Source organism: Eptesicus fuscus, chromosome 10 (assembly GCF_027574615.1).
Source record: "Eptesicus fuscus isolate TK198812 chromosome 10, DD_ASM_mEF_20220401, whole genome shotgun sequence".
NCBI lineage: Eukaryota > Metazoa > Chordata > Mammalia > Chiroptera > Vespertilionidae > Eptesicus > Eptesicus fuscus.
Window position 1 is genome coordinate 66,212,251 of NC_072482.1, and position 60,948 is coordinate 66,273,198.

General features: G+C 40.9%; 1 protein-coding gene across 1 annotated transcript; it reads right to left on the minus strand.

The window, feature by feature from the left end:
* Window positions 1-18,577: 18,577 nt before the first annotated feature.
* On the minus strand, window positions 18,578-60,740 carry SAMD5 (sterile alpha motif domain containing 5). The gene is made up of 2 exons (XM_008160621.3): window positions 60,264-60,740; window positions 18,578-18,720 (listed from the first exon to the last, which is right to left on the minus strand). Exons 1-2 carry the CDS (start codon window positions 60,738-60,740, stop codon window positions 18,658-18,660), a joined length of 540 nt encoding a protein of 179 aa, XP_008158843.1. The 3' UTR covers window positions 18,578-18,657.
* Window positions 60,741-60,948: the final 208 nt, after the last annotated feature.

Consider the following 60,948-nt stretch of genomic DNA (forward strand, 5'->3'; position numbering starts at 1 on the left):
AATTATAAGGAAATCTTACCATTTGGGACAACATGGATGGACCTGGAGAGTATTATGCTAAGCGAAATAAGCCAGTCGGAGAAAAACAAGTGTTGCATGCTCTCACTTATATGTGGAATCTAATGAACAAAATAAACTGATGAACAAAATAGATCCAAAGACATAGAAGCATGGAACAGACTGGAATCTCAGAGGGAAGGCAGGGAAGGGAGGTGAGTGAGAAGTGATCAACCAAAGAACTTGTATGCATATATGCATAAACCATGACACAGACAACAGGGTAGTGAAGGCATGTGGCGAGGGACAGGGGCAGGCCAGAAGGGATCAATGGGAGAAAAAGGGGGACATAGGTAATACTTTCAACAATAAAGATTTTAAAAAAAGATAACACACAAGTTACATTTTGCTAGGCCCTAACATGGCTAATCTAATTAGTTATCTGAAACACCCCCCAAAAAAATATGTGTCCTCATTTACTTATTCCAAGAAGGTACATTGCACTAGCATATTATGTATATAATTATAATGCATGTAGTAATTCATCAGTGATAAGATTCTTATAGAATCAGGGGAACAAATACCAGACAAAGATGTTCTCACATTGCCTGGCACGTCCTCATTAGCCAGCAATAAGCCTCATTGCCCAGCAATAAGGAGAAGGAGTGTGGGCCAGCAACTGGCCAGGGCAGGGGCCTGAGAGGCTGGGCCAGGCCCCTGGAAAAGCAGGTGGAGGAGAAGGTGCTCAGGCAGCTTCTGTCTAGGTGACCACTGTCTAAGATTAGTGCATCTTCGGATAAGAAACATGAGCAGTGAAGAGTTAAAGAAGCAGTGGATCAAATTACATAGTTTAAAGAATTCATTTATCAATATAATATAACTTAAAGACAAAGAACAGTTCTTGGATAAACAAAAGGAAGTACTCAGTTACAAATGTCTGAATGGTGCCTATGAACCCTCCATAACAGTGTGCTGAAACACTTCAGGGGTTTGGGGTGGGTTGTGTCTTAGTAATCATGGAAGTAATACATGCTCAGTACTAATATTCATTAATAAAAGAAAAATAATAAAAATGCCTAGAATCACACCAAGAAGAATTTCCCTACATGTATACACTGTGTAAATGTTCACTAACATTATTTACTCCTTGAAGTATTTTAGAGTATTTAAAAAATTTTTTTTAACTTGGGAAAATAATTGAACATATAAGAAGCTTATCTTTCATTTGTCAAAAAATAAAAATCAACTAGTCTTTTTTCTAATAAATTTCTTTCTGGTAAATTGCCAATGTTCCATGGGTTTTTTAAAATTCCACTTTCTTACATAATTATCAGGTAGCTCATTCTAGAGCAATGGAATCCTTCCATAAATTTCTCCTGCTCTTCATTTTACCACTCTGCGGTGCAGAATGGCAATAGGTTATGAACTATTTTATGAGCAGGTTTTTATTTCAGTATAGAGCTGATGGTTCCTGCATAAAAATGACCTGTAACCTTCAGGGCCTATCTTCCAAGTCATTATGCATATGATTTAATGTGCTGGCCCAGGCATATTAGAGTCAGCTAAATACATGGACTGTGTGTGTCAGCTCTTTCTCATAAATACTAATGTTGGACTTCCTCTTTCAATGCAATTGGCCTACAATGACAACTGATTGTAGGAAAAACAAAGAGGGGTTCCTTGTGATGGATCCTTAATAGGTTTTAAATAATAAAAATCACAACGGGAGAAGCACAAAAGCATAGCAATTCCATTTCCCTTGTTTAGAATATAATCCAAATTCTCACATTAATTCCATGCTCTGTGTTTACATTTTAGTTCATTGAGCCTTACTGATTAGAGCAGAGACGCCTTGTAGTAATTCTTTCAATATCTAGCTAACTATGGCACTGGATGTAGAAACCATTCCTTTCAGAGCCCTGTGGAGGCATCTGGAGAAACAGCTGCTCGGCTTCACGTTGGAGAAATATTCATGTAATGAAATGTTTATGTTTAAAACTAGATATCAATTTTATACATCCTGTTTTTATTTAATGAATGGGTATGTTACTTTAAGAAATCATTAAGTATTTTAATGTTTACTCATATTTTCATTTTGCATAACAAGATTTTCTCAGAGGTGGGTACCACCCAGATCCCAGTGCACCCCGTACGCCTGCAGCAACTGGGTTTCCCAGCACCTGCCACAATAGCGGTGCAGCTGCACACACCAGCGCCTCAGGCAGCCGGGCACCAGGACCCGTTTCACACAGACAGCTGCTGCTGACACTGGGCCTCTGGACGCAGCGCTGATCCAATCCGAAGCCTCACTCCCAGCTTAGGGCTCTGCACCTTAGACATTCGAGGATGCACTTTCATAGAGTTTTAAAAATTAAAACCATACACTTGCAATACCAACTGCAGAGAGGAGAAGCCAGAATAATTGCTGCGCTCACTCCTGCTTTTAGTTTAGTCCAGGGGGGCCCCTAAGGATCCTCTTCTTTTTTATTTATTATTACTTTTTAATATATTTTTATTGATTTCAGAGATGAAGGGAGAGGAAAAGAGAGATAGAAACATTAGTGATGAGAGAGAATCATTGACCGGCTGTCTCCTACATGTGCACACTGGGGATCGAGCTTGCAATCCAGGCGTGTGCCCTGGCTGGGAATTGAACTGTGACCTCCTGGTTCGCAGGTCAATGCTCAATCACTGAGCCACACCAGCTGGGCTCCTCTTCTTTTTAGAGCATCGCAGCTGCTTGCTGCTGAGAAGTCCTGGGGAGGACAGAGGACCAGGCACTTTCCTAAAGCCCTATACCCGTGGTCGGCAAACTGCGGCTTGCGAGCCACATGCGGCTCTTTGGCCCCTTGAGTGTGGCTCTTCCACAAAATACCATGGCCTGGGCGAGTATATTTTGAAGAAGTGGCGTTAGAAGAAGTTTTAAAAATTTGGCTCTCAAAAGAAATTTCAATCGTTGTACTGTTGATATTTGGCTCTGTTGACTAATGAGTTTGCCGACCACTGCCCTATACCACCTTCAGAAGCACAGCTGATTGGGCTTGCGGCGATTTTTGTGAGCATGTTTCTATGCGCTCAGTGCATATATAAAGGTCACTTTAGAATCTTAGACATAGAACTAATTTTGGCCAACTCAGCACTCAGACAGGACCTCTCTCAACTGCCACCTACTGAGCCTACTCACTTAGCTGCGACCACACAGCTCCTTTCCTTAAACTAAAAGTCGTCTCTCTTTCTGCCTAAGGTTGATGTCTCTCCCTCCACCTGCTCTTGGGCCCCATCCATCCCCCTTTCTCAGGAGCCTCCTCTCTGGACGATCTATCTATCTGCTCATTCCCTCTCCCACATCGTATCTTCAACCATTCTCTATGACCCTTCTACTTGATCCAACTCTAACCTGCCTTCAAAAGAAAACAAGACCCACCCACCTCCAAAACTTCTCCACCCACCTCTCAGCCCCTCAAGTGCTAGCTAACCCAGTTCCCCCAGCCTCACAGCCAAACATCTTTTAAGAAGTTGACTACACTTGGCTGCCCTGGTTCCTCACTTCCCACTCCTCCTTCAAAGCCATGTCACCTGTTCTCACTGAAGTTTTCCTTTGGATATTAGCTCCAAATTGTCTGAAAGTATTTTAAACTACAGAGTGTGGGCCATAACCTATTAATACAGGGTAGGGCAAAGGTAGGTTTACAGTTTGGAGTATGTGAAACAGAGTTTATTCTTATATTATTATTTATTAATTATGGTGTTATTTTTCCATATGAACAACTGTAAATCTACTTTTGCCCAACCCTATATTTATCATTCTCCATGTCTACTATAACCAACTTTACCATCAAGCAGGAAATTAGGATTGACTTTTTTCTATAAATACATAATGTATTAGTATTACTTTTGAATCATACAAAGAATGAACTCATCCTTAAAAAGGACATACTTATTCTCATATAGTATCTTATAACTAATGTGATTTAAAAGCTCTCTCAGTGTCTCCAAGGTGAGCAGAGAGGAGCATTACCCAGAGCAGGTTAACCTCCTAACTTAAGGGCACTACTCTTTGAGGAGGTGGGAATGAAAAGAGCACCATACTTTAGTTGCTCCATATCATATACTGTTTACGAAGCCAAGTAAATTATATATAAACTAGAGGCCTGGTGCACGAAATTCGTGCACTGGGTGGGGGGGGTGTCCCTCAGCCCAGCCTGTACCCTCTCGCAGTCTGGGAGCCCTCGGGTGATGTCCAACTGCCGGCTTAGGAGCAGGCCTAAGCCGGCAGTTGGACATCCTTAGCACTGCCGTGGAGGCAGGAGAAGTTCCCACCACCATCGCTGTGCTCACCAGCCGTGAGCCTGGCTTCTGGCTGAGCAGCACTCCTCCTGTGGGAGCGCACTGACCACCAGGGGGCAGCTCCTGTGTTGAGCATATGCCCCCTGGTGGTCAGTGCACATCATAGCAACCGGTCGTTCCACCATTCAGTCTATTTGCATATTAGCCTTTTATTATATAGGACTAGAGGACTGGTAAATGAATTAGTGCAAGTGTGGGGTCCCTAGGCCTGGCTGGCAATCAGGGCCGATCAGGGCTGGGCTGACTGGGGCCTGCCGGCCAGGGGAAGGGTTAGGAGGAGGGGCTGTGGGCTTATCGGGGCCTGCCGGCTGGGGGGAAGGACAGAGTGTGGGAAGTTGGCTTCCGGCCCCCCTTGGAAAGGGGCCGTGTCTGCCGCCACCCACCTCTGGTTCCCCATCCCCGCCCAGAGCCCAAAGGCCCTGGCAGGGTCGGGAGAGGAGGCGGTGGTCGCCGGGCACGTAATAAACAGACTCTGGATGCCAACGCTGCTGGCTGGCTGTGGGAGATTGGCTGTGGGAGCACACTGACCACCAGGGGGCAGCTCCTGCATTGAGTGTCTGCCCCCTGGTGGTCAGTGCACGTCATAGTGACTGGTCGACCAGTCATTCCAGTCATTTAAGTCGTTCAGTCATAATGATCGCTTAGGCTTTTATATACAGGCAGTCCTCGGGTTACATCGGACTCGACTTACATCGTTTCATGGTTACATCGCCATCTCCCATTTACAGTATTTATAAAAAAAAAAAAGTTCCGTCATTTCAACATATGTACATATGTACTTTATGTTTTTTAGTATTTATTTACCACAAGTAAAGGTCAGGAATTGTTATCTTTCTTTTAAACTTTTTTTTACTGTTTCACTTCATTACTGCTGTGTATGTTCTCCATGTGAGTGATGTAGGTGCTTACGTAGGTGGGTTCTGACTTACAGCAAAAATCGCGTTATGTCGCGCCATAGGAATGGATCTCCGATGTAATCCGAGGACTGCCTGTATATAGATAGACCCACAACATCCTACTAATACCACATCTAAGCAGCAGAGTAACAAAACAAACCTTAAGTAATTATTATTAGAGTCAAAAAATTCAAAGGTAAGATTCAAAAAATTATAAAGCAGCCTGGCTGTGTGGCTCAGTGGTTGAACGTTGACCCAGGAACCAAGAGGTCACGGTTGGATTCCCAGTCAGGGCACATGCCAGGGTTGCGGGCACGATCCCAGTAGGGGGCATGCAGGAGGCAGCCGGTCAATGATTCTCATCATTGATGTTTCTATCTCTCTATCCCTCTCCCTTCCTCTCTCTCTAAAAATCAGTTTTAAAAAATATAAAGCAGAGGAGCAATGAACTTCTTCTGATGTGCAATGAACTAAGCGCACAGCACTTTCCTGACCTTCCTTATTCTCTCAGCTGTACATGACTCCATGAAACAGGCTTTGTCAATGTCTTCCAACTTCTCTCCATCGTATGACACAGTCGGAGGCTTTGCCTTACATTGATTTAACAGAGCTATTATTCTGCTAGATTGGACTTCTGTCATAGTGTATGTGATGCCAGAATAGAACCCTCATCTGTTTATTCTTTCCCTATTATTAGTTAAGATTACACTATGGTTTTTGCTATAAAAATATTAAGAACTAGGTACTAGATTTACATATATATTCAGTTACTACATGCTTTTTAAAAAAATAATTCATCAAGATCAAATACAACCTTCCTATTTTTCTTACTGAAAATGACTACTATGAGTCATATTAATGATGTCTCTGGGGATTTAAAATGTAAATATAGACTTAATTTTTCATTCAAAATCACTTTTTTGTCAACCCTTTCCTTACACCTCCAAAATCCAGGAAATGTGCCAAGATTTTCATAACACATATTTACTTATTCTTCAAATGTACTTGGAAGAAGATTAAAGCCTAGAAAAATAAAAGCAGATGAGTAGGACTTGTGGGCTAAAAGAGATATATATTCAATTCATTTTATTGTCAGTTCCAAGAAAGGGAGAGAGAAAAAGGAAGGAAGAAAGGGATGAAGGAGGGAGGGAAGAAGAGAGGAAGGGAAATATAGAAGATCAATAATTTGAGGTAATGATTTTAATGTTTCTCAAAACTATGCCATAATCAATTATATCTATCAGATTATTGAATGACCTTCTTTGTCTTAGCATGTATATAAATACTACCTTGTTTTGTATTTGGTAGGGACAATGAAATAATTTTCCACAGGAAATATTTCTAATAAAGACATTGGGTTTTTATTAAGATAAGAACTACTGAAAATTATAGTTTGTTATGTATCTGACTTCGGTTATTGATTCATTAAATGTATGCAATATATTAGATTATCTCACCCAAATGTACACTATAAAAGGTATTTGATCCCTGAATTCCTCAACTTAGGTGTCTTGGAGAATATTCATAGTCAGTAGGAAGCCCTGTAAGTTGATATGATGCTGCCTACTGGATTTTCTAATTTAAAAATTTTTAAGTTTATCAATTACTTATGACAAAAAGAATCAATTTATGCAATAGAAAATTATTTTAATTGGGTTCAAAAATCTCAAAATGTCAATTTTTCTCTCAGAATCTATAAGGTGATTTCAAATGATAATTTAATACTCTTTATAGAACAAAAGCAATTAAAATCAGTGTAATAAAATGTTTGCAGTAAAGCACCTAATATGTGCGGTGTGCTTAATATGTGGTACTGCTAAGACTCACAACAAATCAACATTTTATAAACCTAAGGACACCAGGATCACAGAGGTGAAGTGAATTTCCTAAGGTACTTAAATTCCCTGAGCCTTTGTTTCCTTGCCTATGAAATAGATCAGCAACAGCAATTACTTTATTGCGTTATGATAAGAATGAAATGGAATTTGCATATAATGTGCTTCCACCACTTGGTATTTTTTTACCAAGCCCATCTAGTAATGAGGACTTTGGGGGTCCCTTCTCCCTAACCCCAAGGTCACCCTCTTTCCGGTATACCACACATACTTGGATCACAAGAAATGGGAGCCTTAAAAGCCCCCAAAGACATTTAGAAACTTCAAATACTGTAACAGAGTTCTAATATTTAAAGGACAAATAGAAAATTTTGAGCTGATACTTGGAATTCTAATTACAATATGTAGTATTTCTTATGTCAGTGAGAACAAACACTTGCTTCCAAGACTAGGCAGATGTATTGGTATTTTTTAATTGGCAAAATTACTAAAAATTAAAATACCCAGCCCTGGCTGGTGTGGCTCAGTTGGTTGAGCATCGTCCAGTGGACCAAGAGGCTGCTAGCTCAATTCCAGGTCAGGGCCCATGCCTGGGTTTCGGGCTTGATCCCCAGTAGGTAGCTGATGTTTCTCTCTCCCTCTCCTTTCCTCTCTCTCTCTAAAATCAATAAAAACATATGTTTAAAAATTCAAATACCCAAATAAATTATTAATCATTCCACGAGAGAAAGTGTTAAGTAATATTTAAATCATTTCAATAGTATTTTATAGAACTAATTCAGTCTTCATGAGTCAGAAATCTCCATGAAACATAGAAAACAGTAAGCTAAACATAAGCAATTTGTATTATGTGTCTATGGGGAAAATTATGTCAGAGACCACTCTCCAGTGGAAAATAATGTTGTCACAGACTTAACTAGGAAGAGAATCAAAAGGAACTCTTACTCTGAGTCCAAGGCAGCTACAGGTAAAATTACTCATACATAATAATTGACAAAGTAGAGGACAGAAGGCAAAGTGAGATGGGATGTTGAAACTCCTTGTAATTCCATAGACAAGCATATTTCATGGAATCAAATGCATGCATTTTCATATTCAATCATGTGTGAAATCAGGGTGGAGGACAACAGATGGAGAACTATAGTCAATTCTGATTGGCAGCCAGTGGTGCCATTGCCACCATTTGCACATGAGCTAATATGGTGCCCATTCCTGGTGGCGCACTTGCAGAGTCTGAGCCCAGGACATTTCAGCTAGCAAACCACTTCAAAGACGCATTCAAAGAAAAAACGAGCCACCTTCTGCAGACAACCGCAAGTAAGATCAGAAAAATACCAGCATCTAAACGTGTAGCACAGTTTGGGTGAAACCCGGAGATGAGCAAGGTGCTCTCGGGTGTGCTACTTTTTAGCAGTGAGGGTGATGGGCACTGGAGGATCCGAGTTGAGAAGTAATTCAGAGAAGTCTGCCTAGACAACTGTGGTCGAGGGAAGGGGTCGTTGGGGGTGTTGGTGGAGGGGTTGAGCAAAAAAAGGGAAAACAAGAGAGACAACTCATGGACATGGACAACAGTGTGCTGATTGCTGGGGTTGGGGTTGGGGGTGGAGGTGGAAGAGGGCATAGAGGGAATGGTGACGGGAAAAGTAAAACAATAAAATAAAATAAAAATGTCCGCCTAAAAAAAGTTGAAGGGTTACTTCATGTTTACTTAGTTTTATTTTTATGTGTAAAAATAAATCGTGAATATCTATGTATAAAAAGTTTAAGATAGCTGTCAATAAGTTGAAAACAAACATCTTAGTTAAAAAGCAGTATTTTGCAATAGTCTCACTGGCCACATACTGGTGTCTTACCCTAGGGCTTCTTAGACTTGATGGAATGCCATATGCTTAATGCCTTTTTTACCTAGTCTCCTGACCTCTCAAGTATCCCCTCTTCTATTATAAACCCCACTCTCATAAATCTGCTTCTCTCATTTCTTAATTTATGCTCATTTTATTTGGTCCTGTGTTCAATTTGCCCCCATAAAATATAAAGGTTAGCAGGACTGTTAAAAGACATACCGCTGAGATTCAAATTCCAGCTTTTCTGGTTACTAGTTGTGTGGCTTGGGGTAAATTACCAAAAATCTGTCTTTACCTCAGTGTCCTTATCTGTGCAATGGGCACAAAGATCACACCTACCTCACAGGGTTGTTGTGAAGATTAAATATATGTAATGTGCTTTCAACAGTACTGGGCATGCATTGCTATACTTTTTAGTGTTGTTTTAGAATCAATTCAAGAATGTAAGCTTTTTTCTTAACATATCTTGAAAACAATTTTAGTTCATGAGTCACAAATCTCTCTTCACATCCCATCCCTACCTACCAATACTGCCTAACTGATGTGTAGTAAGAACTCTTGTTCCTCCAACACAAGACCCTCCTCTAGGGTTATCTTACATGTTATTTTGTTCAATTCCCACAAGACCTCTGGGAGGGGGTATTATTAACCTGAATTCTCAGGTGGCAAAACAAACAAAGAATTTTGTAACCAGCCTAGAGTCACTCAGCCAGGTGTGGGGAGCTGAGATTTGCATCCAGGTTTTTGTTACTCCTAAACTTAAATGTTCTTCCCTCCACATAATTCACACATATCAGGGGATGAAAATCATATAATCACTGTACAGTTGCAAGTTTCCTCTTAGGTCAAGCAACTATAATTCTCAGCAGCTCTGTGGGATTCAAACCTGGGTCTGAACAACCCTGGACTGAAATTTTTTATTTTTTAACTACTCTACTTTTTTTTTTTTTTTTTTTTTGCCTTTCTGTTGCTAGAAGGTAGAAATAAACTTCAGGGAAGAAGTAATTATTTCCAGGGACAAAATCATGGGTCACATATTTATTTTAATATATCTAAAAGGAAGTGTGTGTAAAATACAATCTAAGAGGGAAGTTAATGTTTGTGTAGAGCAGGTTATCAAAATATCTTTGAATTTCATCTAGCAGCACCCCATATGCTAGCATCTATGTGATAAATACATTAATCACAACTTGATTCGTTTTAATTGCAGAAATAGATTGATCTTTTCTTAACTTTATTACAGGAATGGATGATACGCCTCTTACAATTCAGATTAAGAAAATATGATCAAAACAAAATCGCAATTCAAATAGCGTGTCATTTGAGTATTTTCATGTGCCTTCACAAATTACAATGTTCAATATATTTATGCCAAAGAAAACCTAAAGGAATATGTAAATTTATTTTATAAATTATTTACATTTATGGTTTTATAAAAAAGAAAAGAGCAGAGAGGACCTAAATGACAAAGAAAACCACACCCCAAGGTTAACTGCTGATAAAGAAAAGCTTGGTTTCCCGGGTCTTGGGGTGAAAGGCCTGCCCTCTCCTTCAAAACACAAGGTCACAGCGGTCCTGCGAGTCCCCTGAAACCAGGAAATAACCTGGTAGAGCCCACTCTTCTGCCTTCAGCTTGTAGTTTCCTTCATGTGTGAGAACGTCTATCCAGTCCTTCATTCAAGCAACAATACAAGGTGAGGCAAAGGTAGGTTTACAGTTACTCCTGTGGAAAATATCACAATAAATAATAATATAAGAAAAAACTGTTTTGCATACTCACAACTGTAAATCTACTTTTGCCTCACCCTGTACTATTGAGCACCCACAAAGTGTCAGAAAATACACTAGGAACCATAGAAGACACAGTGGGGACCAATACCAGTGGGAAGGGGAGGCAAACCATGTGGATTCATAGTTTCCTGCAGGTCAGAGTAAAAAAACTAGACCATGTCACTGACTTTCTTCTAAACAACATGAGGTTCTCCAAATACTGCCTGTTTCCCAGGGTGTGTTCGGTCCTGCTGTGCTCTGGACACTTTTATAGAGGAGAGAGTAAAGGTGTAAAACAAAAGTGGCTTAGCTACTCACCAGGAAAACCAAGGCTGGATTCAGGGCTTCTGATTGAGAAGTCAGGATTTAGAAAAAGTCAAATGCATATTCTTCACTCAAAATGGTTATTTTTGCAAATGCTGTTATGTAGATTAATTTCTAAAATAAAGTTAAATTGCGCACAATGGATGTAAAAAAAAAAAAAAGCAGACTGAATATATACAATTCACAATCGGCACTCATTATTCAAACGAGAAACAGATGAGATTCCACAGACATCCTGTTAAAGATACATGGATATATTTTAAAGTAGAGGAGGTTGGCCAAAAAAGTGTCCATAATTACATGAATGCACTCTGTCCTCAGGGTAACTCTAGAAGAGGGAAGAGTAATTTTTTCATTTAAACTTGTTCAAGATTCCTCTTTTAAATTAAAAAAATCCTCAGTGGAGAAGCATATGGCCTGGAATGAGACTAAAAGGTATTCATTTGCCAGGTTCAGATGAAAGACTTTTCAAAAGCTGCCTTATGTGATTTTACTAATGATATTTTATCATCCTATTCTTTATCACACTAACACTCCTTAGCTGGAGTCTCTACTGTATCCATTGTATTTCACCATTTTAAAAAATACATTTTAGCCCTGGCCAGGTGGCTCAGCTAGTTGGAGCATCATCCCATATACCAAAAGGTTGTGTGTTCGATCCCCAGTAGAGGCACATATGGGAAGCAACAAATCTATGTTTCTCACATCAATGTCTCTCTCTCTCTCCCCCCCTTCCTCTCTCTAAAATCAATAAAAACATATCTTCCAGTGAGGATTAGAAAAAAAAAAAACATTTTAGTACTACCCACCAATCACTAACTTTTCTAAATATGCTTGACAGATCAAGGAAGACTTTAAAAAATTTTTTATTCAAGTATAGTTGGTATACAATATTATATTAGTTTCAGCTGTACAATATAACTATTTGACATTTATATACCATTCAATGTGATCATCACACTAAGTCTATTAATAATCTGTTACCATGCCAACTTGTAACAATGTTATTTCCTATATTCACCTTTAGCACCCATCCTCCAACCCCTTTCCTCTGGGAACCATGAGTTTAATCTCTGATATGAGTCTGTTTTGTTTTGTTTGTTCATTAGTTTCTTCTTTTAGATTCCACATATAATTTAAACCATATTGTATTTGTCTTCCTCTGTCTTATTTCATTTAGCATAATACCATCTAGATCCATCCATGTTGTTGCAAATAACAAGATTTCTTTTTTGTTGTTGTTGCTGAGTGATATTCTATTGTATACATGCACCACATCTTCTTCATCCATCTATTGATGGACACGGGTTGCTTCCATATCTTGGCTATTATAAATAATGGTGAAACGAATATAGGAACACATAGTCTTTTCAAATTAGTGTTTTTCATTCTCTTTGGATATATACCCAGGAGTGGAATTGCTGGGTGGTATGGTAGTTCTATTTTTAGTTCTTTTGGTAATCTCCATACTGTTTCCCATAATAGCAGTTCCACCAGCAGTGCATAAGGGTTCCCTTTTCTCCACATCCTGATCAACACTTAGTTCTTGTCTTTTTTATAACAGCCATTCTGACTGGTGTGAGGTGGTATCTCATTGTAGTTCTGATTTGCATTTCTCTGATGATTAGTGATGGGGAACATCTTTTCATTTGTCTATTGACCATCTGTATGACTTCTTTGGAGAAGTGTCTCTTCATGTCCTCAGCCCATTTTTTGCAGATCAAGGAAGACTTGAAGCCTATGATTTTAGAGCTGAAAGATTGGGTTTTCAGCTCCCGCAGAGCCCTGTGGTTGCTGGGGCTGTCGTTGATGAGCAAAAGTGTTCTAATACTACATCTAGGAAAATCATGGATCTAAGGTGAAATTAAGGCCAGTCTAGAAGATAGGTGTTTTTTGAAGATGCCACAGATACCTTTAGGTATACTTTCTAGGATCTGATATCAGACAAAAAGATTAGAGGATCTGGGAAAATCTCCATTTCTACCACCAAACCCAGGTTATCATGAGCATGTCACAAACTCTTGGCTCCTTGGTGCCTTACCTACATACTTTCTGAGTTAGATGTGCTTATTCTAAGGTCCCTTTTCATTTCTAAAATTCAAATTTTACATATTTCTTTCTCTACATCTCCTTGCTTTAAATTTACTTTCCTCTCATTTCAGTGGGAATAAAATCAGCCATTCATAATCACTGAAACATATCACAATGCCATTTTTACATCACCCAAAACACTACTATAAAACTTCTTTAAAGTCATGTTTTTGGGCTGCTTATCATGTGCTAATTATTTTGCTAAGCATTTACAATAATTATTCCATTTTCTGAAGGTCCTGAAGCCAGAAAGTGGTAAGGCTGGGACTGACTCTAGTAGACCCTGGATCTAATGACTCCTGAGATGGAGAATCAGGGGCTGGGGAACCACAGCTGGACTGCATGTGGAGAAACTCCACCTATGACCCTGCCTACCACCTAATAATAGCACTAGTATATCCCACCGCTCTGCCCCACTGTGGTGGCCAGGATTACTGGTACAGAATCTCATACTGTCACCCTCAGGTACTGTTTTAGTCGGAAGTGGGGTGGAGGAAATAGGGAGAAAGCCACAACATATACATATGTAACAATCACATAAAAGCATCTAAGTACACGTCATAATGATTTATTTGGATTGTGCAAGCAGTGTGGGAAGCCTTGTTTTTTTCCTTTCTTTTGAGTTAGAACCCTAATTTCCCAGGCTAACCATAATGCTACAGTGCTGTAAACATTTATATATCATCCATTTAAACAACGCACAGGCTGTACTCCATTCATCCAACGTAAACGACGACAAAAGAGGCCAAGGCGGAACCGCTGTGAACGCCGTAACATTTATTGAAGAACGAACATATGTTTGCAAGTCATAGGGCTGCACGGGCATACATTGCATGGTTCATAATGCTGTTCCAATTAGGCTTTCCATAGTGCCTTCTCATACAATCCCTTTTCAAAACAATAACCGAAGGGGGGGAAGTGTCCATTGTAATTGCATTTACAAAACCAAACCTGCAGTTTTCACTAGGAATGACTCTGTGCTGGGCTACTTGGATGTTCACGTGTTGGTTATACAGGGCCATGCACACATTTCTGTATATGTTCAATAAATAATGGCTTTACAAACCCAAAAAGGATATTAAATACTGTCAAGCTTGGGGAACAGGGTGACAACTGCAATGAACAGTAGAATTTCTAACATTTTCCCCAATCGAATACTGCCTTGCCCATAACACATGCAACACAGCATTTCATTTTTGGAATAATAAGGGAAAATTTGTCTGACAAAGGGCATGTTACAGAATACATCTAGAAAAGACATTTGTCATCTTAAGTGATACTTAAAAAAGTGACTTATTTTTGTTCCAATGAAAGAAATGTTGGTCAAAGTTGTCAAAAAAATACCACCCAGCTCATACATGTGAAATTAAACCCCCCATTTTCCTCTAAAAGTTATCGTTTAACAACAACAAATAAAACTTTATTTTCAGGAATTTAAAACATTTAAAAGAAACATCTATTTTGATAAGTGAAAATGTTATGTTGTTCATGTTTCTAAACTACTTTTTTTTGTCTTTTAAGGAAATATCTACTATAGTGATCATGGAGTAGAAAGTTATTTGATTATTTTTTCTCCTTAGAAGTTAATATAAAGCTGAAGGGGATTTTATAATCAAAGAATCTGAACAGTGTAAAATATCTATGTAGGAGTGTCTAATTGATGATCATTGAGGCTGCATAGAGTAAAATTAGAAATTCTAAAAGAGAAAGAAAGCCTAGTTGATTTGCTCTGCTCTGCATAATCTATTTTGTATATTTTAATGCAGCAACTACATGGCTCTATTCTAAGCACAAGGTGTCAGCTAATCTCTCCTAAGGATTCCCTGTTACTTGGCCCTTGGTCTGAATGGAGAACTGGTGATGTAAGGTCAGGCTCTAGTTCATTTCTTGTGTATATCTCTGGATATTATATTCTACCCTTTATTCCTTATTTCCTTCGAAATTCAGAACTCTTCCACCGACATGGTGTTGTGACACCTAATTAAGTATTACTTGTACAAAGTTACATAAACCAAATATTCTGTCCAAAATGTAATGTTCTTGAATCTCTCTTTTTGTTCTTCCTCAGCACCCAGGCAAGGGACCTGTTTCCAGCAGTGAGACTCTCACGAGAGAACAATCTCGGTTTCTGGCAGGTGCTTCCCAGGCCCTGGCACATCTGGTTTCTCTTCACATAGAAGAGTTTGCTGTTTACCGTCATCTGCTTCATATCTTGACTGACTAAGCCCAGAAGTAGCGATTGGGGACTGCCCCTTTAAACCCATAATTTGTAAATCAAGTCACAAAATCACAGGAAAATGCACATATACTACTCACTAATTTGCACACCAAACTTATAAGTCTAAATCTGTTTTAAAAAGAGGAAAATTAGCAAAATACTTTCGTATGTGTCTATGTGACTATCTCCCAGACTTGACAAGTGCTGGCCTCATGAATTCTTTCATGCAATCAGTAAACATTTACACAACTCCTACTGCGAGGGGCCACTGTAACTTTTTCTTTTATCCTTCCTAAAAAAAAAAGCAAAGGGGCCTTAGTCAGTGGGCTCAAGGCAGCAATAATTACAGGTCAATTTATGTTTGAGTTTTCTGGTCAGTTTTAAGGTAACTGGTAGCAAAGAAGGAAAGAGAGAGGGGCACTCAGCACCTACCATGTGCCACAAACTGAGCCAAGGACTGTGTGAGTGGAGGCTGCAGAACTTTAAGCCTCTTAAGCACTACAGGAGGTATTTATTTTTCCCATTTTATGGACAAGCATAAAAGGCTGTGATGAATTTAATAATTGTTCAAGATCATTCCTCATGCTATCTAAGTTTATATTCTTAGATCCACCACAGACAAAACAGCTATGAATGTGATCTTGATTTTGAACTAAGACCTGAGGAATTCCAAAGTAAAAACCCAATTCTTATTGTTCTTGTTGCTTTCAAAACACCAAGGTGCTATGCATTTCTCTGGACTGAGAAACTGCTTGAGTGCATCTATTCTACATTGCTGAAAAGTCCTTTGGTAATTATGTATTCCCTAGGCCAAGAAAAAAATTTTTTTGAATAAAATCTTTCTTCCCTCCCCCCCAAACTTTGTTCTAAAATGAACTTGAAGTAAACTTTGCCATACTCCTCCAAATTCCTCAATATTATGAAGTCAGTAATTAATCTCTCTTGATGTTCTAGGAAAAACAAATTAAGATAATCCTCTAGTTTTGATAACACTTGTCCCTCAGCTACTTTTTTGCATAAAAAAAAATTTAAGGGCATCACAAATGTTAGATTTAAAAGAAAAACACTGGGGAAAAGATACTCCTCATAAGAGCAATTATCGCCAGATACAATTCATGGCAAGTTGACTAACTTTCTCTGACATTCTAACTCTTACCTCATCTTGATTTAATGCAAAGGAATTAATGAAATACTGCTCTGCTTAAAGCCTTCTTCCTCTAGTTTTAGGTAAAAAATCTTTAAAATCCATCAGCTATTTCACGTTCTAGGTTGTGACTCTTAAATTAGGTAGAGGATTGTTATTTTCAAACTCTAATAGCAAACACACAGAGAAGACTTAAATTTGGCAAGATAACTGATGTTGGACATCACACAAATAGGAAAAAAAACAAACTTGAAATGACCAGAAAAGTCCTGTTTCTGGTTGCATTACATTGTACCATAATGCCCACAGTGAAAATAATAGATTTTTCAGAAATTAGGTCCCTTTCTAGCAGCAGTTCAGCAAATGCATGTAAATGTATGTCTGTGAAATAAATCCGCCACAGGTGCTGCACCTGGAAATGAGGTCTGCAACAGGAAGCCATTTATTATCATAATAAATTATATCTGTGACCTACAGAGATCCCCTGACACACTCCTTTAAAAAGTATAGCTTGTTGCCCTGGCCAGTTCGGGTAGTCCCAAGCACCAAAAGGTCACCAGTTCAATTCCTGGTCAGGGCACACACCCAGGTTACAGGTTTGATCCCAGGTCAGGGTGTGTGTGGGAAGCAAATGATTGATGTTCCTCTCTCATATTGATATTTCTCTTTCTCTCTCTCTCCCCCTCTCCTTTCTTCTCTCTCTAAAATCATTTTTTTTAAATAGCTTGTTAATTTTAAAGACTCTAGTTCACTTGAAGAACAATGATAGAAGTTTGGAGTATAATTCTTATAAAACTGCAAGCTATGTATGTTTAAAAGAAAACTTGTACATACATTTAGAGCTTAATTTCCTGGAATTTATAGTGAGGAATGAGACTGAATTTATCTAGTATCTAAATTAATCTCTAGAAGTAGCTAAACCATGTAAACCCTCGATTTTTTAAAGCAGTACTGTGATAAAATCACCCTGCCCTGCCCACCCATTCCTAGGGCCCAGGTGCATACCAGGAAGAAATGAATGTAGGCTTCTTTCCCTTTAAGTGTTTCCAGCTCTGGAGCATCACCATGCTGCTGTAAACCTGCATCTCTTACTTCTCAGTAGCACCGGGAAGGTTCTGCTCAGCTCCTCTCTGGAGCTGCCTGACTCGAGAGCTTATTGCAAGTCTATATCTTTTTTGACTAAATTTTTGGTCCCTACCAACATGGAAAATAAAACTGCCAATACCCAAAGGCAAGAACAACAGGAATCAGAAAAACCCCAGAGCCATCTTAATTTCCTCCTCCCACCTCATTCTGCTCTCCATCTTGGCTGCGGTTAGACAGGGTTCTTAACTCCCACCTCCCTGCCCCCACAGACCTGAGGTCAGACCCCTGGGGCGCAGGGGGAGGTGAGACAAGGCACAGGTCGTGGCAGTGTCCACCGAATGAAGAAAACCAGTCCCCAAGGCCAGAGCTGGCCCTTGCTCAGTGAGTGTCAGAGCAGGACAGTCTACTGGCCCTAAATCTAAACTACAGCCAGATTAAATTTTTTTTTAAAGTTATAAAAAATCGGCTTCCTTTGGTGATGTGCCTTAATTAGTCAGCTTTATAAATGTACCTATATATATATGAAATAACCATAGAAAGCACCTTAAAATAAGATTTCCCTCACCAAACTATCCTATATAGAATTATATAAACATCCCAACCTATGAAAACATGGTCCTATATAAAGTGGGGGGAAAAAAAAGAGTATGTTAAAATACAAAATTAAAGCTACTATTCTCAAGTTACAGGTTAATTTCAAAATGATGTAATTACTAGCGAATGCCAGAAACCTGCTTCTTGTCTAGTGTTACACTTAAAATTAATTCCCAAAAACCTTAGCCAAACTAATTTATTTTCATCAAGAGCTCATAGAATAGAGGGAAGAATCCCAAAATATGCATAAGACTGTATCTCACAATGATGTGTCCTTTACAAATGAACTCGGCACTTCTTAATGTGTGATCTTTCACTGCCTCATTTCTAGCTATTTGTAGGTTAGTTACCCAGTGTACTGATTATTCCAGAATTTTTCCAAGCAAAATTTAAGCTGATGAGTATTTCCAGGGTCACCATCCATTTCCCTTTTTGAAAGAAGGTCCTAAATATGCCCTTTTCCAGTCTTCAGGCACCTCATCAGTCCTCCACGAGTTCTCAAAAATGATATCTAGCGGTTCTGTGATGACTTCGGCCAATTCATTAAGTACTCTAGGATGCCAGCCAATGGGACCTGTGGATTTGAACATAGGGGGGTTATTGAAGTTCTCCTTTACCCATTCTTCCCCTAGTTCAGCATGGATTCCTGCTCCTATTTTTAAGTCATACTTATCCCTTTCTGGTTACCACCTGGAATTTTTTGAAAAACAGCTTTAAGGTCTGCTTTTTATCTATGCATTTTCTCTTTTGAAGCTAATCAACAAAAATATATTTTATTCTTCTCAAGCCCACTTTTCTCGAGTTTCGTTTTCAAGAGGTCTGTTTCTTTTTCCTTTTATGTTGCTTGTCAGACAAGATAGTAACACAAAATTACATAAACTTGTATCTTGCCTTCCTAAAACACCACTCAATAATGTACCTCAGCATCCTTTACTAATCGAGTAACAGTCAACACACTGTGAAACCTTCTAAAGGCTACATGCCTGAGGCTGAGAGGGTGCATATCAATTAACCTGTATCTGCAAGTGCTAATTCAAAATGCACCTTCCAAAATGAAACCGATTCACAATCATCTTTTATCATAATCACATGTTCTATGCAGAAACAGTAACTTTTTCACATATGCATTTAAAAAGCATGGTTGCACACGTGCTGGGAAGAGATTAATAGGGATTTCTTCCAAAGCAGAACCTAGTAGAATCCACCGTTGTGTGGTCATCTGTGCCAGTGTTCTGGGATTGAGGTTACACTAATTGTCGGCAAACTCTGATAGGTGTTGACCATTTTAACCCCTTCACTGTCACAATGATTCCTCTGAAATCAAAGGACAGCAACAGATTACAGCTTCCTGCCCATCTGTCACAGCCATGCCCCGTGCCAAGACTCCCCTGACAGCTCTGAAATGGACAAAGGAGAGGAAGAAAGGAGAGTGCGAAGGAAGAGAGGACACCTGAGTCTTTCCCAGGACTCTGACAGGACATGCAAATTGTGCTGGTAGATTCAACTGTTCTCTCGCTGGGTTTTTGTTTTCGTTTTTAATTGGAAAAGCTTTTGAAAAAGGTGGAACCAATTTTGCTTTCTTTTGTTTTGTTTTTTCTAGTCTGCATCTCTCCTACCTGCCCCCAGTTTTGTGCTTTACAAAAATAACTCATATTCCAGGCATCAGTACAAAGATTCTTTTGAAAAACAATTGTATACATTTCTCGAGGGTACAACCATTTGTTTGAGCACATGTCATTTTCGCCTCTGCTCAGATAGCCACCTGCTGATGGCAATATGTTAACTAATATGTCATCATTAATTAGTTTGGGTAACATTATCCAGCAGTTGCATCTATATGGAAAGTATTACTAACCATGCACAGAAAGTTTCTTTCTCCAGAGAACCAAGCTATTTTCAGGTGTTTTTTTCCTGTAATACTAAGTAATAATAATTTATTATGAACTAATATATTCAAGTAGTCACTCAAAGAAACCACAGCCAAGCCAAAACATCTATTCAAATTACCTCCTGTTACACACTTTGAAAAAGTGATGTTCAATATTTCTTGACAAAACTAAGGTTTTTTTGGTGGGGAGTGAGGGCAAGTTCAGCTTACTATAAAGAAGGCAAAACTGTTTGGTTTTGAACGCTCTAATAACGAATAAATTAAAAGGTATCACCAAACTCTATAGTTACTCTAGAGTGCAAGATAACTCGCTATTTCTATCAGAAAAACAAAACAAATAAACAGAAAGAGCCACACTTTCCAACATCAGCAGTTACTAAGGGAAAGAACAGGATCACCAAGGGAGGAGGCCACATCTTGAGGACATTCTTATTAACACAAAAGATGCTCAGATGTCACCATGCTAGATATAGCTCTGCCTGAAGCCAGGAAGAGGGCCTCGCCTACCATTAACGGTCACTTTATTCTAGGAGCCTATAAAAATAAAGAAAAATGCCTTTGGACCGGTTATCATCCAGCAAGTGCAGACACACCCTTTGAACTTATCTAAAGATGAGGACATGGAGTCATTCACAAATCTAGCATCAAGTTTACAGCCTCAGAAACCTCGCGTCCTTGGCTCAACAAAAACAAATCGCATTCATTAAACAAGCCCAGCCTTGCAAGTTACTGTTTTTCATTCTTTGGGCCAGAGGGTGGGAGGCAGACAAACAGGATTTCCGTGGTTGGGCCATGGAGAGTTTCAAGAGGTGAGAGCAGTCGCAGAGAACAGTAATTAGCCGGGCACATGTTGCTTCATGACCATAGAAACGCTGGTAATTTCCCGGTTACACACGGTCGCCCTTGCTCTGGCGGCTCACACGCACTGGGACAGCCCTGCTCCTACTAGGTCCCATTCCTGTTCAAGTGGGATAGGAATGAGCAGAAGCTTAAAATTCTGACCACCTTGAAGGAGCTAACTGATGAAAATAAGTCTTCTGGGCACACAGGCACGGCCAGTCCAGCCTCGTTTCACACAGCCGCTCCCCCCAGCACACATTATTCATAGTTCAATCCCCCCTAAATTATCTGGCATACTCCCACAAAGAAAAAAGTTCTTTCTGCATGCCACCAAAGCAATAATAATAATCTATGTATATGTGTGTCTAGTCTTCTCTGGATGTAGCAGGAGGTTGACTTAAAAATCATTAAGCAATGGCCTCAAATCTGGACCTTTCTCAAACTTCATGAAAGCCAACCTCTGGGACAATAAACAGCAAGTTCTACTTTTGGCTCTGTTAATGCTCCTGAAGTTTTGCTATTTTTATAGCCAGTTTGTAAATGAATGCCAGCAGTTTGTAATGTTATCTCTCTATTTCTAGGAAACATTACTGAAAGGTCTATACTCTAGCTGATCTAATTCTCCCCTTACCTGCCTTGGAAACCTCTCTCAATCACAGAGTTCTTGTTAGGGCCGCACAAACCTAATTCTTGGGCTGAACTGTGTGACTTTCTCAGTCTAATTTGTTTTGGGCTATTATGGGGGATGGGAAGGGTGGGAGGAAAGGCTCTCATTTCATAGATATTTGGCAATTCTCCTAATCCATGTTAGAGTTCCAAACAGAGAAATAGGAGGGGCAGAAAACGTTATTTAATGAATAAAGAAACTATAATTCTATAGCTAAAAATTGAGATTTAGGTTACATTTTTTTCTCCTTTTATTATTTTGATTTTTAACTTGTTTCAAATCTGTAACTCTTTTTAGCTTGTGATTTGCCCCTAATTAAAGGCAATCAAAATTTTATGTGGGCTAACCCATTTCAAAGTTATTTCTCTATTGTGATATTATTCTAAGGATGTAGCTCCATTGCAGATACAGAACCAACAAACATAAATTCTCCACATTTGGTTGCTGGGATAAAAAATAAAACTGGTGCTTGGCAGGTCTGGCTCAGTGGTTGAGCATCCACCTCTGAACCAGGAGGTCACAGTTCGAATCCCGGTCAGGGCACATGCCTGGGTTTAGAGCTCCATCCCCAGTGTGGGGCATGCCGGAGGCAGTCGATCTATGATTCTCTCTCCTCATTGATGTTTCTATCTCTCTCCCTCTCCCTTCCTCTCTGAAATCAATAAAAATGTATTTTTTAAAAAGTAAAAAATAAATAAAACTGGGTAACTATACATTGACAGTCCATGCAATTTCTTTACAATTGGGGGCAAATGTCTTGTAGGAAAAAAGTTAATTAGGAATGACAGTACAAATGTTGCCTCCTCTCCTCCTAGATGGCAAAAAAGGGGCACTAAGCTGAGCCTCTGGGTGCGTGGTGACAGGACACATTCCCTCCCATGACTTTCTCAAGGTGAGTTGACCAACATTCAGCCATGGCACATGGCCTATCGTCATGGGACCAAGGAAGGTTGGGAATCTGCTTGGAGAGAGGGAGCTTCAATACAGCCTCCTATTCATTGTAAACTCCTCCAAGGGCAGAAACCATATTTTATACTTCTTTATGTCTCCTGCGGGGACATTATCTATAACGTCACACACTACTATTGCTGGTTGATTAATTTGTCCGCACTATAATTTTTACATAGAATTTCTCAGTAATCTAATATCCTATGGGGACATTTTAGACAAGCAAGTCAGAAAGGCGTATAAATTCCTTTGCCTATACGACGGAGAGAAAGTTATCAATATACCAGTATGTTCACTAAGCCCATGTGTATCTTAATGGCCATCTTGCAATTCCATAAAGGCCTCAGAGGGTTTTTTTCAAAGCTGCTGGACTGGGGAGGCCCTGGCTGCCTCCCAGACCCCAACAGGCTGGAGGATGCCTTATGTTAGACAGCTAGCTGGATGCAGGTCCTTTTTTCTGCTAGAGGAGTCTTAAGGATAGATTTCTTAGGGACTCTACAGACTAGAAAATTGTTTGATTTCCTCCAGAATAATCTACATATATACTTTTTTAAAATCCTCACCCAAGGATATTTTTTTTTCCATTGATTTTTTGAGAGAGTGGAAGAGAGGAAGGAAGAAGAGAGAAAAAGGAGACAGAGAAACATCTATGTGAGAGAGAACCATCCATCGATTGATTGCCTCTTGCATGAAGTGACCGGGGACAGGGAATGAACCCAAAACCCAGGTACCTGCCCTGACCAGGAATCAAATCCAAGACCCTTCAGTGCTTGGGCTGATGTTCTAACCAGTTAGCAACCCAGGCCAGGGCTACATATATACTTTTTTTTTTTTACTTTACACACAAATATCCAAATGCTATGCACATTTTATGGACTAACATCCTGTCTTCATCTATGGTGTGTCCTTGGCAAATAATGACTTATTGCCTACTTCCTGGAACAAAGTAAGTGGGTTTTAATAAAGGCACTGCTTCTCACTACCTCCTCACAACCCACATGGTTCTAATCTTCACTTGGGACTTATCCACAGTTTTTCAGCAAATGCAAAGTATACTGGAGAAGCTGGAAATTTTCCTACCTGCTTATCATTCAGAAAACTCTCAGGAACAAATTCAGGGTTTCAAAGATAAAAGCACCTTTGCTTATGCTATCCTCAGGGCATTAACTGATTTTATAATTCTTCCCAACTAAACAGCTATGTAAATCCGATTTCTTAAAAGCATTTTATTATAATCATCATGAGGACTCCACGAAGGGGTTGTGGCCTGCACGTGGTGGCAAGCTCTGGGAGACCAAGCTCTCAGAGGCCAGGACCTCCTCACTGCCATGCAGTGACAGCCGTGTCTTATCTCTACCAAGAAGAAGATTAACTGTTGGGATTTCTAGACTGTGCTTTCAATAATTTTGTAATAATTAACAGCTTGTCATAACAAGAAGCTGGGGCTAGGTCACTACTCTTTCCAGAAGTTTAAAGTACAATTAAGGAGACAAAATGGTAGCTGGTGGGGCCAGTGCCTTCGGGAGCAAAAAGGGAATGTATAGAGGGAGTGGAAGGACTCTATGGAGAGACACTAAGTGCAAAACAATAAAGGGATAATTATGGACCATAATTATTACTTGGGCCAAGAGTAAATATCACGGGAGGGATTAGTAATTCCTCATCCGAAATAGAGGTAAAGAAGAGCAGATGGGCAAAGATGCCAACACATTTTGAGATGGAGAGAGGGAGGGAGGCAGGGAGGGAGCTCATTACAGGGACTTCCGGTTCTCAGTAATGAGGGAGCCAGGGCTATTTGAAGAAGAGTTGTTGAGAGGCTCAGGTTGGGAGTGGTGGTCTGAAATAGCCACTAAGGGAAGTTGCACAGAGTCACTTTGACAGCTGCAAGAGGGCAGATTCAGCTGGATTGGACTGCATGGAATTACAGTAATATGGCTTTTAGAGTTCCCTTGTATTATGCTTCAGTGTCTCTAAATACCTCTCCAAATAGTGATCAAGACAGACATAGGCCTATAAATGTGTAACACAAATCCAGAACCAAGATAATGATAAATGCTAGAGCATTCTGAACACCAGGGTTCTGTCCTCCACTGCAACTCTTCAATAAAATATATTTGGTAAGTCTTTTGATGAAAAAGTCCTATTGATGACTGCTTGGGCTGCTATAACAGAATACCACGGACTGGATGAATTGTAAACAACAGAAACTCATTTCTCATATTTCTGGATACTGGAGAGTCCAAGATCAAAGTGTCCACAGATTCAGTGTCTGGGGAGGGCCTCTTCCTAGTTCATGGATACCATCTTCTCGAGGTGTCTTCACATGGCAGAAGGAAGCTCTCTGGGGCCTCTTTTCTAAGGGCACTAATCCCATTCATGAGGACTCCACCCTCATGACCTAATCAACTCCGAAAGGCCCCACCTCCAAATACCAACACATTAAGGATTAGGTTTCACCCTAGGAGTCTGGGGAGGACACAAACATTTAGCCTATAGCAATGTCTGTCTCTAAACATGGCTCATTGGCTACTCACTTAAAGTTCTCATCTCTCTGTCCTTCCCTGTATCCCTCTGTTTCTCTCTCTCAACTACCTACTCACAGTAAAACCATCCATTATTAGGTACTAGGTGCACTTTGAAATCATCATTAACACTAACTTTTATTACTATTATCATCAATAAACTTGCCTTTAACTGTGTATTTATAGTGCGTATTGTGATTGTCATTACCTGCCTAACCTGGCAAGAGTAAAAACTACTAATATTTATTGAGTGACCATCCTCTGCATCAAGCACTGTGCTGAAAACATTGTATATTTTTATACATAATCCCCTTACTTCTCACAAGCCAATGTAATGGATATCATAAAACCCAGTTTTATAGATGAGAAATCTGAGACTTTCAAGTGCATATTACCTGACAGAGTGCTTGTGTCCAACAGTAAAGTCCAACCTTGTAAAAGTATGTCTGCACTCCCAATCATTTTTGACTGGGAACATGCTAGTAGTACTTTTGTTACAGCAGCCCTCCGAAACTGATACAGATCCCTTTCATATAAATACATCATTTCTCAAATGCTCTTAGAAATATTTTTAATCACCTCATTTTGTTTTTATTCAGAATATTAAATGTGCAAAATGATTACTTAGATATACTATGATATTTAATGCAATTCATAATGTATAAGAATAATTTTGACTATTACTTATTAAATTAATGGTGTAAACTGTTTAAATTAATTATGTAAGAAAAATAGGACTTAAAAATACATTAAAAACTATTCACTGTGTTTATACATGGACTCCATGTATATTAAAATGCAGAATGATATTTAACTATGTACTACAACATCAAAAATAGAAAATCAGTATGTGAAAGGATTGTTTTTCTTTTGCTTATGATCCATTGGTTTATTATTAACTTAAATATTTATGATTTGTTTTAAATTGTAAGACAAGAGATGTTTCAGTGACTATTTACAAGCATTTTTCTACAAATAACACACTAGACATGTGGATATTTTTATTTCCAATAAATTAGGGCTGAATATAATTGCCAGTATTTTCCTGTTTTGATATCAGTTACTGAAGAATGAGGAAGAGTTTACTATGCAGCGTAGTTATATTTGAGCTCTGTGAGTGTTTCATTTTAAAGATGAAAACATTTAAATAATTTTTATTGAGTTATTTAAAGATATATAATTAAATAGTCACTATTCCCAACCTGGACAACTTTTTTAACTCCTCTGATAGCTCAGAAACCTCCAGCTGGCAAACACTTCACTATTCTATTTTAGTGTTCTCAAACTTTCAGTTCCAGGAGCCATTAGCATTTTCTAAAAGCATTGAGGATTCCAAAGAGCTTCTGTTTATGTGGGTTATAACTATTGATATTTACAATATTTGAAATTACAACTAAGAAAGATTTAAAATATTAAATTCATTTAAAATATAAAATACTAAATGCCTTATATGTTAGCATATATAACATAAATTTATGTAAAACAAATATATTCCCTCCTAAAGAATTAATAAGAAGGATGGCATTGTTTTTGCATTTTTGCATATCTCTTTACTTGATAGACAACTGGATTTTCACATCTTTCACATTTGTTCTATGGCAATATGTTTTTTTAGATGAAATATATGAAGGAAATCTGGCCTCCACAGATGTATCATTTGAAAAAATATATTTTAATAGCTTTTTTAAAGAGGTAATTATAGATATGCTTTGTGATACCATGACAAAACTTGACAATAGATAGTGTCTTAAAAGTCAGTTGCAATGTGAGATCTGAAACCATACCAATGAGCTTTTTATTCTCTGTCTACTACATAAAAACCATTGGTCCATCTTCCATTCTTAATGGATCTCTTCCCATCGTGATTTGGTAACATCATGCATTGGTCATTTAAAAAATATGGGTTCTTGAGTTATGCAGATCTTCCAAATGTTAACCCATATCATTATTCAATGTAAAAAAAAGAACGTTTATTAATATCACCACCCCTCTCATCAAAGAAAGCCTTCAAGTCTATTATTGAGTAACTGTCAAGCTCATTGTGGCAGATACAAATTTTCCAAAAATATAATTTTTACTTGAATATTTAAATTTTATCTTAACAAATACTGTCAATTGTTTTTCTTGAAATATTAGGTCCACTTTATTCATCTTTGAGGAAATTATCTGCCAAATGCCCAAGTCTAACTATGGCTGGTCCTTCAGTTGTTCTTTCAAGTGCAAATGATGTTCCATGAATAAAGCTGCTAATTCAGCTAGCAACTCAAACAACAGCAGAAGTGGTTTGCAAGGAGACAAGGGACACACACACACTTCCATTCGCAACAGCAGTCTTTATGAGTAGTTCCATTTTATGGCACAGAATATTTTTTTAAAAAACCTACGCAAAGGTTGAACTTTAATAAACCTACAAATTTCCACTATTTCGTCAAGGATATTTTTAGGCAAGTGGCTCTTTTTGGCATGTGTACAGATGAAAATACAATAGGTGCTGATATGGTTTGGTGCCACTGCCTTGATTGGCACTAATGTGCCAGCACTTTCAACCACTGTTGTTGCTTTTGTGCTCCCAGTGCAAGTGTCCACAAGGTGAAAAGGGCCAATAATGTCATAGCGTTGCTATGAACCAATTATGACCACGCAGACCCCCTAAAAGGATCTCTGAGACCCTCAATGATGTGAGGACCACACTTTGAGAACCCTTGCCCTACACCACTTCTAGATGGAGAGTCAAGGCTAAGGTCACAAAATCAGCACCAGCAAGCCTCAGATCAACTCATTAGTCTGCAATGTAAGTATATGCTTTGAAATGAGAGCTCTTCCTAACAATTGCTCTGTATTCACCCTCCTGGCCCCCCATCTGGCTCTGCCCCATGCAAAGTCTGCAGGCTTCCCGCCATGAAGGTGAGTTGATTTTCTTCACCTGTCTGGTGAGAGGGGTTGCAAAGACAGCTGAGCTGGCCAGGAAAAAATACTTCTCTAAGGGATTCTACTTGCCAACCTTGACAATAACAACAGCTTTTGAAATGACTTGGGCAATTCTGAGAACAGCTAGCCTGCAGCATCAATATAATCCTTGGTCTAGTCCCAGCTTCTCAATCACTGGAGCAGGGCCTCCACTGGGCCTTGACTTCACCTGCCAAATTAGAATGGGCAGAGAAGCAAGACTATGACCATATCCTCTTCAGCAATTCATTGGAAAGCACATTTGCATGTTTATTGGCAGCCAGTGAAGGACTATCTAGAGTGTCTATGTTGTTTTCTTTTTTTTTTTTTTAATATATTTTATTGATTTTTTACAGAGAGGAAAGGAGAGGGACAGAGAGCTAGAAACATTGATGAGAGAGAAACATCGACCAGCTGCCTCTTGCATACCCCCTACCGGGGATGTGCCCGCAACCAATGTACATGCCCTTGACCGGAATCGAACCTGGGACCTTTCAGTCCGCAGACCGACGCTCTATCCACTGAGCCAAACCGGTTTCTTGTCTATGTTGTTTTCTATCATTCCACCTCTTCTTTGGTTTTGGCAGGGGAAGGAGGGGCACTTCCAAATGTCTCAGGAAAGTAACATGCTCTGACACCATCATTCTGGGATTCAAGGACCCACAGCTAATTCCTTTAAAGGCATAGTACTATAAAGTCATCTGAATAATCCTCAAGATGCTGGCCTTGTCCAAATGAACTCTGAGGACATGTAAATGGGTTACCTGAAGCAGCAAAATAGGCAAATAGGACTGAGTCCCATTATACACCGGGGGTCTTTACCACACATACTTGCTGTTATGAAGTGACAGTTCTGCAAGGTTTGGGAGCAAAGCCCAGATCAAAGGGCACTGCAGTTACACCAGGGTAGCCTAATGTCACAGTGTCCAGAGTAAGCTCAGGGTAGTGTGTGTGGGGGGGGGGGGGAGGGGGGGCAGTGTACACGCACAATATGTTAGGGCTGGGTGGGGAGTGGAGGACACGTGGGGTATATACTATCTCAATCCAAACCAGTCTATCCTCCAGGTATTCCTCAGCAGTCACTGAATCCCTTCCTGCCAGGAGAGAAACAAAGTCCCCTGCGCAAACAGTACAGAGATCCCTGCTCAGACTGGGATGAACCCAGTTTCCTTCTTCTTGGATGGGTAGCCTTGAGCATATTACTTAACCTAATGGCTCTATATTTCAGTTTCCCATCTAAAAAATGGAACCAACAATTATACCTACATCTCTCACAGGGTTGTTTTGAGGCATAAAACTGTTTAGGACAGTATCTGACACAGTATATATATACTGTATATATATATATACATACATACACATATACACACACACACACTAGAGGCCCGGTGCACAAAATTTGTGCATGGGGGGGGGGGCGGTGTCCCCTCAGCCCTGCCTGGACCCTCTCCAATCTGGGAACCCTGGGGGAATGTCCGACTGCCGGTTTCGGCTGATCCCAGGGATCGGGCCGAAACCGGCAGTTGGACATCCCTCTCACAATCCAGGATTGCTAGCTCCTAACTGCTCACCTGCCTGCCTGATCACCCCTAACTGCCTCTGCCTGCCAGCCTGATTGCCCCTAACTGCCCACCCTGCTGGCCTGGTCGTTTCTAACTGCCGCCCACCGGCCTGGTCGTCGTCCCTTAGCACCCCATCCCGCCGGCCTGATCACCTCCAACTGCCCCTCCCCGCCAGCCTGGTTGCTGCCCCCAACTGCCCCCCCCACCCCCGCTGGCTTGGTCACCCCCAATTGTCCTCCCCGCCAACCTGGTTGACCCTCACTGCCCTGCCCGCCGGCCTGGTCACCCATCACTGCCCCCCTCTGCTGGCCTGGTCGCCCCTCACTGCCCCCCCTGACAGCCTGGTCACCCCACACAGCCTGCTGGTCAGTCGTCTGGTCATGCCTTGCTAACCCCCCTGCCAGCCATGTCGCCCCATGCAGCCTGCTGTTCGATTGTTACTGTGAGGGCGTTGTGACCAATTTGCATATTACCCTTTTATTGGTATAGATAAATATCCAGATGTTTGTTCTAAGCTCTTCCCCATAAAAGGTATGGAATTCTATTACCTGGTTAAATCACTGAGTGACATAAACCCACCCTGTAAGAGGCATGGATATGTAGTCGCATCTCCAGGATAAAACATAACAAATGTGTGGCAGCATTAAGTTAGTCATCCACAAATGTTATTAGAATAAATCATGAATGTGTATGCTTTAAGCACTGTCTAGCCATTAACTTTTAAGAACTTCACTTAGCTTTGTGAAGCATATCCTATAGAACATAACCACCATAGTAGCAGTTCTCAGTTTGTGCAAGCATGAAGACCTCTTTAATTCTTTAAAAACATAGACCCTCCCCACATGTGCATGTGTGTGTATGCACACACGTTAAAGAAAAAGTAAATTTATTATTCTATTTTTCTTACTTTCCTGTTACCCTTTGATCGAGAAAAAGTATCACTTTAAAAGTGACCAAGAACTTAAGAACACCTTCAAGTAAATGTATACAAAACATTATCGATTAGATATCCACTCACAATGGTTGGTACCAAATAGTTTCTAGGACCCTTCTATTAATTCCTTAAGGGTCCATGCTTCTTGAATTAGGAGCCACTTTCACATTCTTTAAAAAACTCAAATACATTCAAATAAAAACTGGTTCACCAAGTGAAAATCAGACCCCAGCATCCCGGCTTCGGGATACTGAGTGGTCATAGCTACAAGCTTGCACTGGTTAGTGTATGCCAACCAAGAAGACTTCAGAGCAGTATTTCAAGAAACTAAAGGCCAACATTTTTTCTGTCTTAAGTCAGAATAGCCGTCTTTCCTCTCCACACAATCTTCCAGTTGGGCCTTACAATTTGTCATTGTTTTCTCCTTCAGGAACCCGACCCACTACAGCAACGACGTCAAACAGGGAAACTGATAATCCCATGCAGTTTCTGCAGGAACCACGCCTGGTTCCAGAGATAATATGAAGGACCCCAATTTCCTGGAACTAACACAGATTCATGGAAACATCCACAAGCAAAAACACAGAAGCTCAATGGATTGGATCTTTTTCAGAAATTCAAAACCAGCATCACAAGGGATTTTAACGCCCCTTCCGTTGACAGGAGCATCTCCTGTATGGCATAGAATGCAATCCCAATAGCTGACTTTTGTCTCTCAGATAAAACAGAATTTAAAATGGTACATACATCTGCTGAAATCACATTTAGAAACAAGTTCTTCAATTCTTTCCTTCTGTTTTTCTCATTCCCTTTGAGAGCAAATGTAAAATAACCTTTCACATTATTGCACTTTACTATCACTTTCAAGGAGAAGTTGTTTTTATTTCAGGACATAATGTGCAAAGTCATGCTATTTAACACTACATTATATTCACAGATTATGCAAGTTAAATAAAGACACCTTGCTGATTTCTTAATATAGATTCAGCTAAGATTAGTTATGCATCTGCCACCTTAACATTCAGATTGGGGGTGGGGTGAGGGAAGAAGCCTTAGTTAAAAATTACACTTGCATTGTGAGTGCTTAGAATTTTGTGGCTCATTTAAGAGCATCACAATCAAGAATGTAATTATGTAAAAAAAAAAAAAAAAAAAAAAACCTGATATCTTCTTATAGATTACATCCCCTTCAATTTCTTTCCCTGCTCCCCCCGCCCCCAAGTAGTTCATTTTCCTTAACATCTGTGGACTTGTTTTCTGACCTATGAAGCAGGAGTTTGGTTAGATGATCTTAAGACACCCTCCAGTTCTATCATGCTGTGATTTTAAGATTTCTAGGGAATAGACTGACAAGGGGGCAGAGAAGAAACAGAGCCAAGATGCTATGGGAACTGAACCAATTCAGTTCCTAAACAAGGCATCTCCCATGATGCCTCCTGACAAACGTCCCACATGGCACTGTCAGTGGACTGGCAGCTCAGAGCTAAAGGGCAACAAGGTACCATGGAACTACAGGTCTACCACAACCTCAGTTGTGCTGTCACAAGGAAACATTTGCTTAACAACATGCTATCCAACAAATCACTAAATCTTGAAAACATGAGTTCCTCCCAACCAACAACTGTGGACCAAAACTAATGACAGATTAGTCTGTGTGTGTGGGAGGAGGGAGGTCTTATTTTTGGATCAGCAAATCTAACAATAACTTCCAGGCTGAGTGGCAAAGTGTTTATGCTTGCAAGTTTCTATAAATGCACAGTATAATTCTTTCCACTGCCAAATTATGTAAGTAATTCATTCTGGTGGTGGGTAATGCTCTGATTGGATCATTAAAATGAGGTTCTAACTGGTGACAGTCATGTTCCCCCACCAAGCAGAGCCTGAGACAAGGATTTATGTGCAGGCAGTTTATTTAGGGGCTGGGGAGAGTAAAATAAACCAGGGAAAGCCAACACGCGGATGTTTATGAAGTTTGCCACTTGGTGATATGCTGTTCAATTTTGCAAGACTTTCAGAGGAGCCTTAAGAAATTCATCTCAGAACTGTGCATGTAAGAGAAGAAAGAGGGAAACATTTATACCTCAGCATCTATTACCCATTTGTCAAGATTTGCCTCCTGGGCGTCAATCTCCCTGCACTTCCTATTTACACAGGTTTGAGTGCCTAGTCAGCTCCCATAGGAGTGCATGACAAAATCAGAGGTGTATTTGGACATAAAGCAAAAGGCAGGGGCTTCCGCCAATGAGCTGTCAGACTGTGAGTTGAAGCCTGTGCAGAATTGCTTGCTTATCAGTGGCTGGAATAGTTTAAGGCCAAGATGATTTAAACTGGTGCACCAAGTATCAGGCATGTGTATCAGTCAGGATGGGCCAGTTACACTGCAGTAACAAATGACCCCACTATTTCAATGCCTTACAACAACAAAGGTTTATTTTTCTCTCGTGCTATAAATCCAACGTGGGTCTACTATAGTTCTGTGCCATTTCATTCACTCCAGGACCAAAGGTGACAAAATAGTCTCAGTCAAGAACATTGCCAGTCATTGTGACTTCAGGAAAAAGATTAAATTTGTGAACCAATCACAATTTTGTAAAGCTTCTGCTTGAAAGAGATCCACATCACTGTTCTCACCTTTCATTGACCAAAGCATGCCATGTGTCTATTTTAGTTCAAAGGGAAGGGACATAGAACCCTACAGGGAGGCGCAATGAGAAAGAGTGATTTAGAGCCCATTAATCCAATCTATCATACCATGCCTTCATTTTCATGGGAGGAAAACCAAAGATTACTGTATATTACAAAGCCTTTAAAAGAAAATCCATCCTCTCTCCTCACCAACCCCAATCACCCTCTCTTCCCCTACCCACATCTAATTGTTGTACAAAGAAATCTTTCCTTTCAAATATGTATTTGGGCAAAAATACAGGTTCCACTAAACAAAAACTTCCTTTCTAACCTATCCTGGGCAGAAAAACATACAGGAGGCAGAATTCTAAGAATGAGCCCAACCCCTTCTCTTTTGAGCATAGATGGAACCTGTTAATAATATATGATGAGATGTCATTCTTGTGACTAGGTTAAATTATATGACAGACAGACAAACAAACAAACAAACACCAAAACAGATTCTTTGGGTTGGCCTAATCTAATTCTAATCCTTTAAAAGCATAGCGTTTCTTGGGCTAGAAGACAGAAGGTCAGTGATATTGGGAGCATGAGAAGAACTTGACCCACGTTCCTGGTTAGGAGATGGAGGTGCTACATGAGAAGGAATTCAGTCAGCTTCGAGATGCAGGCAGTGGCCCATGGCTAACAGCCAACTAAGAAATGGGGGCCTCAGACCCACAGCTCTCAGGAACTGGATTCTCCCAAAGCCTAAATGAGCTTTGAAGCAGATTCTACCCCAAATCCTCCAGATCTGAAATCAGGCTGACTTTGGCCTGATAACACCTTGAACAGAAAACCCAGTCCAGCTTGCCTAGACCAGTGGTCGGCAAACTCATTAGTCAACAGAGCCAAATATCAACAGTACAACGATTGAAATTTCTTTTGAGAGCCAAATTTTTTAAACTTAAACTTCTTCTAACGCCACTTCAAAATAGACTCGCCCAGGCCGTGCTATTTTGTGGAAGAGTCACATTCTAGGGGCCAAAGAGCAGCATGTGGCTTGCGAGCCGCAGTTTGCCGACCACGGGCCTAGACTATTGACCTCCTGAACTATGAGATAATAAATGGGTGTTATTTTTTGCCATTACGTTCACAGTAATTTGTCATGCAGCAACAGAAAACTAATCCAACACGTAACCAGACTTATCGGCTGAAGTGTTCTGTTAAACAGCTAAATAATGACTCTTTCCAACCTTCAGAATGTGTGACATTAATTCTAATGAAAGGGAAGGACTTCCCAGGAGGAATAGGGGAGGAGGGTCAGTGATGGAAAAGCAGGACCCAAGGTGGGACAGACTGACAGGAAACACTGTGGCATTTACCTGCCCGGTGGCTGTGTGATGCCTGCGTGTGGCCACCAACCTCACTAAAGGAAAGAGGCAAAGTGACTAGGGTAAACTAACAGATGCCAAGTCACAAGTGAGAGGAATTTGGGCACAACCAACTGATTTTCTTTCCAATTCTTGGTATGTAGGTTGGAACAGAGAGGGGAGATTATAAAATTGTTTAAAAGATGTCATGCCTCTTTGGCATTTTCCCAATTATAAATTCACATGATTACATGCAGAGAGTTCAGAAGCATTTATGTACTGCAGTAGAGGAAACACTGGGTGTTCACCTAATTCCCTTTTATTTCCTTTTCCTTGGCACCAAGGAAGACGATAGTTCTCAAGCTCCCCTAAAATTGGTTGGGGAGATTTGATGAGGTTCTGGCCAATGGAATGTAAGTAGAAATAATAGAAGTCATTTGCAGGCCACACTCTTAAAAAATATCTTGCCGAGACCGGTTTGGCTCAGTGGATAGAGCGTCGGCCTTCGGACTCAGGGGTCCTGGGTTCGATTCTGGTCAAGGGCATGTACCTTAGTTGCGGGCACATCCCCAATAGGGGGTGTGCAAGAGGCAGCTGATCGATGTTTCTCTCTCATCGATGTTTCTAACTCTCTATCCCTCTCTCTTCCTCTCTGTAAAAAATCAATAAAGTATATTTAAAAAATATATATATCGTGAGCCGATCTGCGGTTCTCTTGTCCGGAAGAGGCCATGTGTTCAGGTGACAGGACCCTAGAAGGAGGGAGCCTCGATCTCTGAGTTACTGGATGGAAGAAAGCCTCTACCAACATACACTGGACTTTGCAGGAGCCAGAAATAAGTATTTGTTTATTGAGGTTGTGAGATCAGGATGGGGGGAGGTAGGTGGGGGTGGTATATTCTTATTACAGCATAGCTTAATAATACTCTATTATCCAGAATAATGTACATATATTTTCTTACTTGATTTGATTTGATAGGTTTAGGCAGAATTTCTTTATCTGTGACTTTTTTGAATTTAGTATAACATTCAAGCATCACATAAGAACATTAACACAGTAATTAAATTTGAATATCAAATTTAATTACTGTTACAGGAATTCACATTCTTACACATCTGATATTTACACTGGATTTCTGTCTTACATAAAACAACGAGGAGCATATAAATCTTAAAATACACACATACACACGTATATCTATGTAAATTTACACATACATACATATTAATAATAGGAATAATGACAAACTAAAGTTACTGCAATGCCAATTTAAAGTGTACTAACCATTAACTCCATCCCCGTCCCCCATTACCCTGACTTTCAAATCACAAAAAAGTGTCTAACTCCCTGATGTTTTGAGCTTAATTTAAGCAATGCCAACCTGGAACAAGGACAAATTTAAAATGAAAACTAGCATTTGTTTAACACAGAGAAGGACTCACAATGAGAAGTGAAATTATTTTCCTGAATATTCAGAAAAGATGTTAACTATTTATAAACCAGACTGTCTAACCCAGTCACCCATTTTTCCATTTATCTGAAATGAATTTCCAAAGCCCTAAGAAGAGACAAAGGCTAATATGTATCCTTTAATGTACAAGATTATAATTAACCTAATGTCTGTTTCAAATTTACTATTATCTATTAAAGAATAAATTATTTTACAGCCTTCTAATGTAGCTCTTAAGCTTTAAATCACTGGCCATAACTAATAAGCAGCTTAATAGCAAGAATACCCTAAATAGAGCCACAGATTGCAATTTCCACTAAGCGTGAATCATCATCATTTTTAACGCAAAAGCAATAGTGAATCTCTGTAATTACTGGGTGCGTTTGGAATCACTTTTATTATTACTGCACTGGCCCCGTTTTAAAAAATCCAAAACAATGAACTGCATATAAAACTGGGCTTAGGATACCCTACAAAGTCTAATTGAAATCCATAAATTTTCTACTAGTATTCAGAATTATCTTGTTGCCAAAGAATTTCAGCTATTCAAAATTACCTTTGAAAGCACTTGCTTTGTCGAGAGCAATAAAGAGCATTTTACACTGCCAACTTTGGGGAGCGAATTCTGGAGCAAAATTATGTGGCTGGTTTCCTATTCATTCAGGATGTGACATCTCTATAGTAAACTGTTAATATGAAAAAAATAAATACAATGGAAAAGTCAAATTGAATATACCACCCACGAAGGCTATTAAAATAGTGCATATCTTTCCAAATCTCTGCCACACCCACCTTCACCCAGAGGATGTAATTCGGACCACAGTAGATCCTCCAACATCATTATTAAATCTCCTTACTAAAAATGACAACGATATGTCACCAAATTACAAAAGGGGAACCATGAAAACTTTCTTACTTGTGTCTATGAGAACTGAATACAGGATGAGCCCTCCAAGCTATTCTAAGGAATGGCAGTACTATGAACATAACTTTCTGTGTACATTTAATAGTGAATGATTTAATAACTGCCTCTTAAAAATATTCTGTAATCACTGGAATTCACATGAGCATATGTATGTCCATAAAGTATGTATTACATCACATGGCTGAGCATGCAGTGTAATTATCCTATTAAAATCAAAGTTTCTATATACTTACTATGACTAATTTGCCTGATGTCCACAACAGAGGCTACAACACTGTGAAACCAACAATCTATAATAATAAAAGGGTAATATGCTAATTAGACCGGATGTCCTTCCGGGCATCATTCCGGACGAAGCCGGGGCTGGAGGGAAGCCAGCCAGGGTCCTGGGTGCTGGAGGGAAGCTGGTACTGGCAGCCAGGGGAAGGAAGGCCTACTCTTGCACAAATTTTCGTGCATCGGGCCTCTAGTTTTCTTACAATAAGACTGTGACACTATAAGAAGTCTTTTTATAAGTCATATGCATTATAAATTTCTATGCACTGTAAAATGGCACCTTAAGGGCATTAGTGTCCTGTGAGTATCTTTATAATTTTAAATATATCTTTTCTACTATCTTTAAAAAGAGAGTGTCCTTCTCTCCTTGGAACATTCTTTCCTACTCTACACGTCTGCTTGTGTTTTACATTCTCCTGGAATGCCTCCACTCCTCCTCCTCCCAACCCAGATCCAAACCGGACTCAAATGCCATTCTTTAGGCTATAAATTCCCAGATCACCCCATCCTGAAGAATTTATTCTCCTTATTTTAAACTCTTGGTTCATTTAAAAACTATCACAATTTTCCATTTTTGCTGCCTTAAGTTATCACTTACCTTATGCATTTAATATTTCATAAATTTCTGTCCTTTCTTATCAACCACTAGAAGTTCATCAAGAAAGACCATAGATATGTATTGGAAGTATTAAAAAAAATTGACCATAATTCTAAATACTTAACATTTGCATAATTTTAGAACTAGGTGTCCTTTCTCAAGTTATTTAGACCTAAATATTGTATATTTTGATCATTATATCCAATGTGGCTCCAGGCAATTCAAGTACACAAACACCAACAAAAAGACTCCATACATTTTTTAAAAATTAAACTTTTGTACTCCTGTAGAAGTTCAGTTAAATTATAGAATTCTTACTTTGTTCCCGTTAGAATTTTCTCCAGCAGTGGAGTCATATCTGCCATGGTGCTCTCATGTGGAATTGTCAAAACATACATGCATTTAAGCAAATCAATACCAGCAAAGGCCAAGTGACACATCTTTCCACAGAGAAAAAGAATTTTGCAGCTAGAAGGATTGTGACTTCAAATCTTGCTTTTGTCATTCTACAATCTCAGGACATTGGTTTAGTGGTTTAAAAAACCAGGATGAGGAAGTAGGTTAGACTGACACGGGATCAGTGATTCTCAATCCATGATCCTCAGAGTTACCCAGCTTCCGAGGGTGGGGGCGTGGAGGGAGGGTTCCTGTTCCTTGCCCCAAGAACTCATACACACAAGCTACTTTTCACGCTCTTTTTGGCTTTGGGATTTCTTATGAGATTTTGCCTCAAAAAGGGTTCTATAAGGAAAAAACAAACCATTGCAAATCCTAGTCCTTTTACCTCTGATATAGCACATATCTACAAATGCTCTCATTTCATATAGCAGAAAACTCAGGCTGGAAAGGTGAAGGGCTTGCCTCCCTCAGAGCCCAAATCTAAAGTAGCCAATGGCAAAACAGGGATCTGATCACCATATTCTCTTACAACCATGCTCCCCAATTCTAGGTGCCGCCGGCCATCTCCACACTGTGGCCGGTGGAGATCTGCCCTCCTAGCCCGTGTGCTGGTGCAGGCCAAGAACTTGCCCTGGGGATTGTGATGGTTCATTTCATGTGTCTACTTGGCTTGGCTATGGTGCCTGGTCTAGATGTTGCTGCCAGGTACCTTTTAGATGTGATTAACATTTACATCAGTAGACTTTGAATAAAGTAGATTACCTTGCATAAGTATATGGGTGGGCCTCTTCCAACCTGCCAAAGACCAGAAGAGAAAAGACTAAAGCCCTCGCCACCCCCGCCCCCAAGAAGGAATTCTGCCTCCAGATTACTTTTGGATACAGACTGCAACATAAACTCTTCTCTGGGTCTCCAGCCTGCACTGCAGATTTCAGACTCACCAGCCCCTATAATTGTGCAAGTCAATTCTTAAAATCTCCTCTCTCTCTCTCTCTCTCTCACACACACACACATACACACATACACACACAACACACACACACACACACACACACACACACACACCTTTTGTTCTCTTTCTCTCAGATAGGGCTCTTCCTGGTAGACCTGGAGTGACTCTGTCTTCTGCCACCCCTTCTGTTCTTGGCAATCCTGTAGTCTCCCTTCCCAATCTCAGCCTGAGAGCCTGCTTGATCTCTTAAATGTTCCCTTTGCTTGATCAAAGGCAGGTCTACCATGAAGTTGAAGCCTCAGGGCTACTTACCTGAGTTTTTTTCAGGCCTTTTACCTAATTGTATATTCTGTTCCTTAAAAAAAGGCCCTCTTCAATTTTAAAAGCTTCATGCCTCATAAAACCTGGCTCCACTCATGGGCTCAGTGGATTCGTCTGGGCCCTGCATTGGAGTATGAACTCTAAATGTGCTGACCTTGCCAATGTCAGCGCTGCCAGACTCCTTCCCTACCCAATGCCTGACCATCCTTGGGCCATGATACACCACATGGCTGTATACCATGGGACGCCAAATGTAACTGTTCTTCCAATCTCGGCCCAGAAGAACTTCAGTTAACCTTTACTACCCAAAATCATAGAAGTTATCATAATAGGAAGGCCTCAGTGTGATGCTGCTAAACATTTAATAGCTGGCTCTCCAGGGGGTCATGGGGTGGAAATATATGTAGACATACACATTCATAAATTTATTATAAATTTTACTGCCATGAAGACTATGTAGCATACCATTTACAAAAGGATAATAAACTCTATAATATGCCTTATTGTAAGTTCCACTTTCCAATTGCCTCCCACAGAATTCTGCTGACATGGACTAAATTCTCCTATTGGAAACCACACTATACAACCTATCTATGTATATAAAAAGCCTAAGTGACCGACCGACCAAACAACCGGTCGCTATGATGCACACTGATCACCAGGGGGCAGACACTCAACACAGGAGCTGCCCTCTGGTGGTCAGTGTACTCCCACAGTAGGAGCACTGCTCAGCTGACCTATGGGCACCAGTCGCCGGGCTCACGGCTGGCGAGCGCAGCTGCAGCAGCGCAAGCCTCTCAGCAGCACTACCAAGTGGCGGCAGCAGCGGGAGCAGTGGGGCTGGGATGAGCGGGAGGGCTCAGGCTCCTCCCTGGCAGCCTGCTGCTTCGTGCACTATTACATCCCTTGGGGGATGTCAGACTGCCAGTTTGACCTGCGGGGATCAGGCCGAAACTGGCAGGCCGATATCCCCCGAGGGGTCCCAAATTATGAGAGGGCGCAGGCCAACCTGAGGGACCCCACTGGTGCACGAATCTGTGCACCGAGCCTCTAGTATTATAATAATGAGTACAGTTCTGACATGAATGGTGGTTGACAGGTTTGTATACATTAGTGGATAAGACACAAATGGAGGCAAGTGTCCTTTTAGTGAGCATTCCGTTCAGGACAACATTGGCTGGGTGCGGGGCCTTGGGGCTAAAGAGCCGAGTATCACATGGGCCGGCCTTCACATCTCATGGAACTAAGCAGATAAAACAGCAATTATCGTGCTAATAACATGAAATTATAATTAAATACTGCAATTTCCGGCAGAATATTTTAAATGCTTTGCCAAATTCACTCCTACAAGGTACATAATCATAACTGACTATTATGACTTTAATGTAGATTTCCCATGTGGACTGGACTTTACTCACATAAACAAAATTAAAGTGTTTTTCAGAAATATTAGGACAAAAATTAATTGAGCATTTAGAGCCCAAAGAACCTCTTTAATCCCTAAATTTTTTAACACAGAAAAAAAAAAACACCTATTCTTTTTAAATCTTTGAAAGTTTAAATTTCCTGGGATAATTGAAATATATATTCTGGTTTTGTTATATAGACTTCTCAAGCAAGGAAGGATCCACAGTAGGAAATAAATAAATAAAAGGCAGAGGTTTTATAAACAGAACAGCCTTTAACAGGGCTGTAGTCAAAGACGGTAGTTTACAATTTTAAATAAGGCTAATTGTAAAGGAAAGTAGGTCAAGTTCAGACAGGGGTTAACATGGAGATGTGTACCATGATTTTGTAGTTCTCAGAATAACACATCAAGACATTAAACAGCAGAAATTGCAAAGAAGGCTGATTATGCGAAACGCCCAGAGCTCAGAACCCAGAGCATGACTCTCCTTCCAGTATTTGGGAAGCACTGGCCGGGCCCACATCTCACTAACTCTTCAACTCCAGCCCAAGCCACTTTCCACGCCCACTCTCTTCCTTTCAGTTGGTGATGCTTAGCATTTACAACAAACCCTTTGTCTGCAAGGTCTGCATCTCACAGGTTGCTCTGCTTATTAAATCAGTTGCACAATCCTCAACACTAACCACAAAGATTAAAAAAAACAAACGAAACAAAAACAAAACCACAAGCCAGTTGTGGCTGAGGAGGCAGGGGCTGAGGCTGCATGGCATGTCTCCAAGATGCCAACCAAAGGAAGGAGTTGGATGGCTCCAGAGGGCACTGCGGGCTGCTTCACTTCGTACTTCTCCACCGAGAGGAAATGAGAACTGACATGTCTATCACTTAGGAAAGCTGTCTGCACCTGCCTCCTGCACACTGCACACAGCCCTGTTCCAAGGTAAATGCCAACAAGTACAATGTACGTGTGTGCGCTCATATTAATGCGACTCCTGCCCATGTCACCTCTCTGTGTAGTTAAAAATATGAAATCAATTATTACTAAAGTGAAATCTCAAACACAGACAACAATTTCCCTTCCTGTGGCAAAGACCCTTAATATGTTTGTTGGATGGTTCTGTTTGTCATTTTTTTTAAAGCAGAACCTAAATGTCAGAAAAATATCTTTCTGTATATGGTAAAGACTAACCCACTTTAAAGAAAAGACTGCCGTAAGAAAAAATTCTGAAAAATCCCAACTGTATATAGAATTTTTACTTTTATTGATTTTTTAGAGAGAGGAAGGGGGAGAAAGAGAGAGAAACATCGATCTGTTGCCTCCTGCATGCACCTGACTGGGAATCAAACCTGCAACCCAGGTATGTACCCTGACTAGGAATTGAACCAGCCATCTCTTGGTGTATAGACCAACAAACTGAGCCACCCGGCCAGGGCTGGTATTTTTATTTATTTATATATTTTTTAAATATATTTTATTGATTTTTTTACAGAGAGGAAGGGAGAGGAATTGAGAGTTAGAAACATCGATGAGAGAGAAACATCGATCAGCTGCCTCTTGCACACCCCCTACTGGGGATGTGCCTGCAACCATGGTACATGCCCTTGACTGGAATCGAACCTGGGACCCTTCAGTCCCCAGGCCGACATTCTATCCACTGAGCCAAACGGGTTAGGGCCAGGGCTGGTATTTTTAAATGTCCTCTCAACCCATCTCTAAAACTAATAAACCTTTTTTACTAATGTTATTCTTTTAAACATGCAATATAAATCATAAGTATCTCTGTCACCATTTTCATTGTATAAACTGGGAAAACCCTGAAAGAATTACTTTATGATAATATTCAAAACAGCTTTACATTACCAAGTATTTGTAAGTTCCCAACTTATTTTTGTTGGATATTTTTAAATATTCTAAGATGAGCATAGTACTAGCAAAATAAGTGAAATGAAAAGTATTACTATACACTTTTACTCTGAGGTGGAGACAAAGTAGGCAGGAAGGTCAAAAGGTCCAATAAAGTCATGACTAATGAGTGTATCCAGCATTTTCTGAGTACTACCTTTGCTTTATGCAAAACTCCTGGAACCTTCCCACGATGTTATCTACAATGAAGCAATAATGACATCCAATGTTTCTGTGTATCTTACCATCACAAAGAAATAACTTGTTGTGTGTATACCTCATAACTAAGACACTTCGAGTTTATACTACTAGCAGAATCAAATGTTCAATTCCAGAAGCTAAATCTACCTAAGTTAGATGTAAATTGGTATTTGTCAAATTATTGGAATAAAGTTAAGACAAGTTAGTCTTCAGTAATAGTATAATACAAGAATAAGTAGTCTTATTTGGTAAGGTTACAAAAATAATACTCATGATATTTTTAAAACATATGATTGCCAACTTAAAAGCTGATTTGTTCAATTTGCATAAATATGGCTGCAAAAAACTAATATTTTGCTAACAATTCTATTGCTAACATGCCTGTGAATAGATCTATCATTTTCATCTTTAATAACAGCTAACATGGAATACATATTTGATTAACTTATTGAGTGCTTACTACATACATATCAAGGACTATGCTAAGTGCTTGACATAAATTTTTCTCATTTAATCCTCAGAACAATCTTATGAGGTAGGAAACATTATCTTCCCTTTAGAGATAAGGAAAGAGTGGCTGACAAAGGTTAAGCCATCTGCCTGAGATCATACAGATCAAAAGGGAGGGAGCCTCATGCATCTGACTTGAGAGCCTGGGATCCCATTAACTGAACGGTTTAGCACTTGTTTCGTTTGTTATTCTCTAGTAAATGTCATACAATGATGCTAGGGATTTATGGTCACGGTTTCCAAATTTTCTTAAAATGACTAATAAGGACTGCTCCTAGACTTGCTAGAGACTGAGCTCTTCACTAGGGATCACTGTCACTGGGCAACAATCTAGTTCCATCAGCTTCTGAGCAATTAGCCACCTCAAGTCTTAGATCCAAGCTCAGTTTCCAACCACGTGATCCGGATTGACTTAAGCCCCAACAACATGACTTTTTGTCAGGTGGTATAGCATGGATAAAGCTCCTTAGGTCAGTGTTATGGGCTGAATTGTGTCCCCTCCAAAATTACTATGTTGAAATCCTACCCTCCAATGCCTTGGAAGGTGACTGCCCAGGCAGTGTGGCTCAGTGGTTGAGCATTGACCCATGAATCAGGAGGTCAGGGTTGGATTCCAGATCAGGCACATGCGGGGATGCAGGCTCGATCCCCAGTTGGGAGGCATGCAGGAGGCAGCCGATCAATGATTCTCTCTCATCGTTGATGTTTCTATCCCTCTTTCCATACTGTTTTTCACAGTGGCTGCACCAGTCTGCATTCCCACCAACAGTACACTAGGGTTCCCTTTCCTCCACATCCTCGCCAGCACTTGTTGTTTGTTGACTTATTGATAGTGGCCTTTCTGACAGGTGTGAGGTGATATCTCATGTAGTTTTTATTTGAATCTCTCTGATGATTAGTGACATTGAACATTTCTCATATGTGTATTGGCCATCTGTATGTCCTCTTTGAAGAAGTGCGTATCTAGGTCCTCTGCCCATTTTTTAATTGGATTGTGTGTCTTCCTGGTGTTGAGTTGTATAACTTCTTTATATTTTTTGGAAATTAACCCCTTATTGTATGTATCACTGGCAAATATGCTCTCCCATTCAGTGCATTCTTTTTCCAATTCTGGGAATATATCCTAAGAATCCCTAAACACCAGTTAGAAAGAATATCTGCATTCCTATGCTTATAGCAGCACTAGAAGCCCAGTGCACAAAAGTCATGCACGGGTGCGGTCCCTAGGCCTGGCCGACAATCAAAGCGTGAGCATCTGGCATAGAAGGGCAGGTCCCAGCTGACCTCTGGGCCCTGGGCAGCACCTGGGCCCCCAGGACCCCAATGCACCCCCCTCCGCCTGAGTCATGGTGCCCGAGTCCCCACGCGGAGATGCGGTGAGCACGGCCAGACACCGTGGGCCAGGACGCAGCATGCGCCTCTGGGCCACCCAGCTGTGCTGCACAGAAGCCAGGCGGGCAGCACACTCTCTCCCGGCCAGCCTCGCAGACCAGCTCCTGTGTGAATCCACGGGGAGCCCAACCGGCCCCTGCAGTCCCGTGGAGAGGCCACACAGGTGGCGTCCCGGGGGAGAGTAGCAGGGGAAGTGTGAGTGAGCACGGCAGACACCCCGCACTCTCATCACACCTCCATCCCTGTCACCCCCACCCCCAGGTAGCTGGCAAGAGAGATCGCAGCGCATCGCCGATGCCCGCCATGTTCTGTGCTGCCCCCTGGTGGTCAGTGCATGTCATAGCGAGCGGTCAAACTCCCCGGTTGAGGGGACAATTTGCATATTAGGCTTTTATTATATAGAATTATTTACAAAAGCCAGGATCTGGGAACAGCCCAAGTGATGTTTTTACCTCTATCTCTGTCTCTAGTTTTTTCTCTATCTCCATATCCTGAGCATGTGTGTGCACACGCATGCAAATACATTCACAGATTCATTTAAAATCTCTAGGAACTCCCCCACTCCCTCCCCCAAAACTATTTTTCACAACTGAAGGACAGACAAATCCCTTTACACAATGTTTTCAGGCAGAATTGCATGTGATGGGCCCTATGGGCTCCGGGGTCAGTACACCTGGGTTCTAAAGGAGATATGCTAACTGTGTGGCTTTGGACAAGCTACTTAATCTCTTTGAGCTTCATTTTCCTAATTTATTAAACCGGGATGGCAAAAATAGCACTTCCCTCCGAGGGCTGTTATGAGAATTGAATGAAATAATGTGGTAAAGCAGTCAACAAATAATATAAACTGTTACCACTATTATTGTTCTACATCTTTCAAAGCTGTTTTCTTAGGTTATATGTGAAGAGGCCTCCAACAGCAGGAAGCAAGTCTAACTAAAAATAAGTAAATCTGGGTGGGAATGGAAAATAATATTTTAGCTTTCAAAACCCTACAGGGAGAGCAAGGGAGATGGCGCAAGCAGGAAGAGAAGTCCCCTCCAGCTGTGAAGAGGAATATCAAACATTCCTAAGTAATTAGCATCTGGTTGAATTAAGAATAAGCCTAATTTTCACCATTAATGAAATCAAAGCACAACCAAAGGTTTTCAGAACACAGGTTGAGCTCGCTGTTCTAAGAGCCCTGGCTTTTTCAATCTGCCTGCTTTCAAAAGAACACCATCACTCTCCCCTTTTCCCCACAAATCACTTTTAAAATACATATTATTTAGCAAGTGAATCTCAAAACAGCGATGTTTTTGTTGGGGGGGTGGAGACAAAGATATCATACAGAACAGGACTAATATGGTTCATCAGTTCAAGCATGTTACTGTCAGTGTTTTAATAAACAACCATGAGAAGATCAGAAGATTCCATCCAACACTGTTTTCAAGGTAAGTCTATCAACAGAAGGGATCAGATTAATACACTGGCTCAAGCTGTGATGCCAAGAAGTGGCAGTAAAATCTCTGATTTAAGATGACACAGCAATAAAACTCAGAGTGAATGGCACTCACCTAACCCCAGCTCTCCATCACCTCTCAGTAATGAAGTAGATCTCAAAAGAGTAATTACTTTGCATACCCTCTGGCTCAACTCTAATCTATAATGGATACAATATGCATATCCTGAATTTTTTCCTTCTGTACAAGCCTCAACAAGTTAGAGGTAGAGTGAGTTTGTGTGATTCCCCAATAGCAACGAATTCCATCCTTTCTTTAGAAGCCTTATGAACGACAGTGACTAGAGCACAGACCTTGGATGCAATGAACAATTTACCAAATGGACGACTTTTTCTCTCACCTTTAGGTAGAGTGACTTTCCACCTTAACCGGATCCTGTAGGAAGCGAGTCCCAATGTTGCTCGCTGGTTTTTTAACGTAAAACATATTTTCTCTTCATAAAGATTAACCATGGTTTTATGACATCCTGGCTATGAAAATATTGCTGCTACTTAATGCAGTGCGGACTTTTGTCAATCAGGAGTTTCCCAGAGGAGCGCTTCATAATCCAGCAATGCTCCATTCCTGTTGATACATGGTCCCTTTAAGTGGCTACATCTTTACTGCATGATTGATGGCTAGCTTGGGGAACTGTGGATGCCTCCATTTCTGCAAACTCAGCTGAATTCAGCACCTGCTGTGGGTATGTTCTCCAGCCATGTACCATTCCTGTACCCCATCTTTAATCCTTGCTTCAGTGACCTTTAAAAAAACCATTCCATTTGACCTGTTAGCAAATGTGTAAATGTAAACCAAATATCCGTTATAATTATATTTCAACAGAGGCTTTCAGTTCTATGTGTGTTGCACATTGGGCTGTTGTTTCTATGCAAAGCCAGACCTTCAAATTAAGATGAATGCCACTTCCATTTCTTTTATAAATAAGGGTTTTGAACTCAGCATGGCATCTGGCAAGCAGCCCCATCTGTATTTTCCACTAAAAGACCTGGGAAGGGGCAGGGGCAGGAGGGATCAGATGAGTTGATGGGGAGTGGGGGGGGGGGGGGGCAGGGGGCAGTGAGTGGAAGAGTGGGAGGACGCTGTGAAAACAGTAAAATCAATAGGGATTCAAACTAACCTCACCCCCTTCAGAGTGTCTGCCCTCTGGTTCAAAACCAAACTGTCTGCACGAACCAGAACACTATAAACTGTGACCCACAACTACGTGGCTGTTGCCTTTTGAGCAACAAGGGTGTAATGCTAGTCCCCACACATCACAGCGGTCACTGCCTCTTTGTGCTTGTAGTGACAGAGTGCAACTTCCAAAAAGCCGTCCCCAGGGAGTCAACTGTAATACACAGGGGTGGGCAACAGTGGGTGAATTAGCAGCCGTCATTACCTAAATGATAAGTCATTAGGAAGAATACAAAATAAGAAGAAGATAAGTAATAGAAATAAAAATACAATCATAAATAAATAAATAACATAAGAAGAAACTGTTTTGCGTACTCACAACTGTAAACCTACTTTTGCCAACCCATATATATATATCATGACAATTGTCAAAGTGGTTACCAAACATAAGTTCAAACATTACTCATGAAAGAAAGAACATGGGATGTAAAAGAATGTCAGGATGATCTGGGAGCAAGATTACAAAATTCCTCTTTTCACTTCTAAAGACATCATTTCATTGTTTACTTCACCTCAGCTATGTAAGGATGGTTTACTAGTAGAAAATCTCTTAATGTAAAATGTAACAATGCAATCCCCAGTAAGAAGAAGACTCAATTATTTTTAGTTGCTAAAAAGACATTTAGTAGCATTAAATATTCCCAATAAAAATGCCTAAAAATTAGGAAAACAAAGATGCCATTTTAACACCATGAATATCTTAAGATGGCAGCCAATAGCAGAATAACAACAAAGAACCTGAGCATTGCCATTAGAATTCGGAATAAGACAAGGCTATGTGATTATCATTATTATTTAACACCGCTATATAAAATTCCAGCCAAGGCAATAAGACTAGAACACAGAAATAAAAGCTACAATTCCTATAAAGTAGGTGATAAAATTATGTTATCCATATGATTCTGTATATCATCAGTGCTTTCCTTTCTATCATGTTCCAAAATAAATTTCAAATGGATTAAAGTTAAATGCAGAAATAAAATTTAAAAAATAATAGGAGACATAAGTAAATAGTAACTTATTTTGGACTAGAGAAAGGATTTAAAAGGATAAAAGTAATCACAAAAATAGAGGTTGATTACCTCTATTTCTCTCCTAAGGAAAAAAAGAAAAGAAAAACATAGGATGCAAATGACAAATTCAGCAAAATATTTTCAATGGTTATACCAGGAAAAAAAATTCTATGTTGTTATTTAAAGAGCATTTTGAAATTATGAAAAAGTAATATTAACAGAATGGCAAGGACATGAACTAACAATTTAAGTTAATGTCTTGGCATTGTGAATAACTTCACAATCATTAGGTCATATATGCTAGTAATGCTACAAGTATTAGCAAGATGTTTTGAGTGACTACTTTGTGTCAGATAGTCTATGCAGCCCTTTACATACACCGCCTCACTGATTCGTCACAATAGCCTTCAGAAGTAGGTAATATTATACCCATTTTATAGATGAGGCAACTCTGATTTAGTAAGATTAAATAACTTTTCCAAGTAATTGATAAAAAGGAATTCATGCTCAATTCTATCTGAGACTGTACCCTCTATATTCCTTCAGTTTAGAAGAAATAACTAAAATTATTGATAAAGGTAGAATATGTAAGAGTGTTTTAAATTTTGGACATCCCCTTCCCCCCTAAAAGCTCATAAAACGCCACATTCCCGGAGAAAAAACATCTCTACAACTTCTGTGCAATAAAGATTATTTTCCTTAACATGTAAAGAAATCTTGCTGAGTAACTGAAAGAAGTCTGATACCAATAGAAAAAACAGGCAAGCAGCATGAACAGACCATTTATAATAATAAAAGCATAATATGCTAATTAGACCGGACATCCTTCCAGATGACCTTCCAGACGAACCCGGGGCTGCTCGGGTCCCAGGTGCCTGCTGGCGGCTGGAGGGAAGCCTGGGTCCTGGGTGCCAGAGGGAAGCCGGTGCCAGCAGCTGGGAGAAGGAAGGCCTACTCTTGCACAAATTTCATGCATCAGGCCTCTAGTACATAAATATAAAAAGGCACAAATATGAAATTATCTCAACTGGTACTCTAAGAAAACTAATTTGAAGAATGATGAAATACTACTTCTCAAACACAACATTTTTGAATATAAAGTATAATCTATATATATAAAGGCTAATATGCAACCTGTCCTCTCGGGAGTTCAACCAGGAGACCGGGAGTTCGATAGCTCACTATGACATGTGCTGATCACCGGGGGGTGGCGCGGAATGAAGGAAGGCTCTGGCTGGTGGCCGGCAGCTAGGGAAGGAAGGCCCCAGCCAGCAGCCAGAAGGCCCCGATCTGCCCTGATCGCCAGCCAGGACTAGGTACCCTACTTGTGCATGAATTTCATGCACCGGGCCACTAGTAATCAATAATAGCATGGGTAAGGTTTCAACCCAATAAAATAAATAAATTAATTATGGCACTAAACTAAGAATATGTCTTACTATAAAAATAATTTTAAGTGATATCTGCCAGCATAGGAATAGCATTCCCTTATCCACTTACAGTGTAATACCAGATCTGTGTAAATGTACAAGACATATATTCTTACATATAAGTGATTTTATAGAAATACTAGAGGCCTGATGCACAAAATTTGTGCAAGGAGCTTGGCCCTTGGAGCCACAGCGGTGGCTTGCCTCGGCCCTCGCAGTCCTGGCTTCATCCAGAAGGTCATCTGGAAGGACATCTAGAAGGTCATTCAGCTGTCTGGTATAGTTAGCATATTACGCTTTTATTATTATAGGTAGTGTAGTCTTAGAAATTATGATACAGACTTTTTAAATTCCTAATTGATCTGCTTCATTGTTCTCCAAATTTTCTCAACTCAGTATTACTTTTCAACCAGAAATATTTTCAATTTTTTATTACAAACATAATGATTTGTTCATTCAATAAGAACACCTTAAATCAATAAAGTTCTTTTAGCCCTAGCTGGTTTGACTCAGTGGATAGAGCGTCGGCCTGCAGACTGAAGGGTCCCAGGTTCGATTCCGGCCAAGGGCACATGCCTGGGTTGCGGGCTCGATCTCCAGTGGGGGGCATGCAGGAGGCAAACAATCAATGATTCTCTCTCATCATTGATCTTTCTATCTCTCTATCCCTCTCCCTTCTTCTCTGAAATCAATAAAAATATATTTTAAAAAAATTTTTTTAATTAAAAAAAAGTTATTTTAGAATTTACAAAGCAACTTCATAAACATTATTCCACTTAATTCATACTACAACACTTTGAGATTGATACTGGCACCATTTCACAGAAGAAATAACTTCTCTTAAACTAATATGATCATACTTCTTAAGTCTTACAAAGACAAGACAAAGGGAAGGGTTCACCCCAGTTGCAGATAGGAAAGGTGTCTGTAGGAATCCCTTTCCACGTCCCACATGGTCCAGGGTTCCGGTTCAGGGTTCGCTCTCTCTTTTAGTGAAACTGATTTGTTTCCGGCAGGGGTCCTCACAACTAAAATAAAACTTTAAGTCAGGAGCATGGCTGACAGACAACTCTAAACAGTGTCAATAATAAAATACTCCTCCCTGAAAACAATCTTTCGCTGGCTTCAATTCTCATTGCCACAGTTACTGTTGAGTTTTGATGGTATGTGTGTGTGTTTCCATCAAATTAGCATCTTTTATCGCCTATCCTTGAATAAGCATTGAGTTCTACAGGGGAATTAATTCAGAAAACTCCTAGTTATACAGTTGGATCAACCCACAAACTTAGTGACAATAGTCCTTTTCAAGGACTAGTTTGTAAAAGTGGTCATGTCTCCCCGATGGTACTACTTACTCCTAAGTTTAACAACAGATGTGAAGTAAACAATACCAGCACCATAATTTGACAAAGCAACATAACAAAACTCAAGTTACTTAAATTCTATTATTCTTAGGCGACCACTTGGAGTTTTTATTTGTGTTGAAAATTCAAGACAGTGAGATAATACAAAGTGAAAGATGTACTGTTTTACTTTGATTAAGTGCAAATTTTATTTCATAGATGAAATATTTTTACTTAATTTAAATGCTTTAAAGTTGAAATATATTCTTTATTTTAATTGTTCATTGCTTTAAAACTAAGGAAGATGTAAAGAAAATAATTATTGTGTATTATTCCTTGACTATTACTTAAAATAATTTTGTCAAGTAGAGGTGGGTGTTAGAAAAGGATACACTCTTGGTGTCAGATACAGTAGATACATTTCTAATCTTACTATAAAGTTATCCTATGTTCTAAGGAAAACACCTTATAACTTGGAAAATCTGCTCATTATGATTTTGGTAAACAAAGAATATATATAAATTATTTTCCTTATCCTTCTGACATGTTCCAAATGAAATGTATCTATTTTTTTATATTTATAACTTTACAGAAACATAACAGTAAGGTTATTAGAGCTCATTAGACCATTTATTTCAATTAGAAGCAGTAATGAAAACTCTTTAAACTATTAGATGTCACTTAGTCTCAACATAAGAGAGATTGTATGCGAAATTCCTCTTGGCATGATCCACAGTTATTTGCCCTTAATCACTTTTATATTGATTGAAAACAAGGATTCCCTTCCTCCACTTCCCAGGCCTCTCCAAGTCCAAATCAGTGGTTGATCTGAAATAGCATTTTTTTCCCCTAGCATTTAGAAAATAGCTGTTAAAAGCCTTTCAACAAAAGTGCTAATCCTACCTAATAAAATGGTAATATGTAAATTACCATCACTCCGCTACGCCCACAATTGGGCCAGAGGGAGGCGCAGGGGGCGGGACTCGGGGTAGCCGATTGGGCCGGCAGGACGCTGAGCTCATGTAGCCAGTGGCGGCGCGAGCTCAGCGTCTGCGCCATGGCTATACTGCGGAACAGAAGGGGCCTCTGGGGCAGCGAGCTCACATCCCGCCGGGGACCATCAAAAGCGGGGGAGCTGGGTGCCTGTCTGCTCCGGCACCAGGCCTTTCAGAAGCCTCCGCCACACCGGCACCCAGCTCCCCCGCGATCGAAAGCGAAAGCATGTAGGAGACCCTACACGTGCATGATTCAATCATGCACTGGGCCTCTAGTAGTAGTAATAATAAGCCTTAGTTATAGCCAATGACTCGATGGTGTTTCTAGTTCTACAAACATCATGACCTTGAGAAGCTATGGCTACCATGGTTCCCGGTGAATTTCCCCTCACCACAAGCCATGTTCTTCCACATATCTTAGGATACTCCTTATTTATGTCAAGACCAGCCCTGGCCGAGTCCATGTCATCTGAGTCACTTTCCTTCAAGAAAATTCATTTCAGAACGTTTTTCTGGTCAAACAGGATCTGAGCACTTACATCATCTAAAAAAATTTTTTATCAAAATCACCCGGTCAGCATGGCTCCATGGTTGAGGGTCAACCTATGAACCAGGAGGTCAGGGATCGATTCCCAGCCGGGGCTCATGCCTGGGTTGTGGTTGTGGGCTTGACCCCTAGTAGGGGGCGTGCAGAAGGCAGCCGATCAATGATTCTCTCTCATCATTGCTATTTCTATCTCTCTCTCCCTCTCCCTTCCTCTCTGAAATCAATAAAAATATATTTTTTAAAATGTACTTCTTATTTCTTTCTTATTTTTCATGGTATACCTTAGACAACTACCTAAGAGCTGACAAGGGTAATGAGGGCATCCGTAATACTGCTACCGCCCGAGAACCAATTCCAGCATGTGATAATTACAAGAGTTTTACCAAAAGGTTGATGAAGCTTGGGGACATGTAGTTTACCCATTGGAAACAGCTAAAGGGCACTTCCCCCACACCTGAATAGAATAATTGTCTGCTGCCAGATAGCTCAGAGCATTTTATTGCCTCCTGTTGGCCAAACACCTGAACAGCTGTAGGCTATTCCTGAAACTGACAATGCTTCTATACGCTTTGATATCTTATCCTTTGAAGTGTATATTTCCACCTTGCCTTGGGATAAATCGTGTTGAATAAAAGCACGGGTCCTTGGTCAAGAAAGTCTTTAGCTCCCTTTAACTGAAGCTCCTCTGACCCCCAATGCCTTTCAAAATTATCTTTTGTCCTTGGACTCCTTCTTGAATCTACGCACAGCCCCTTTCTCCAGAATGCTGAAACCTTTGTAAGGCTGGGACAAGAACCCCAGCACTGCTACCTCTGTTTTTAGCATTTTTTTTTCCCACTCAAAAGTAAGGATGAAAGAATGAGCACAACTATGACTTTGTTAAGACCTGAGATAGAAGTGTAGGAAAGAGAGCTTTCAAAGCACAGGGCAAGCCAATGAAAAGCCAAAGAACACCATGAGACTCCCCAAATCCAGATTAACCCATCAAGTGCTGCAGCTTACTAACAGCTGGGCACAATTTACCTAATTCATCTCCTTTAGGGCCACAGTCACCTTTACACTAATTATCTATTAGGAGAGTGCAAGATTAGTGCCTCACTCTTTACAAATACATAAGGAATTGCCTTTTTTGTTTAGAAAAGCCTGTTGAGGAAGTTCCATACTAGCAACATGGATACACACCCAGAGCATATTTTTAAGCATTCATAAGTATGAAAAGGATTGAAAATATCATAAAATCTAAAACCAGTTTGTCAAACCAGAAAAAAATACTCATTTTATTGTCAGATTCTGTTTTCCATTTCACATTTTATTCAATGTCGTTACTCTTCATTGTCTGATTTGATTCCAGATTACTTTAGCTGTTCACCCCAAACTGGATCCACCTTAGAAGAAGGAAGGCTTGCCGCTACTGAATGCTCTAAAGAGTGTTCTGCAGGAGGCAGTTTAAGAAATGTTTTGAGTAACTGAAACACTGTCATTGACCCAGTGAGCTCATTTTGAATATCTAGATTCTGAAATGTTTATATGTTTTTTTAATTTAATCTTCACCCAAGGATATATTTTTATTGATTTTTAGAAAGAGAGGAAGGGAGATAGAAACATTGTTCAGTTGCCTCCCATACATGCCCTGACATATTCCAGTTTCTCTTATCCTTAAAATAAACAACAACAAACCATACAAATCCACAAAACTCTTCCCTCCTTCCTCTGACTGTAGCCTCAGTTCTACCTTCTCAGTCCAATTTTGTTAAAAAATTGTCTGGTGCATACAGGAAATGGAATATTATTCAGTGCTCAAAAAAACAAGCTATTCAACTGTAATTGAAAAAATTAAAATAAAAAAAATAAATGAGCTATCAAGCCATGGAAATAGATGGAGGAAACTTAAGTGCATATTACTAAGTAAAATAAGCCAATCTGAAAAGGCTACATACTGTGTGATTCCAACTATACGTCATTCTGGAAAAGGTAAAACTATGCAGAGAATAAATAAATAACTTGTGAGGGAGGGGAAGGGCAGAGCAAAGCGGATTTTAGGGCAGTGAAAATACTTTGTGTGATGACATAATGGTAGAAACATGTCATTATACATTTTTCCAAATCCACAGAATGTACAACCCCAAGAGTGAGCCCCAATGTAAGCTATGGACGTTATAGATGATTATAATCCGATAATGTAGGTTTGATGGGGGAACTCAAGAAATTAAAAATGTTTAGCTGGGGTATATAGTTAAATGCACCCTCTTAAGCTGGCAGTCAGACATTCCTCTGACATCTCTAATGAGTTTGCCGACCACTGGCCCAGGAGCCCTCGGGGGATGTCTGACTGATGGCTTAGGCCCACTCCCCATCCCACCCATCCCCCTGCAGTAGGATATCCTTAGGGCTGTCGAGGAGGCAGGAGAGGCTCCTGCCACCACCGCTGTCAGCCCGGGTGTGCCTGAGGGGAGCTCCCCCTGTGGGAGCACACTGACCACCAGGGTGCAGCTCCTGCGTTGAGCGTCTGCTCCCTGGTGGTCAGTGTGCATCACAGTGACCAGTCATTGCTGGTCAATCTGCTGTTAGGGTCAATTTGCATATTACCCTTTTATTATATAGGCTATAGGACAGGCTTGGCAATTAAAGCAGGTAGAAAGCTATTGTTCCAGGAACTGGAATGTATGACGGGACCTGCCCTGACTTCAGGAGACCTGATGCAATTCAACTTTTGTGCCCCAGGAGGAATGCAAGTGACCATGACAGTATCTGAGTCATTTCCTCCAGGGAGAGGACACCCACTGCCCAGGATGCAGAGAAAGAACCCGAGTTCCTTGAGGGCAAGGCTTCACCAGTCAGCAGGTGAAAGGGAGCTCAGAAATTCACAGGACTGCAGCTTTTATCTGATTAACCTTTTCCCTGAACTCCAAATCTCTTACCTACTTTTCCCTGAATTCCAAACCTTTCACCTACACTTTTCTTCTCCTTACAAAGAGTTGGCTTGAGATAAGATGTAAGATGGTCTTTTAAGGGTATGTAACATGCTGTCCTCTCAGATGGCCGGCCACCTGAATAAAGTGCCCATAAAGATTCAATACTTATTGGTTCTGGTAGTGACAGGTCGCAGGAACACTGGCTTTTCCGGTTGATCCGTTGTCATAAATGTATCACTCTGGTGTGGGATGCTGATAATGGGGGAGACTATGCATGTGTGGGGCAGACGGTATATAGTAACTCTCTGTACCTTCCTCTCAATTTGCTGTGAACCTAGAACTGCTCAAAAAAAAAAAAGTCTTACAAGCACCAAAAAAGATTATCTGTGTTCCCTGTTCCTACTTCCTCTTATTGTCCCATCACCTAACCTGCTATTTCAGAGGTCCCCAACAGCACAGCTGCTACTTCCTATGAGTGCACTTCAGTTCTTGTCCTACTGGACCACGAGGTGCCCTCCTGACCAGCCCCTCCTCCTTATGCCTCACCGTTTGCATCGGCTCCCAGAACACTTTTACCCACCTCTCCACTCGCCCTTTGCGCCCCCCTGGCTTCTTCTTCTTCAGCTTCATCTCCTAAATCCTGGTGTTCCCCAGCATCCTGTCCTGGTCTTTTCTCTCTTCTCCCTCAACAGCCCATTCATATTCATGGTTACAATGCGCTGATTTCTCCCAACTCTAGACCTTCTGCCCCAGGATCTCTCCTCTGCTCCGCTGCCAAATTTCCTACTGCCACCTACACAACTGTGTTCCTCTATTCCACCGGCAGGGAGTATATGTTTAAAACTGGAAGCAACATCTTTCTTCTATCTGCTCTTCTGGTCCTCTACCTCAGGGAATGGCATTGCAATCCTAAACCAGAAATCTGCAAGTCATCCTCACCTCTCTCCCCTCTGACCCCTGTCATCTAAACAATCATCAGGTTCTGTCCATTCTGTCAATTACCTCCATTGTTCCTCTCCCACTGTTACCACACAGTCCAGGCCATGGGTAAATTTCTCCTGACACTTAGTGACTTCCTAAGTGTTTACCCTGCCTCTGGCCAGGATCCATCAATAGCTCCCCTTCTTGGATACACTCCAAACTCCTAACTCGGACAGGGCCATCAAAGATCAGCCACTGTCTGTCTATCCATCTCTTGCCACTTCCTCCCAGTATTCTGTGCTCCAGCCAGGCTAAATTTCTTTAAATTCCTGTTGCATGCTAAACTCCCTCCCTTTCTGGCTTTTGCACACACTGTCCCTTCTGCCTAGAACATCTGTCTCCTAGGACCCTCCTCTTCTTCAGGCTAAACCCACGCAACCTTCAGTTCTCGGATTAAGTACCAGTTCTGGAAAGTCTGCCTTGACCTCACCTTCCTGCAAACTAGGCTAGATGCACGTGTCCATGGTAGCATGTTCCCCATCAAAGCAGTCATCGCACAATCAGTGTCATTCATTCCCCTTATATCTTTCTTGCTAGAACCCAAGTCCTCGAGGGCCAGGCTTCTGCATCATGCCAACACAGTAAGCTGGAGCCTAGCAGAAGGCTTTGGCAGAGAAGCTTGGTCAAGTAATGCAATGATGTATGGAAAGCTTTGCCTAATCCCCCTAATCCCTGCGCTGTGAAAACACTTTATCCTCATCTCACTAAGGTAGCAATCTCCACAGGCAGAGTAGCTAAATACAGAGCAGGAGAGGGACTGGAGTCCAGGTGCTATTTCCCAGCTCCTGGTTTTCAGACTTCCTTTGTATAAGCAAGCAAAACTTACTTTTAACTTACCCCAGAGGGGGAAGTGGCAATTGGAGATAAGATTTAAGAAACATACCACTGTAACACAGGAATGTCACCGTAGCAAATCCTAAATCCTACAGTCTTGGGAAAATCTCTCAACTTTCTTTCCTCTGAAAGATTCGCTGTTCCTGCCTTGATTGCCCTTTGTATAATCCACTTTCAAGCCATCTAATATTCTCATCAAAGTGCAAAAAATCACAGGGATCATGATAGATGCAAATACCCATAAAGGAAAGAAAGGAAAGGTGAGGCCCTCTCTAACAAGTAGAATCCCAAATGCATATAATGAACTCTACACATTCAGATCATGACAGAGCCAAGGAATCTGAAGAAATTATAACATAGATCACATTTTAAGGAAGAAGTCCTAGCATGGTTTGCAAAAAAAATAAGCTGCATGAGAAAACAAATTTTGAAAGAATTAAAAATGCAAAACTTAATAAGCAAATTCAGAATGACCAATATGATCTGATACTACACACGTGCATGCTCAGTTTGGGTACATTAATCATATTTTAGTTTCAATGTCAGTGTTTGTTTTTCTTGTAACAAATATGTAAACGTGCACTAACAGGATATTTTTTACAATAAAATTTGTCAGCTCCATATTTTTTGGTCCCATTACATATGTACAGAACGTGAATGGGAGTCTATCTTTATTTTTCAAGCATTATTGTTATGGGATTTATATAGATGCTGACTGAAACAATTATTTACATGGAAAGTGAATGGCATCAGAATGGGAGGTGAAGTTTTCTTCTATAAATTGCACTCACTCAAATGCATGGCCATATATGCATTGATCTGGGCAGGAATCCACAGTCCACTGCCTGTGCCCAGATAGTTCATGTCCTTGGACTCAATCTTCTTCCACTGAGGAATCTTTTTCAGTTTCTATGTTTGACATCTAGGCTTGTCTTTTTAAGTATCATTATCCAAGTGTGTTATTTCCAATACACCACTCTCACCTCCAACACCACCGCCCCATCCTTTGCCTTCCCGGTCCCATTACACATTTCTTTTCCTGAAGAATAAGCAAGTCCTAATGACACCCCTTGTTCTCTGTCTCCCTTTCTGGACAGGACTTGAACTTCCCATGAGCCCAGGTACTCACATTCTCTCAACCTACGCCTACCTCACCTCCTGGGCTAGAAGTCACAATAGTCTGACCTTGAACTCCTTTGACCTGCTGACTCCAAAAATGAGCGATTACACTGATGGTCAAGTCCCTCCACATTTAGATATAACTCTATCCACATTTAGACGTAACTCTAACTCTACCAGTCTGGAAAGTTATGGTGGGTAACTGGAACATGTGTTTAATTTGAGGCAAACTGTCCTCCAAACCTGTCTTCTATATAGTTTCTATAAAACAAATTTATACACAATCAGGTTATCTGAATTGCCTATCTGTTTTACAAAATAACATATGGATAAGGTTAAACCCTTTATTCAAGTCCACCCTAGATACTGTTACCTACTTTTTACAAAGTTTTTGCTTGAACTTCCTTAAATCCCAGACATTATGACCTTTACTCATGACTATAAAAAAGCAGTGTGTGTGCCCAGGATGAGCACACGTTTGGATTATCAGCATTTCCCTGGGAGGGTGCTGTGTAAGATCCCCCCAGAGCGGGGGAGGGCGGCTCTCTCTGCCTCGATTTTCCAGCTGAGGTGACCTTATCCTGGGTAACACCTGGCAGGCTGGATCACCTGTGCTGTCTCCTCTCCTCTACCTTTTAAGTCAGGGCCCTCTACCTAGAGGGCTGGAGAAAGCTAAGTGGAACAGATTCCGCTGGAGGCAGAACTCCTGTGTGAAATAAGACCTTCTGTTACTTAACTATTCAACGCCCAAATCCACATTTCTGCCTCCTGCACAGAGCTGCTGCCAATACTTCCAGTTCCTTCCCCGAGGCTCCCTGCCCAGGGAATTCCTCACCGGGTCCTGAAATCACACCTCCTTGTGCTGTGTCCTTCTCTGGCAGACGAAAGGCCACTCAGACTTTGTACAAGTCGCAGTTGGACCTACTTCATCTTTTCAGGATTGGCCCTGCACCAAACTGGTGACTCGGCACAGACGTTCGCGGCACACTCCTTGGTGGCCCCAGGCCGTCCAGCCTTCAGCACCTAGTACCTCCCTATGCTTAAACTGAAGACATTTGCCCCAAGTGGACTGACATGTGTTCCGTTAACTTTTCCACCAGAATATCCAGGCCCCTGCTCACTTTTCAAATGTGCAGCAGTCCTGGGGTTTGGTCTTACGGGATTGAGAACAACAGAGCATGATTTCTCACTCTTCGAGGAAAAGAGTGAGCCAATTTGCCTCGGGAGTGTCTCAAAAAGGTGAAGAAAAGGAAGAGGAAAAGGAAGGCGGAAAATAAGGTCGATGTTAACCGTTCTCCTGGTACCCTTCAGATGCAAACTCTACAACAGGGTATCAGGATTGCCTTGTGCTTTTGGAGAAGCACCCTGAGTCCAGTTCCTGACAGGTGAGCACTGGAGACCACACGGAGCCTGGGTCCTAGTTTAGAATTAACACCTGGGTCCAAGATCTAGTCTTAAACCCGCTAGGCACCAGAGAGAAGGAATAAAGAGCGAATACAGAAAGAACGTAGAAGAGAACCCCAAATACCCACAGCATTCCTGCCTCCCCATAGTCACCTGGAGTGGGCTGACCAGCCTGGGCTGAAGCGGCGGGGCCGCGTCCCCTCCCGCTGCGCGCCCAGAGCCACCCGGGCGGGCGGCGCCTCCTTACCTTGCGGGAGTAGGGAGGCTTGCTCAGGTGGATGCTGTCACGGACGAGCTTATCCCTGATCATGATCTTCAGCTTCAGCTTGGGATAGCTCACCAGCTCCCTGCCGCGGGGGGCGGTCGTCTGGCTGCGGGGGTCCCCGCGGGTGCCCTGGGCCGGGCCGCCGTACGGCTCCCCCCGGCGGCCGGTGGAGAAGGCAGCCGCGGGCGGCCCGCGCGGCGCGGGCTGAGGCTGCGGCTGCGGCTGCGGCTCCAGCGTGAAGTAGAGGCCGGCGGCGGCGGCGTCCTGCTCCCGCAGCCGGCGCACGGCCTCCAGGATGCGGCGGCGGTGCGCGGGCGCCAGCACCCCGATGGCGTCCAGGTCCGGGTCCCCGATCTGCTTGCACACCTCCAGGTCATCGTAGCCGTTATCCACGAAGGACTCCGCGTACTGCGGGAGCTGCAGCGCTTTCAGCCACTCGTAAACTATGTTGGTGCACATGATGGGAGTGGAACCCCCGCCGGCAAACGCCGTCCCGGCGCCCGAGCCGCACGGGCGGCACCAGTTCTTGGAACTTTTAATCCTCTCCTCCAACGGGAGAGGGAAACGGCAGTAAAGTTTTCCTTTTAAAAGAACGGAGAGGGCCCGAGACAGAAAGCCATCAGAAGAATCCTGGGGACCACGAAGCGTAAAAGCGGCAAAGTGAACT

What these genes read in the sequence shown, in the direction of transcription:
- SAMD5 (XM_008160621.3), bottom strand. Translation starts at nt 60,740, where the DNA reads ATGTGCACCAACATAGTTTACGAGTGGCTGAAAGCGCTGCAGCTCCCG. An exon ending in AGCCTCCCTACTCCCGCAAG is followed by an intron (nt 18,721 to 60,263) that starts GTAAGGAGGCGC and finishes TCAAATCCACAG; the next exon opens with GTCCCATTGGCTGGCATCCT.